Source organism: Balaenoptera acutorostrata, chromosome 9 (assembly GCF_949987535.1).
Source record: "Balaenoptera acutorostrata chromosome 9, mBalAcu1.1, whole genome shotgun sequence".
Taxonomy (NCBI): domain Eukaryota; kingdom Metazoa; phylum Chordata; class Mammalia; order Artiodactyla; family Balaenopteridae; genus Balaenoptera; species Balaenoptera acutorostrata.
The window spans coordinates 53,595,325-53,667,236 of NC_080072.1; the positions used below are offsets into that span (position 1 = coordinate 53,595,325).

General features: G+C 40.3%; 3 protein-coding genes across 4 annotated transcripts in view; 2 read left to right on the top strand and 1 right to left on the bottom strand.

Moving 5' to 3' along the window:
• Nucleotides 1-472: 472 nt before the first annotated feature.
• LOC103009485 (cytochrome c oxidase assembly factor 4 homolog, mitochondrial) lies at nt 473-3,489 on the bottom strand. The gene is made up of 2 exons (XM_007173713.2): nt 3,343-3,489; nt 473-1,124 (listed from the first exon to the last, which is right to left on the bottom strand). Exon 2 carries the CDS (start codon nt 1,110-1,112, stop codon nt 858-860), a length of 255 nt encoding a protein of 84 aa, XP_007173775.1. The 5' UTR covers nt 1,113-1,124; nt 3,343-3,489; the 3' UTR covers nt 473-857.
• Nucleotides 3,490-3,534: 45 nt separating this feature from the next.
• PAAF1 (proteasomal ATPase associated factor 1) lies at nt 3,535-50,051 on the top strand. Its single transcript, XM_007173714.2, has 12 exons — nt 3,535-3,663; nt 4,828-4,868; nt 8,143-8,246; nt 12,525-12,614; nt 25,874-25,972; nt 26,601-26,751; nt 34,312-34,506; nt 39,364-39,455; nt 40,788-40,903; nt 42,792-42,874; nt 48,109-48,191; nt 49,598-50,051. The coding sequence occupies exons 1-12, from the start codon at nt 3,617-3,619 to the stop codon at nt 49,673-49,675; spliced, it is 1,179 nt and encodes a 392-aa protein (XP_007173776.2). The 5' UTR covers nt 3,535-3,616; the 3' UTR covers nt 49,676-50,051.
• Nucleotides 50,052-67,576: 17,525 nt separating this feature from the next.
• DNAJB13 (DnaJ heat shock protein family (Hsp40) member B13) overlaps nt 67,577-71,912 on the top strand; it is a 15,904-nt gene continuing 11,568 nt past the window's right edge. For both annotated transcript variants that reach the window (XM_057552820.1, XM_007173715.3), the window contains exon 1: nt 67,577-67,708. In XM_057552820.1, coding sequence (XP_057408803.1) covers nt 67,641-67,708 — 68 coding nt within the window. In that variant the 5' untranslated portion in view covers nt 67,577-67,640. The remainder of the gene's footprint in view (nt 67,709-71,912) is intronic.

The window sequence follows — 71,912 nt, forward strand, 5'->3', positions numbered from 1 at the left end:
TCCAGCAAGTTGTTTAGTAGGAATATAAGCTCCATGTTGACAGCTTCTCCAATTTTCAAAAGCTGAAAATCTGTATGTTAAATGTACTTTTGAAATGTCAAGCCAACATTGTGTGTTTTTTTTCTTTGGGAACATGCTGAGGTCAGACTCTTTATCTGTTAATGCAACAGAGTCTGGCATATGAAAGGCACTCAGTATTTGTTTTCCCATTTGCCTTCTTCCTTCCATTAGACTGACTGAAACATCCAGAACAACTGATGAAAGAGAAAGTCATTTACATCATTGTCAGGAATTAATTAGTTGTTCTAGTGTTGTTTTGTTTCTCTCTTAAACCAGACTAAAGCAACATAAAGGCAGAGATCGTATTTTCATCATATCAATTTCGTACACAGTGCCTGGCACATGAGAAGGTCTCAGAAAAACTTGATGTTTTTGAACCAATGACTGAATAAATGAGTGACTAGGTAACCAATTTACCTTTAGATTGTAAATTTACTTTAAAATTAAATGTCCATGTAATCAGCACAGTACTTGGCGCACTGACCCAAGATGTAGCATAGGAGAGCATCCCTTAACCCATTTCTTTGTTTTACATGGCAAATACTGGTCAATATTTAATATCGGTGACATAAGATGGGTGAGGATGTGTAGGATCTCAACATGACAATATGACTGCTCTTTATGGCAGTCATGTCCAAACCCATGGCTGCCTGGCTGTCAACCCCAGGCCCAAATACTATCCCCAAGTCTTACACTTCTTGGCCCACACTTCCACTGTGGAAGAATCCTTTCTCCCATGATCTCTCTGGGTGCTAGTTTCTGCAGGGCCATCCTCTGGGGATAGGTGATGTGGGGTCTCAGCGGTGGGCACTGCTTTGCTCTTTCCTCCTCTGCAGCTCCTCCCGTCGCCTTGCCTGCTGTTCACTCATGCAGTCCCTAAAGGCCTGCACCTGTGGCTGGCACTGTCGCCAGTCCTGGTGCTGGGCCATGCACTCCTGCACTGCATAGTGGGAAGCAGCACAGCCAGAGCGGGAGATCATCTGGTCCAGTGGGTCCTCTTCTTCATCTTCTTTCTTCACCTGTCGGGACCAGGTATGGCCTTGAGCTGACATCTTTAGGAGTCTCTAGAACATCAACAGCGGCAAGGTTAGAGTAGGGACATGATTATATATGACACTGTTCCTCTGTTATAAATAACATTGACCACTGCATTGTTATAGCCTATTTAAGCATATGTCTCCCCTTGAAGGTTGTAAGCTATTTGAGGACAGATACTGGGCCTGATTCACCTTGGTACCCCTAGCACTAGGCCTGGCAGAGAGCAGGCCTGAAAAATGGTCTGAACTGAACATAATGAGATAAAGTATATGAGAATGCTTAGCACAGCACTAATAAGCTCAAATGGATTCTACTAATGGAATCTGAATTAAGTGAAATGTTTCCTTTCTGGAAAAGCTATGTTCTTTTCTCCAATTAGCCTTAATCTATGGCTGGAGAAGAACAAAGTTTAGCACTTGGAAGAGTATCCAGATATGTGTAGAGTTTGACATATGAGAGAATGGAGAGAGTTGTGTGGCTGTAACATAGAGCATACAGGGTCCAGGGCAAGAAATGAGTCTGTGAGGTGTGAGAGTATTTAACGTGAGGTGTATCTGCCCAGACTGTCTTCCTACAATCATCTGCTTCAGAACACCCAGCACAAGGTAGCATACAGAAGGAACTTAAGAAAGGTTTGAAGATAAATGACCTCAGCCTTTGTACAAATTTTACCATGACAGACTGTAAATGAGCTAAGACTACTTAATGTTTTTCCTGGGTCTCTGATTCATTCAACAAATGATCACTGAGTACCTATCATGTACCAAGCACTATGCTAGATTTGAAGATACAGGAGTGACCTCGACAAGACAGTTTCTGCCTTCACAGAGTTTACAATCTAGATAAGTAAATAGGCTGTTTACTTGTGTACAGTGTGTACAGACAGCTAAAATTGGGAACACAGTGGAGGAATACTTAATCCAGACAAGGGCAGGAACAGGCAGGGAAGGCTTCTTGGAGAAAGTGATTTCTAAACTGAGGCTTAAAGGATGAAAAGGAGTAAGCCAGAGATGTAAAGAATATTCCTGGTCAATGGAACAGCAAGGTGGGGGTTTGAGACAGAATTTGACATGAGAGGAACTGAAAGTTCTACATGACTGGAGAACAGAGTAGGAGAACAGGAAAATTAATGAAATTGGTGAGTTGAGGAAGTGTCTGATCATAGGAAGGCCTCATATTAAGGCGCCCAGAGGGCAATGGGGAAGTCACAAGAAGGATTTAAGAACTCTATAGCCCTACACGAAACTCATTTGCTTTAGAGGCAGTATAACCTAAGGGAGGAGGGGGAAACTGGGCTTTGAAAACAGACTTGGATTGGAAACTTAGCTTTGTCACTGACTCACTGGGTGACTTTGAGCAAATCACTTCATAATCTCTCTTGAAAAACAGAGATCAAATCTACCTCACAGGATTGTTGAAGACTAAATGAGATAATGCGTGTAAGGAGCCTGGCACGTCCAAAGAGTTGGATAAGTAATAGCTCCTATGTTTTTCTCTTCCTAAATACACTGTGAGCTCTTTAAAGACAAGGGCAGGGACTTCCGTGGCGGTCCAGTGGTTAAGACTTTGCCTACCAATGCAGGGGGTGTGGGTTCCATCCCTGGTCCGGGAGCTAAGATCCCACATGCCTAGTGGCCAAAAAACCAAAACAGAAAACAGAAACAATACTGTAACAAATTCAATAAAGACTTTAAAATGGTCCACATCAAAAAAAAAAAATCAAATAAATAAATAAAGACAAGGGCAAACCTCTTGGAACAGTGCGGTGGAAAGAACAGTGCCTTGGATCCTTAAGCCAAGAAATCTGGGTTCAAATACTTTACTCACTTTACCATGCACACGCCTTAGCGTGCAATCTTTTTTAGTTTCTTTCTTAAGGTAATATTTAACTCTTAGAATTGCTGTAAGGATTAATATCCTAATAAGTCACAAGTGAGTGCATGGGCTACAACAGGACTCAAGTAAATGCTGCCTGAAGTACTCAGTCTTCCCTAGAGTAAAAAAAGGAAGACCCTCGCTCTGAGATCAAGACAGGCTAAATGGTCGGTAGCTGGTTCGCGGAAACCGGCCTGGCAGAGGAAGGCACGTAAAGGATGGGAAAGCAGAGAAACCCAGGTGGCTAAGTCACCTACGGCTCCTCTCCCACCTTCAGAAGAGAACGCATGCGCGTGCGCGGCCGCTGGGCACACCCCCAGTTGTGCCAGCTAGGCTTCACGGCGCAAGATCGCGGCACACAGTGCTCACCGAACACGCGGACAAGAGGACCCGAACGCGCGCTCCTGCACAGCTGCGTCGGTTTTGCAGGCACTTGGAACTCTTCCGACACTCCTGTCAGGAACCAGCCTCCTGTAGGAAGCGCGGGCGCACAAAGGGGAGGGGAGGGGAAGAGGATCCACCGCGCATTTTCATTGGTGGCCTCTCGGTGTAGATCCCGCCTTTCGTTCTCGGCGCAGCGCCTAAGCGGGGACCCACTTCCGTGAAAGAGCGGAAGACGCGGGCTGGTGGAGGCGGGATCAAGATGGCGGCGCCTTTGAGGCTTCAGAGCGACTGGGCCCAGGCTCTCAGGTGAATCTAGGTGCAGAACCGGGACGGAGGAGGCGGGTAGCGGATGTTGCCTTTACGTTAAGGAGAGCCATGCCCGATCCAGGATATCCGTAGGGGTTACCTCATCAATTGTTGAGGGAACCCTGGGTCTAGAAAAAGAAGTCTCAAACCCACATGGTCATTGTTTTTCGTTCTCGCAAGAGCTGGGCTGAGGCCAAGGAAACATATATGCACCGTGTGATTTCAGAGACAGAATAGGATCAATGAGTTGGAGAAAGACAGGAAAACTGGGAGGCAGGAAGACTCTTGGCCAAGTAGTCATGGTCGTTTAGCAAATATTTATTGGTCCTCAGTTATTTGCAAAAGTCCCAGTACTCTCCACCACCACATTGTCTTTGAGTGTGTGATGGAGTCTTTGTATGCTCCTCGACCCCTAGTGGTATACTAGTCATATTGTACAGTTCTTTTCAGGAAACAGTGTAACGCCTACCATGTCCAGACTCTGACCTAGATAGATGCTCGGCAGAGTTCAGATGTGTACTCTAAAGTTAAGGGGTGGTTCCTGCCCTCCAAAAGGAAACAGCTTAATTGGAATGCACAGCAAACCATTCATTTATTTAATATGTATTAATCATATACTGTGCAAGTTATTATGCTAGGCACTAGAATGAGTACAGCAGTGCCATGAATGGCAACTATTATACTAATAAGTTTTTCAAATTGAAACAATGGTGACGATGAATAAAACATAGTCTCCTGCATTTAAGAAACTTCCACTTTTCTAAGTGGGCTGAAATAAAATACACATTGCTTACTACAACACAGAATGTGTAAAAGGAAGAACAGTGACATTTATTGAGGGCCACCAAGTGCCTTTGAGAGAATGCAAGACCAGAATCAAGAAGTAACTTTGACCAAGATTGTGCAACTAATAAGTATTTCATGAAATGTTTGATGAAATACTTGAGCTTCATTTAACCAGCAGATCTAGGCGTTAAACACTTAGTCCACAAATATTTCTTCAACAAATAAACAAAATTTGTCTGTGCCTGGATGAGATGTTAGACTAGATCATGTCTAAGTGCTGTGGCCAAACTAGAAATTATATGATCTTTCTCCCTTGCATCAGTGCCATCCTTTTTTGACACTGAGTGAGCCTAATTAGGTTTTTGTCTCTCTTCATAGGAAGGACGAAGGGGAGGCCTGGCTGAGCTGTCACCCCCCAGGTAATGTCCTTAAATCTATATGCCTTCCCTTTAGAGAAAGAGGATCTACTACCCCTAGGAGAGAGCTTCCTTTCTCCTAGCCCAAAGTTCTTGCATAGTGCTAAGAGTCTTCAAATGTTCTTGACCACTCTGCTGTAATGATTCTGCAACTCCATTCTAGGGGAATGCCTTCAGATTGGTTTTCCATTTGGAAGCCACAGACTTATTCATGGAGACATTACTGATGCTTCTTAATCAGTCTCTTAGCCATATATTATTGTATTCTAAGCAGTTCTATAGCTTCAGTTGTGACCTTCCTGATTATGATTCCTAGAGCTTTAGCTCTAGTTCTGACCTCTTTTCAATTTCAAGCAGAAATTGAGTAGTTGTCTGCTATGCGTTTCTGCTTAAAGCTCTCACTGTCGTCTTGAGTTTATCAAATCCAAAACCTGAAGCTGAGCACTTCTGTTGTCAAACAGGTTCTCCTTCTTGATTGTCTCAGTTCTTAAGTTACCACCATTCTAGGCATCAGAGTAAAACACCTGGTCACCTCACCCTGCCATTTATCGTTCCCAAGGTTTATAAATTTTCCTTTGTTTTACTGATAATTTGTCATTTCAGAGACCTTTGATATCTTTTTATAATAAGATATTTTATTTCTATGAGAACTAGAGTTTTAAACAGAATTTTCTTTTGAGGAAATTGATGCTGCATCGAAGAAGACAGGGTAGCTAGAAGGTCTCCAAATCAAGGGTTTTTGTTTTATTTTTAAAGATGGGAACTAATTGGAGAGCAATTAAAATATAGGTTGTAGGTAGAGAAGAGAAGGACTAATGAAAAAACCATTGTCTTAGAGGAGAGAGAAGGAGATTGAATTAAGTCTAAAAGCCTAAGATGAAAGAAGGTGAGGGTAAGTGTAGATGTAGATAAATGCAAAGACATGAATATGGAAATGTGAGAGTATCTTATAGCCTCAGTTTTCTTTGTGATGTTAGAGGTAGGGTCAGCTTTTTTTTTTTTTTTTTTTTTTAAAGTTTTACTTGATTTTATTTATTTATTTATTTTATTTTTGGCTGTGTTGGGTCTTCGGTTCGTGCGAGGGCTTTCTCCAGTTGCGGCAAGCGGGGGCCACTCTTCATCGCGGTGCGGGGACCACTCTTCATCGCGGTGCGCGGGCCTTTCTCTATCGCGGCCCCTCCCGTCGCGGGGCACAGGCTCCAGACGCGCAGGCTCAGCAATTGTGGCTCACGGGCCCAGCTGCTCCGTGGCATGTGGGATCTTCCCAGACCAGGGCTCGAACCCGTGTCCCCTGCATTAGCAGGCAGATTCTCAACCACTGCGCCACCAGGGAAGCCCGGGTCAGCTTTTTCTTTGAAATAAAATGTGCACTATGTTCTAGATGCTTTACGTACATTATTTCTATTCCTCACAACCGTATCAGGTAGGTACTATTAGCATTCTAATTTTTTTTAGATAATAGCTGTATTGAGATATAATTCACATATGATAAGGTTTATCTTTTTAAAGTGTACGATGCCGTGGATTTTAGTATATTCATAGAATTGTATGTCTGTCACCACTAATTCCATACATTTTCATCACCCCTGAAAGAAACCCTGTGCTCTTTAGCAGTCACTCCGCATTTTGCCCTCCTCCTAGCTCCTAGCAACCACTAATTGACTTTCTGTCTCTATGGATTTGCCTGTTCTGGACATTTCATATAAATAGAATCATAATATGTGGCCTTTTGTGTCTTTCATTTAACATAACATTTTCAAGGTTCATCCATTTTGTAGCATTCATTTGTTTTTGTGGCCAAGTAATGTTCTGTTGTGAGGATATATCACATTTTTTGTCCATCAGTTGATGGGCATTTGAATTGTTTCCAATTTTTGGCTCTTATGAAGGAAGAAGGTTTTGATGGCAGGCTAGGTGTCATGAGAATTGGCTGCTCTGGGGAACAAAAGGGGCAAAAGGACTGCAAAACTGTGCAGAGTTTGGAAACTGGTAAATTGTAGTGGTGCCAGTCTGCACAGTTGTGTCCTTTTCTGTATCTGCACTCAGCAGCCTACATGTAGAAATGTAGAAGGTGAGTAGTTGGATCATTCCCACTTTTGTTATATAGACAAAATACTGAGACAGATCATTTCAGAGACTTTACAAGTGTAGAGAGGTCATTGAGGGTGATGACAGGGGATTGGTTGAAATAATGTACCAAAAGGGCCAGACTTCATAGGATGGTTGGTGAAGTCAGGAGGGAATCATGAAATGTGACAAAAAGCAGAGTTCACTCAATCCTATTTTTGTGGCATCTTTCTGAACTAGAATTTCATGCCATTTCTCTGCAAAACCTATTTCACTAGATCTTCTCTAGTCCATACTTCTACCCTAGATTGTGAGTTACTCCACTAGTATCTTTCAACTACCAAACTGGTATATTAATTGATGCCTCCTTCCCCCTTGTTCTTTGTGACTTTTTTTATTCTTGACATGCCCCTCCCTGACTTGGGGTTTCCTTTCCCTTATCTTTGGCCTAGTCCTATCTTTCTTTCAAGATCCTACTTAAGTCCCACCCTCTCTAAGAAGCTCTCCCACTCTGCATGAATCCATGATGGTTTTTACTTCCCTCTTACTCCTAGAATTTCAGTTTGGTGCAAGTTACTTACTGAATAGTTTGTAGCACCTTGCTAGTTTCTGAACTCAAGGACTTCATAGTCTGGTGGGGAGGCCAGAAATGTAAACAGCGTGTTATGGGCTGTTGCAGAAGTGTATATATAAAGTGCAGAAAAAGAATAGAATGTTTTTAACTCCATTCTACCATCTACATGTGTTTATGTGTAGGATAATATCTTATTTAGCCCATATCACTGCAAAAGCAGTGTCCTACTTAAGCAAATTTTCCAGTTATTGAAGCTTAACTCTTTACTCTGAATTATGTGTATATACTGTGGATAAATGCATATGTTCATGTTCATCTTCACCTTTCATCCTGGTAGAATTCCATTTCACAGCCAGTGAAACTGAGGTTGAGATTACTCTAGTAGTTTTCTCTACAAATACTCTATTGTATCTCAAAATCTTTGTTCCTGGCTTTTAGTCCTTGAATTTATTTCTTCCAAATTAGGTTTGCCTAGACTAGTGCTCTTTCTACTTCACCTCACTTTTAACACAAGTGCCTGCTTTTCTTTCATGAGCCAATTTCCTCGCATTTATACAGATGCCTGAATTGGGTCTTCAAGGAGAAAAATGTTTAATTCTTGTATTTTTTTGAGACATGCTTTTTTGTGCTATATAGGGAAACCAACTTTGTATGGCAGCCTGACTTGTCAAGGAATTGGCCTTGATGGCATCCCAGAGGTTACAGCTTCGGAAGGATTTATTGTGAATGAAATAAACAAGGTAGGTTTTCATGTCTTCTAGATAGCACTGTGTCCAAACTATGGTAGTACCTATATACGTACTTTAAATATTTATACTGTTATCTGCGTATCAGTGTCTTCTCCATTTCATTTGTATAATAATCATAGTTTTTACTGCCTTTGAATGTCAAGAGTTTTCTTTTTCTTTTATACATACATATGCTTTTAGATGCAAACTTCCTCTTACTTCCCTTATACCAGTGCTGTCCAGTAGATGAATAATGTGAGCCACATATGTAATTTTTTTTATTGAAGTATAGTTGATTTACAGTGTTTCAGGTGTAGAGCAAAGTGATTCAGTTATGTATATACATATATATTTTCTTTTTCAGATTCCTTTCCATTATAAGTTATTACAAGATATTGAATATAGTTCCATGTGCTACATGCAGTAGGTCCTTGTTTATCTATTTTATATATAGTAGTGTGTATCCACATGTGTAATTTAAAATTTTCTAGTAGCCACCTAAAAAAGGTAAAAAGAAACAGATGAAGTTAATTTTAATAATGTATTTTATTTAACCCAGTATATCTAAAATATTATTTTAACCTGTAATTAATATAAAAAATTATTAGAGATAGTTTACATTTCTTTTTTTTATTAAGTCTTTGAGATCCTCTGTATATTTTACACTTAGAGCACATCTCAATTCAGACTCTAATTTTTTTTTTAATAAATTTATTTATTTATTTTTGGCTGTGTTGGGTCTTCGTTGCCATGCACGGGCTTTCTCTGGTTGCGGCGAGCAGGGGCTACTCTTCGTTGCGGTGCACGGGCTTCTCATTGAGGTGGCTTCTCTTGTTGCGGAGCACAGGCTCTAGGAGCGCGGGCTTCAGTAGTTGTGGCATGCGGGCTCAGTAGTTGTGGCGCACAGGCTGAGTTGCTCCGCAGCATGTGGGATCTTCCCAGACCAGGGCTTGAACCCGTGTCCCTTGTATTGGCAGGCGGATTCTTAACCACTGTGCCACGAGGGAAGTCCCAGACTCTAATTTTTTATTGGAAATACTTGATATATATTTAGGTTTTAAAAAATTTACAGTTGAAAACAGATTCACATACCTAAGTAGTTCCAAACGTACTTAAAAAGTTTTCCAGTAACTGAATCAAGTATGTTTTTAAACTAAACTTTAAATAAAATTAAAAATTCATTTACTCATTTGCATTAGCCACATTTTAAGTGCTCAGTAGCTTTATGTGGCTAGTACCCACCATACTGTACAGTGTAGTTTTATGATGTGTCTGGCCACACCTTGGTGAAGACCTGTATTAGTAGTACTTAATTGTTTTTCTCATTGGTCTTTGAGGTGAGTAGGTGGCCATGTAAGTGTTGCAGAACTCATGATCTGACTTTCCTTCCTCTTTCTGATGGCAGCAGTCAGTGTGCGCTGGTGAGATGATTCCCAAAGGGTGAAACAGCCTTTTTTTTTTTTTTTTTTTTTTAAGAAATTCACGTTCTTTTATTTATTTATTTATGACTGTGTTGAGTCTTCGTTTCTGTGCGAGGGCTTTCTCCAGTTGCGGTGAGTGGGGACCACTCTTCATCGCGGTGCGCGGGCCTCTCACTGTCGCGGCCTCTCTTGTTGCGGAGCACAGGCTCCAGACGCGCAGGCTCAGTAATTGTGGCTCACGGGCCCAGTTGCTCCGTGGCATGTGGGATCTTCCCAGACCGGGGCTCGAACCCGTGTCCCCTGCATTGGCAGGCAGATTCTCAACCACTGCGCCTCCAGGGAAGCCCGAAACAGCCTTTTTTGGTGTGTGTATAATTAAGCTTTTTTAGTTATAAAATATTTCAGGTGTACTGACAAGAGTAGAGAATACTTTGTTTTTTACATAAGATCTTTAGCAGATGTTCATTCATTATCCTCTGTGCAAAATAATAAGCTGCATGTTATTATATATTTTATATTTGTTTTTCATAAACAGTATTGTAGAAAGTGCCAGAAGATCTGAGTCCAAGTCTTAGTTACTGTGACACTTACTAGCAATATGGTTTTGGACAAATAACTTAGTTATCTGAGCCTCAGTTTCCTCATCTATAAAACAGAGACAGCCTCATAGGCTGATTAGTGGGGAGTGAAATTGCATATGAAAGAAACTAAGATATTTCAAAAGTGAGTTATTGTTTATCATAACAATCCTGTAGGATTGGCATTTTAAATTTCCAATTTGCAGATAAGCAAACAGATTCAGAGAGGTTAATTAACCCCTAATAATCAAAGCTAGTTAGTCTATGTCAGAATTGAAACCCAGTTCTATTAACTTCAAGTATAACACCACCTTGTAAGCCTACATTTTTTCCAGGTGTTTGCCAGTATCCATCCGCAGCCTGGGCGCTGACTTCCTTTCTTCCCTTTGTACTCAGGCTGTGATAAAATCCTTATCTTTTCCAATATCATTACTAATTTTTGCAGTGTACTTGCTAAGTCAGACAGTAAATGCTTATGGTTGAACATTCATTTGTTTCCTAACTGCCGTGAGTCACTTTGCTATTTTATGTTGCTACATTGTTCTATCATACAGATCTGTCATTATGCTTAAAAACCTAACCTGGAAAGATAAAAAGTTTGACTTTTAATTTTATCTTAATGTGGAATATTCACACCTCCCCCTCACACTGAATTTTGTCTGTTTTGATATCTCCTGCAGCTTTTCTTTAATATCTTTTCATTAACAGCATGATTCTCTACTGCTGGAAGGTAATTCAACATTTATCTTCCTTCATAGTCTGTTTATGGATTAAAGGGTGATTTGCAGGATCGATAAGCAGGAGAAAACCACTGATTCTTGAAATCTTTTACATAATTAGCCCAAAAGAAATAATCTTCTGAGAGCAAACCCAGTTCTTACAGAGGCTCGAACACTAAGCTTTCAGAGCTCCTCATGTCCTTGCTTGGTATGAATATTTAGCCAGGAAAGTTTAGCTGACACTTTAGTTTTGGGTACAGGAGACAATTCCAAATCTGGGTCAGCTCTCTTGCAGCTGTATGGGCTTTGTCATGTGGTTAGAAGCAAAAACTCATTTAATGAAAGGCCTGCAGGCAGCCAGGCATAGATACACTGGCTAAGAAAGTACTGTTTGTATAGATAATCTAATTCTCTTTTTAAAGGAGAAGACCTGTAATAAGAGCATATTGATTTTCAGTGATGAGAATATTATAACTTTGAAACTGTTCTTTCTAGTGAACTATGAGGACTGCGCTTGTTGTACATAGATTAGCCTTATAAAGAGGTTCAGAAAATCTTGATTATTGAAGGCATTTTCATTGTCCAGCAGAATTTCCAGAAACTTTCAAGTACTACTGCAGAAGAGATAACAGGTTAGGGGCCATTTGGTGAGAGCAGCTCCTCGCTCTGTGTAGGAGATACACACGTAGGGGATGGTGTTAGTATTCTGCAAATTAGAGTAAGGGATTGTCGTATTGCAAGAATCCTTGAGGCGATGTTTACCAAGCCTTTTATACCTCTGCATTGAAACACCAACATACTTACCCTAAATGGTTGCAGTCTGCCTTCAGCAGGTCATGTCACTTGAATCTAACATCTGGTTCTAGATATAATTTACTACTGTGTCACTAGTGTTATCTTGCTATAGTAGCTGAAATATATGTGATAATGACTAGTCAAAACATGTGGGAAATCATAAGACAGCTATTTGGTGATGACCAGTCTATGAACATGTATAGTCAGTTTAAGTCCTAGCTGGGAATGGGCACCACAAGCCTGACCAGGGCCTACATATTGTATGAGTGTACCGTAATTTACTTTACCTACTTTCTTACTCTGGTAACTATACATGTCAGTAGTCTAACATTTTTTCTGAAAATTCTTTTATAGGCAGCAAGTTTACTTTTAGACTAATCTTTTCAGCCCTAGGCCCGGGAGCTGGTGCTGTTTTTTCACAGCTGTTGGTACTATTCCTTGCCACACTGCTGACTGAGAATACTGGTATTAGATTTTCTTATGAAAATTAATGTTCTCGTGTTTGTCATTTGTATCTTATTGTTGGTTTGTCTTCTATGGAACAGTTTTCTTCAACATAAAAGCATAATGGCTCAGCAGTACCAAATTACATTGCAGCCCTCTGCAGTAAAAGGACTGCTGATCTGTAGGGGAGTGATAGTTTCTTGGGTTGGGGAAGGAGGATTAGTGTACACTTAAAAGGTAAGAGTGTTCTTTCGTCCTAATGTTTTCTTTAAGAAGCTTTAATTCCATTGGAGTAGCTTTACTGATGGATTTCATTTTTCCTTCTCTGTTTAGAAAAGCATTCATATTTCATGTCCAAAGGAAAATGCGTCTTCGAAGTTTTTGGCACCATATACTACTTTTTCCAGAATTCATGCAAAGAGTGTAAGTATTCTGATAAAATGAGGAGAAAATATAATAACATGTTAGTTTTTCATTTTATCTGCTTGTCTAGTGCTATAAACATATTCATAATTAATGTGTTTTTCATTTACTTTGCATTATAAGATGACACAGCTGATAAAGTGTGATATGTTTGGCAAAACTGGTACTTGGGTCCACTTAGAATAAATATACAAATCCACTCACTGGTAATCTCAAAGAAAGGAATTGTATGAAATTTCCTTATATATGTTTTACCAGAGCCACTTACCAGCTTTTGGATAATGATGATAGTAGTTGATGTTTGAGTAATTTGCCACTGCTCATATTTCTGTCCCTTTGCCTAACGGAAGGGGCATTTTCTCAAAATTCCAAGTACAGCATATTGAGGGATAATTTTCAAAGGTCTTTGTGATAAAGCCCTTTCTACTACCATAAGCTTTTTAGAAGCAGAAATGAGAAATAGGTGAATAAACTGATTATATTAAAGCCTACTGCTTCTTAGTGTGTGGTACATTTTCAAAAATAGCTGTTTTTATCCTTATTGCAAAACAAATATATATTTAGTGATGAAAATTTAGGAAATGTAAAAGTGAAAATCACTCATTTCTATAATCTGAAGATAACTATTGTGAGCTTTTGTTTTGTAACACTTATTAATAATAATCACAGTAATCTTGCCATTTGCAGCAACATAGGTGGACTTGGAAGGCATTATGCTAAGTGAAATAAGTCGGAGAAAGACAGATACTGTATGATGTCACTTATATGTGGAATCTGAAAAATAAAACAAACTAGTGAATATAACAAAAACAGACTCACAGATATAGAGAATAAACGAATGGTTACCAGTGTGGGGAGGGAAATAAGGAGGGGCAAAATAGGGGTAGGGGATTAAGAGGTACAAACTATTATGTATAAAATAAATAACCTACAAAGATATATTGTACAACACAGGTAATATAGCCAATATTTTATAATAACTATAAATAGAATATAACCTTTAAAAAATTGTGAATCACTATTTTGTACACCTGTAACTTATATAATATTGTATATTAATGTATCTTGATTTTAAAAAGTTAAAAAATAATAATCATAGTAGTAATAGCTGACATTTATTGATCACCTGCTATGTGCCAGTACATGCTAAGCTTTACATATCATTATTTTACTTGATCCAGTCTTTTTTCTTTAAATATTTTACCACAATAGGGTTTTACAGTACATGCTGTTTTATAAGTTATTTTTTAATTCTTAATAATATATTATGTACGTCATTCTGTGTTTACTTTATGTGTATTATTTTAAGAGTTACATAGTATTCCACTGTTATGACTTTACTATAATTTATTCTTCTAATCTTACATTACCGGACATTCAGTCATTTCCGATTTCGTGACTTCATATTTTGATGATATAGCTAACCCTTTTCTCACAAAGATAAGAAAAAATTAGAGTACATTTATAAAAGTATAATGTTGAGTCACAGGAAATGTACTTTATAAGGCTGTTGGTATGTTCTAACTGACTTCCACTTAACTGATTTATTGAGTCAACTGTTGCTCTACATTTCCTCTGTAAACCATTCTGACTCACGCCCACAACACATTTGCAGCTTGTGGTCTCTGAGGTCTGCATACTGACACTCCCAGTTAAGCTGAATGCTTACCAAGGGTCAGTTACAATGCCAGTTGTGTTGTTTTTGAAATTATGTTAATTAAATATATTAAACCAATGAAATATGAGTGTGAAAGGCAGAGTGACTATGTCTTTGAAAACTAAGTTGATTGCTTCATAGAGACTTGATAAAGAAGAGTTGTTTTTTTTTTTGTCTGCACCACACAGCATGCAGGATCTTTGCTCCCTGACCAGGGATTGAATCTGTGGAGTCCTAACCACTGGACTGCCAGGGAATTCCTAAGAAGAGTTTTTTTAAAACCTTCTATTTTAGTATGTGTGGACAAGATAAATGTAGTAGAATATTAGGGGAAAGATTTTTTTTAAAAACCCTGTATAAATTTTTGCTCTTAGATTGCTTTGTAAGTGTGACTAAAGATTTGCCTTGCTTTAAGGAAATTGGAAGTTGTGTACCTTTTGCTTAGAGTATATTACAAGCAAGTCAAGATAAAGCTTCCTTATAGTAATTAGTGGACTGATGAAAAAATTAGTGAATATTAACGTACATTTATATATTTGAGTTAAAATGTAGGTATTTATGTATCATTTTTTATTATTTCCTACTCTAACTGAATTTTTTGATTAATTGACCTGCTACTGGGCCCTATCCATTGACTAAAAAGACTTTTACCATATTGCTTTTCTACCAGTCTGGCTTGACATTCTCTGCTGATACTGGGTATTTGAATTTTTTAAAGTTTTACCATTTTTAGGGATGATGTTTCATTGCTATTTTAACTTACATTCCTTTGATTAATTATGAATTGACCACTTTTTCATATATTTATTGGCCTCTCTTCATGTCATTTGCCCATTTTTCTAAGTGTGAATTTTTTTCTTTATTGATAAGAGCTCTTCTTATAATAAGGGTATTGATCCTTTGCTATATATTTTGCAGGTTTTTTCTAGCCTATTGTTTATTGTTATTTGTTTATTGTGTCTTGACATACAAAATATTTAATTTTCTAGATAATAAAACCTATCAATTTATGGTGACTACCTTTGGGACCCTGCTTAGGGTAGTCCATGATTTTATATAGATAAATATATATTATAAATATATATTTACTTGTAATTACACAGCATAATGGGTAAGAGCCAGGACTCTAGAGACGGACTCATTGGATTTGACCCCCTGGATTCGAATTTTGGTTCTGCCACTTACTAACTGTGACCTTAGGCCAGGTACTTAACCTTCCTGTGCTATAGGTTCCTAATCTGTAAAATGGGAGTAAAAATATTTATCTCTTAGGGTTGTTATGAGGACTGAAGCAGTTAGAATTGGGTCTGGAACATGGCAAGCACAATATAAATAGTGTTTGGTAAATAAAATTATAAATATAGTAATCTTTGAATTTTTATGTTTTATTTTTTACATTTCAAACTTTATTTTTGTTATTTGATTTGAAGTAGGGGTCTAACTTAATTTTTTAAAATTTATTCTATGGAAGTTTAGTTGATTTACAATGTTGTGTAACTTAATTCTTTTTGAAATGATTAGCTTGCTACAGCAGTACAAAGTAATCCATCCTTTATCTCAAGGACTTGAATTGTCATCTTTTTTTTTTTTAACCTCTGTATTGGAGTATAATTGCTTTACAGTGGTGTGTTAGTTTCTGGTTTATAACAAAGTGAATCAGCTATACATATACATATATCCCCATATCTCTTCCCTCTTGCGTCTCCCTCTCATCCTCCCTAACCCACCCCTCTACATGGTCACGAAGCACTGAGGTGATCTCCCTGTGCTATGCGGCTGCTTCCCATTAGCTATCTGTTTTACATTTGGTAGTGTATATATGTCCATGCCACTGTCTCACTTCGTCCCAGCTTACCCTTCCCCCTCCCCGTGTCCTCAAGTCCATTCTCTATGTCTGCATCTTTATTCCTGTCCTGCGCCTAGGTTCTTCAGAACCACTTTTTTTTTTTTAGTTTCCATATATATGTGTTAGAATATGGTATTTGTTTTTCTCTTTCTGACTTAACTTCACTCTGTATGACAGACTCTAGGTCCATCCACCTCACTACAAATAACTCAATTCCATTTCTTTTTTTTTTTTTTTTTTTTAAACATCTTTATTGAAGTATAATTGCCTTACAATAGTGTGTTAGCTTCTGCTTTATAACAAAGTGAATCAGTTATACATATACAATATGTTCCCATTTCTCTTCCCTCTTGCATCTCCCTCCCTCCCACCCTCCCCATCCCACCCCTCTAGGTGGTCACAAAGCACCAAGCTGAACTCCCTGTGCTATGCGGCTGCTTCCCACTAGTTATCTATTTTACATTTGGTAGTGTATATATGTCCATGACACTCTCTTACCCTGTCACATCTCACCCCACCCCCTCCCCATATCCTCAAGTCCATTCTCTAGTAGGTCTGTGTCTTTATTCCCGTCTTGCCACTAGGTTCTTCATGGCCTTTTTTTTTTTTTATTCCCCTTAGATTCCGTTCCATTTCTTTTTATGGCTGAGTAATATTCCATTGTGTATATATGCCACATCTTGTTTATCCATTCATCTGTCGATAGACACTTAGGTTGCTTCCATGTCCTGGCTATTGTAAATAGAGCTGCAATGAACATTGTGGTACATGACTCATTTCGAATTATGGTTCTCTCATGGTATATGCCCAGAAGTGGGATTGCTGGGTCATATGTTAGTTTTATTTTTAGTTTTTTAAGGAACCTCCATGCTGTTCTCCATAGTGGCTGTATCAATTTACATTCCCACCAACAGTGCAAGAGGCGTCCCTTTTCTCCACACCCTCTCCAGCATTTATTGTTTGTAGATTTTTTGATGATGGCCATTCTGACTTGTGTGAGGTGATACCTCATTGTAGTTTTGATTTGCATTTCTCTAATTATTAGTGATGTTGAGCATCCTTTCATGTGTTTGTTGGCAATCTGTATATCTTCTTTGGAGAAATGTCTGTTTAGGTCTTCTGCCCATTTTTGGATTGTTGTTTGTTTTTTTGATACTGAGCTGCATGATGAGCTGCTTGTAAATTTTGGAGATTAATCCTTTGTCAGTTGCTTCGTTTGCAAATATTTTGTCCCATTTTGAGGGTTGTCTTTTCATCTTGTTTATGTTTTCCTTTGCTGTGCAAAAGGTTTTAAGTTTCATTAGGTCCCATGTGTTTATTTTTGTTTTTATTTCCATTTCTCTAGGAGGTGGGTCAAAAAGGATCTTGCTGTGATTTATGTCATAGAGTGTTCTGCCTATGTTTTCCTCTAAGAGTTTGATAGTGTCTGGTCTTACATTTAGGTCTTTAATCCATTTTGAGTTTATTTTTGTGTATGGTGTTAGGGAGTGTTCTAATTTCATTCTTTTACATGTAGCTGTCCAGTTTTCCCAGCACCAGTTATTGAAGAGGCTGTCTTTTCTCCACTGTGTATTCTTGCCTCCTTTGCCAAAAATAAGGTGACCATATGTGTGTGGGTTTATCTCTGGACTTTCTATCCTGTTCCACTGATCTATATTTCTGTTTTTGTGCCAGTACCATACTGTCTTGATTACTGTAGCTTTGTAGTATAGTCTGAAGTCAGGGAGCCTGATTCCTCCAGCTCCATTTTTCTTTCTCAAGATTGCTTTGGCTATTCGGGGTCTTTTGTGTTTCCATACAAATTGTGAAATTTTTTGTTTTAGTTCTGTGAAAAATGCCACTAAGTTTGATAGGGATTGCAATGAATCTGTAGATTGCTTTGGGTAGTATAGTCATTTTCACACTATTGATTCTTCCAATCCAAGAACATGGTATATCTTTCCATCTGTTTGTATCATCTTTAATTTCTTTCATCAGTGTCTTGTAGTTTTCTGCATACAGGTCTTTTGTCTCCTTAGGTAGGTTTATTCCTAGGTATTTTATTCTTTTTGTTGCAATGGTAAATGGGAGTGTTTTCTTAATTTCTCTTTTCAGATTTTTCATCATTAGTGTATAGGAATGCAAGAGATTTCTGTGCATTAATTTTGTATCCTGCTACTTTACCAAATTCGTTGATTAGCTCTAGTAGTTTTCTAGTAGCATCTTTAGGATTCTCTATGTATAGCATCATGTCATCTGCAAACAGTGACAGCTTTACTTCTTCTTTTCCAATTTGGATTCCTTTTATTTCTTTTTTGTCTCTGATTGCTTGGCTAAAACTTCCAAAACTATGTTGAATAATAGTGGTGAGAGTGGACAACCTTGTCTTGTTCCTGATCTTAGAGGAAATGGTTTCAGTTTTTACCACTGAGAACGATGTTGGCTGTGGCTTTGTCATATATGGCCTTTATTATGTAGAGGTAAATTCCCTCTATGCCTACTTTTTGGAGGGCTTTTATCATAAATGGGTGTTGAATTTTGTCGAAAGCTTTCTCTGCATCTGTTGAGATGATCATATGGTTTTTCTCCTTCAATTTGTTAATATGGTGTATCACGTTGATTGATTTGCGTATACTGAAGGATCCTTGCATTCCTGGAATAAACCCATCTTGATCATGGTGTGTGATCCTTTTAATGTGCTGTTGGATTCTGTTTGCTAGTATTTTGTTGAGGATTTTTGCATCTATGTTCATCAGTGGTATTGGCCTGTAGTTTTCTTTCTTTGTGACATCTTTGTCTGGTTTTGTTATCAGGGCGATGGTGGCCTCGTAGAATGATTTTGGGAGTGTTCCTCCCTCTTTTATATTTTGGAAGAGTTTGAGAAGGATAGGTGTTAACTCTTCTCTAAATGTTTGATGGAATTCATCTGTGAAGCCATCTGGTCCTGGGCTTTTGTTTGTAGGAAGATTTTTTTTTTTTTTTCAAACATCTTTATTGAAGTATAATTGCCTTACAATAGTGTGTTAGCATCTGCTTTATAAGAAAGTGAATCAGTTATACATATACAATATGTTCCCATTTCTCTTCCCTCTTGCATCTCCCTCCCTCCCACCCTCCCCATCCCACCCCTCTAGGTGGTCACAAAGCACCGAGCTGATCTCCCTGTGCTATGCGGCTGCTTCCCACTAGCTATCTATTTTACATTTGGTAGTGTATATATGTCCATGACACTCTCTTACCCTGTCACATCTCACCCCACCCCCTCCCCATATCCTCAAGTCCATTCTCTAGTAGGTCTGTGTCTTTATTGTAGGAAGATTTTTAATCACAGTCTCAATTTCAGTGCTTGTGATTGGTCTGTTTATATTTTCTATTTCTTCCCGGTTCAGTCTCAGAAGGTTGTGCTTTTCTAAGAATTTGTCCATTTCTTGCAGGTTGTCCACTTTATTGGCATATAGTTGCTTGTAATCTCTCATGATCCTTTGTTTTTCTGCAGTGTCAGTTGTTACTTCTCCTTTTTTCATTTCTAATTGTATTGATTTGAGTCTGCCTCCTTTTTTTCTTGATGAGTCTGGCTAATGGTTTATGAATTTTGTTTATCTTCTCAAAGAACCATCTTTTAGTTTTATTGATCTTTGCTATTGTTTTCTTCATTTCTTTTTCATTTATTTCTGATCTGATCTTTATGATTTCTTTCCTTCTGCTAACTTTGGGTTTTTTTTATTCTTCTTTCTCTAATTGCTTTAGGTGTAAGGTTAGGCTGTTTATTTGAGATGTTTCTTGTTTCTTGAGGCAGGATTGTATTGCTATAAAATTCTGTCTTAAGAACTGCTTTTGCTGCATCCCATAGGTTTTGGGTCGTCCTGTTTTCATTGTCATTTGTTTCTAGGTATTTTTTGATTTCCTCTTTGATTTCTTCAGTGATCTCTTGATTATTAAGTAGTGTATTGTTTAGCCTCCACGTGTTTGTATTTTTTACAGATTTTTTCCTGTAATTGATATCTAGTCTCATAGTGTTGTGGTTGGAAAAGATATTTGATATGCTTTCAATTTTTTTAATTTACCAAGGCTTGATTTGTGACCCAAGATGTGATCTGTCCTGGAGAGTGTTCCATGAGCACTTGAGAAGAAAGTGTATTCTGTTCTTTTTGGATGAAATGTCCTATAAATATCAATTAAGTCCATCTTGTTTAATGTATCATTTAAAGCTTGTGTTTCCTTATTTATTTTCATTTTGGATGATCTGTCCATTGGTGAAAGTGGGGTGTTAAAGTCCCACACTATGATTGTGTTACTGTCGATTTCCCCTTTTATGGCTGTTAGCATTTGCCTTATGTATTGAGGTGCTCCTATGTTGGGTGCATAAATATTTACAATTGTTATATCTTCTTCTTGGATTGATCCCTTGATCATTATGTAGTGTCCTTCTTTGTCTCTTTTAATAGTCTTTAAAGTCTATTTTGTCTGGTATGAGTACTGCTACTCCAGCTTTCTTCTGATTTCCATTTGCATGGGATATCTTTTTCCATCCCCTCACTTTCAGTCTGTATGTGTCCCTAGGTCTGAAGTGGGTCTCTTGTAGACAGCATATATACGGGTCTTGTTTTTGTATCTATTCAGCCAGTCTATGTCTTTTGGTTGGAGCATTTAATCCATTTACATTTAAGGTAGTTATCGATATGTATGTTCCTATTACCATTTTCTTAATTGTTTTGGGTTTGTTATTGTAGGTCTTTTCCTTCTCTTGTGTTTCCTGCCTAGAGAAGTTCCTTTAGCATTTGTTGTAAAGCTGGTTTGGTGGTGCTGAATTCTCTTAGCCTTTGCTTGTCTGTAAAGGTTTTAATTTCTCCGTCGAATCTGAATGAGATCCATGCTGGGTAGAGTAATCCTGGTTGTATGTTTTTCCCTTTCATCACTTTAAATATGTCCTGCCACTCCCTTCTGGCTTGCAGAGTTTCTGCTGAAAGATCAGCTGTTAACCTTATGGGGATTCCCTTGTATGTTATTTGTTGTTTTTCCCTTGCTGCTTTTAATATTTTTTCTTTGTATTTAATTTTTGATAATTTAGTTAATATGTGTCTTGGCATGTTTCTCCTTGGATTTATCCTGTATGGGACTCTCTGCACTTCCTGGACTTGATTGACTATTTCCTTTCCCATATTAGGGAAGTTTTCAACTGTAATCTCTTCAGATATTTTCTTAGTCTCTTTCTTTTTCTCTTCTTCTTCTGGGACCCCTGTAATTCGAATGTTGGTGCATTTAATGTTGTCCCAGAGGTCTCTCAGACTGTCCTCAATTCTTTTCATTTTTCTTTATTTTGCTCTGCAGTAGTTTTTCCCACTATTTTATCTTCCACGTCACTTATCCGTTCTTCTGCCTCCGTTATTCTGCTATTGATTCCTCCTAGAGAATTTTTTTTTTTTTTTACTTATTTTTATTTTTTGGCTGTGTTGGCTCTTTGTTGCTGCTCGTGGGCTTTCTCTAGTTGTGTCAAGTTGGGGCTACTCTTCATTGTGGTGCACTGGCGTCTCATTATGGTGGTTTCTCTTGTTGCGGAGCACAGGCTCTAGGTGTGTGGGCTTCAGTAGTTGTGGCTCGCAGGCTTCAGTAGTTGTGACTCGGGAGCTATAGAGCACAGACTCAGTAGTTGTGGCACACGGACTTAGTAGCTCCATGGCATGTGGGATCTTCCCCGGACCAGGGCTCGAACCGATGTCCCCTGCATTGGCAGGCAGATTCTTAACCACTGCGCCACCAGGGAAGCCCCCTTCTAGAGAATTTTTTATTTCATTTATTGTGTTGTTCATCATTGTTTGTTTGCTGTTTAGTTCTTCTAGGTCCTTGTTAAACATTTCGTGTATTTCCTCCATTCTGTTTCCAAGATTTTGAATCATCTTTACTATCATTACTCTGAATTCTTTTTCAGGTAGACTGCCTATTTCCTTTTCATTTGTTTGGTCTGGTGTATTTTTACCTTGCTCCTTCATCTGCTGTGTGTTCCTCTGTCTTCTCATTTTGCTTAACTTACTGTGTTTAGGGTCTCCTTTTTGCAGGCTGCAGGTTCGTAGTTCCCGTTGTTTTTGGTGTCTGCCCCCAGTGGCTAAGGTTGGTTCAGTGGGTTGTGTAGGCTTCCTGGTGGAGGGGACTGGTGCCTGTGTTCTGGTGGAAGAGGCTAGATCTTGTCTTTCTGGTGGGCAGGACCACATCCGGTGGTGTGTTTTGGGGTGCCTGTGACCTTATTCTGATTTTAGGCAGCCTCTCTGCTAATGGGTGGGGTTGTGTTTCTGTCTTGCTAGTTGTTTGGCATAGGGTGTCCAGCACTGTAGCTTGCTGGTCGTTGAGTGGAGCTGGGTCTTAGCATTGAGATGGAGGTCTCTGGGAGAGCTTTCGCCATTTGATATTACGTGGAGCTGGGAGGTCTCTGGTTGACCAATGTCCTGAACTCGGCTCTCCCACCTAAGAGGTACAGGCCTGACACCCGGCCGGAGCACCAAGACCCTGTCAGCCACATGGCTCAGAAGAAAAGGAAGGAAAAAAAGAAAGAAAGAAAGAAAAAAATAAAATAAAATAAAGTTATTAAAATAAAAAAATTATTAAAAATAAAAAAAATTTTAAAGTAATAAAAAAGGGGGGGAAAAAAAAGAAAGAAGAGAGCAAGCAAACCGAAAAACAAATCCACCAATGATAACAAGCACTAAAAACTATATTAAAAAACAGAAAACAAACAAAAACGGACAGACAGAACCCTATGGCAAATGGTAAAAGCAAAGCTATACAGACAAAATCACACAAAGAAGCATACACATACACACTCACAAAAAGAGAAAAAGGAAAAAAAAGTATATATCTTTTGGGAAGTCTGAGGTCTTCTGCCAGTGTTCAGTAGGTGTTCTCTAGGAGTTGTTCCATATGTAGATGTATTTCTGATATATTTGTGGGGAGGAAGGTGATCTCCACGTCTTACTCCTCCACCATCTTGAAGGTCTCTGAATTGTCATCTTTATCCAATATTTAGGAATGCTGCATTGATCTGTCTGTTCTTTTGCTGTGACTAAGGAATAGATCTTTAGCTTTAGGCTCTGACCTAGGTTTGTATCCTGGCTCTGCTCTTTCACCTTGGGGAAATTAAACTACCTCTTAAACCTCAGATTTCACACCAATACTTAAAGATTTTTGAGTGGATTATATGAGAGTAGTGTCTGTTACATGTCTGGCGCATAATAGCTAGCTATTCAATAAATGTTAGTTCTCTTTCCTCTTTCTCTTTAATAAAAATCTGGAGGAAGGAGACAACTGGTATGAAGTATAATCTACTTTTCAGTGTTCTATCACTTTGGAAGAATAGATAGTTCAGACTTAATTACTTTTTAGGTCTAGGAACTAGGGCCCCAAAGATATGTAACTGAGATAAATAACACAATATCCCTGTCCTCTCCAGGAAGGTATATTAACTGAGAGGGTACCAAATAATATATCACAGTTTCTCAACCTTGGCAGTATTGACATTTTAAGCTAGATAATTCTTTTTTGTAGGGGGCTGTTCTATGCACTGTAGGATGTTTAGCTGCATCCCTGGCCTCTAGCCACAAGTTGTCCGTTGGACACCGCCCCCAGTTGTGACAACTAAAAATGTTTACACACATCACCAAATGTCCCCCCAGAAACAAATTGCCCCTGGTTGACAACCACTATGATATATTGGGTTGGCCAAAAAGTTCATTTGGGTTTTGCCATAAGATGTTATAGAAAAATCCAAACAAACTTTTTGGCCAATCCAATATAAACATAGAAGCTGAAGACCACTGGGGAAGGAAGTGGTGAACTCCTTGGGGAGTTGGGAAAACCACTTACCTTTTGAGGAGTGGGTCATTTTTAAAAAAATCATTAATTGTTCCTTTATTCTATTTCTTATTCTCCCTTTCTCTTATTTGAGCTCATTATTAGGTGATTCACCTATTTATTAATCACCTACTATATTCCAGATACTCTTCTGGGCACTGGGGCTATATAGCAATGGATAGAACTGTGGTATAGAGCCTGTATTCTAGGGTGTGGGTCCAGACAGGATTTGCCAATGACTTGGATATGAGATGTGAGAAAATGAGGAGTTGGGATAATTCCAAAATTTTTGGCCTGAGAATTGGGAAAATTCTGGTGTCATTTACTTGGGGGACAAGTAGTTGCATTGGTAGGGAGCGGGGGAAATAAGAATTCTGTTTTGGACATGTTAAGTTTCAGGTGTCCACTATAAAGCCAAAGATAGATGCCTAGCAGGCAGTTGGATAGATGGTGCCTGAGTCAGGAAAGAGGTTGGGCTGTATTGCTTTAGGGATTAAATTGATTTCAGAGTGAGTAGGAAAGTGTTTAAATATGTTTTGTTTCTGGGACCGTTGAAAGGGGACAGTAGCTGGTCTCATTGATATAGGTCAGATGGCTTTACTTTCTTATCTAGTGTTGATGAGCTGCTTCATCCCTCTTCCCAAACTGTTATTAGGTATTTGTTAAGTAGTTACTATGTACATAGCCTGTGATTTGTGTGAGAAAGTGCTGGACATGGTTCTGACACTTATAAAGCTCATCATGTAGTTGGGGAGCCAGAATAGAGTTGAACTTGACAGTACTGGTAGTCAGATTTAAGACCCAGGATTAGGGTGGTAGCAGTGATGTTGGAGAAGAAAGATAAATCTGAGAAATGTCTCCTACACTAGAATGTGAAAGCAGTATCCACCGATGAGAAGCTAGGAGCAGATGGGATTATTATGAGGATCAAATGATTCAGTATATTTGAAAATGTTTTATAAATGATAAAACATGATATAAATGTTAATTGTTGTCATAATCCTTAAAATTAAAAGAACTACAATTAAGTTAATGGTCCTTTTATTGAGGAACCAAAATAAAGAAGAAAAAGTCTTAGAAAGTGTTAGAGTTGACCCATATATCCCTTTAGTTTTTGCCAGACCTATTCATTAAGGCTTAATTGGCATAGAAATGTAGAGTGGAAGGTTGAATAATTAAAGGCAAAGTTCCTATTTTATTTTTGTTTTTTGTTTTTGAAAGTTCCTACTTTTTAAAAATAATTTAGGTCATATTGGAATCATAGCTGCTGGGAATATGACTGTGATTATATATCTCAGTCTTACATTTCTGGAATATTTGCAACTGGGTGTTTTTTAATGAAAAGAGGATATTATGTATGCATGTATTGATATATGAAAGAGACTTGGCATTCTGATCATGGCTTATTCATGAAGTGATTCCTAACATTGAAATTGTATAAGTGAATTTGAGAATTTTTCTATTACTTATTCTGAAATACACACACAGACAGTTAAGATTTTACAGAGGGAATGTAAAGTAGTAAATTGGAAGCATCTTTGCTTTTCCTTGAATCCTGGTGCATCTTGGAAGTCTGTCTTTTTGTGTAAGTGGGTTCCTAAGAATTAGGAGTGGTATCTTAATTTTAAAATAAAATAGCAAAAGATAGAAACTATGGAAATGATATGGGAATAAGTAACTTTATAGCTGAAGCAGGAGATTATAGATGACTACAAGAATAGTTTTTTGTTTCGAGAAATAAAGGGTTTTGGCTCCAGCCTTGTTGGGAGATCAGTGATGATAACTCAGCCTTCATATGAAACGCATGTCCTTTGTGTTGGGAAGCATAGGCTTGAAGAAGTCTTAGAGGAGTGTGAAATGAGAGAGGTTTATAACATATTTCAAGGGAAGAAGAGCATTTCGTTATTTGTAACACTGGTTGTTTTGTCGTTTAAACAGATAACATGCCTGGACATTTCCAGTGGAGGAGGCCTTGGTGTGTCTTCTAGTACCGATGGGAGCATGAAGATCTGGCAGGCTTCCAATGGAGAGCTCAGAGTAAAGGCTTTGGGTACACTTTTAGGGTGGTCTGAGAAACCTTAGACTGGGCCATGGAAAGAAGAGTGGCCCATTCTGAAAATGTAGGAACACTGCACTTCAACTGATCTTTGTTCTTCCATTTGTTAATCTGAGAACCATGCTCAAGTTTGGTGATTTGCCAGAACAAATTGGGGCTGGAACAGTGGAAGAGCCAGGCTAGTGAATGTCTGTAAGTGGATGGTATGAACTGCCTTCAGTGACCCATTTCTAAGACAGAGTAATTAGGCTGTTACACTGACTATATGGCTGAGCCCCCCAACCTGTACAGAGGATTTTAAGAAAAGACAAGTAAAAGAGCCCTCAAGCCTCCTCAGCTCCTTATTATATATAGAACTAGACTTAGGGATGGCTATGAGAGCTTTGGAATTCAAATTCACAACATCTGCAGCCAAAGCCCAGGAAAGGGAGCCAGCAGCTCTAAGAACATTACCTGGTATACAGATGAACTAAAGAGATTCTTTGGACCTCTTTTGTTTTAAAATGCAGCATGTAGATATATCATTTACGGGACTAAGGATATGGGAGGTAAGAGAACATCAAGGGATGGACAAGAGAACTAGCATGGAATTTTCTTTTGTTTTTCCAGAGAGTATTGGAAGGACATGTATTTGATGTGAATTGTTGCAGGTTTTTCCCATCAGGCCTTGTGGTTCTGAGTGGGGGAATGGATGCCCAGCTGAAGATCTGGTCAGCTGAAGATGCTAGCTGTGTGGTGACCTTCAAAGGTCACAAAGGAGGTATGAAGAGTGGTTTCTCCTAAAGGTTTCTCTAATGATCCCCAGAAATGAATCACCAAAAAGATAGAAACAGAATCTAGTTATCCACAAAAACACAAGTAATTCATCCAACTGGCCATTTAAATGAACTGGTATTTCCCCAAGGATTAGAAATTCCTTTCCTAGTCAGTCTTATTATTGCTATCTAGAGTTAACTAACTTACATAGATCATTGTTTTCCACAATTGATAAGGGAGAAAAAGCCTCCATAGGAGATCATCTACTTGTGTGCTGGGAAAAAAAGAGAGAGAGGTGTGCCCACTATTTCACATTAGTCCTTTGGCTGAGGTGATAGTAAAAGCTGGGTTGCAAACAGCTGCATCACCAGACATCAGATAGACCTTGGTATTGATGGTCGATTCCTGTGGATTTAAATCATAGTTCAGTTTTTTTAAATGGATTAACCATATAACCTGTTGATATCAGATTGTAGAGACAGAGTGAGAACATCTTCCCTCTGTAACTGATTGGTTGGTTTGTTGGGGAAAAAGTTAATTTAGAGATGTTTTATCCTTAATTTGGAATGTTAAAAAAAAAATGATAAATATGTCATTCTTATTTTTACAAGGTTGGATATTTTTGAAAATGTAATAACATCCCCAAATAATTTCTTACCTTGATCCCTCCTTTGGGACCATAATACACATCATCTACACCACTCATTTGGGAATTTATTATGTATTTGCCCTATACTTATGGTATTTAACCCAGTGTTTTTGCCTTGTGTACCTGAGTATATTATAAATAGCTTGTGTGTAGAGGTTGGTTTTTTTAAGTTTTAGTATTTCTTTATAATGGTTTGTCAGATTACATACAGATCATCTAACAAACACACATGTTAACCTTAGCAAATAAATGGGTTTTCTTCTGAAACTTAAGTACATGGGTACATTGAGAGGGAATAGAAGAGATATATAGAGCCTTCTTCACGTTCAGTCCAAAGAACTGACAGGTCTGAGGAGTCAAAGCAGCCTGCACTGTTGGGGAATCCAGGAGCCAAAGGAGTCTAGAAGAACACTGAGGGATTCACCTTAGATCTGGCCACCTTGAAGATGCAAGGCATGGGGGACCTTTCCAGTGGAACAAGGCATAGCTCTGCATGTTGAGCTTAACAAATGCATATTTAACATCCGTGCACGCTTAACTTCAGAATACCTTTGGATTACTATAGTTGTTGACTGTGCCCTCCACATGAATCCTAAGTCTCCCAATGTTCTTCAGTTCTCCTTAAGAATCCATGTGTGTCGCTTAGCTTAGGGTGAACTGTAGAGTGTTTGATGATCTGATTTAAGCTTTTATTCATATAGTTGTTCCATTCTTTTGGCCTTGTGAGAAAGTTCTGGGGTGGGGGTAGGCGCTTCTCCAGAGTATAACAACCCTTACTTTTTTTTCCTTGAGAGGGTTTGTTGTTTTTTTTAAAAATTAGATTGAACAGAAATGATAAGCTTTAGGGGAAATTGCATGAAGTCAGATTCAGGTTCGTGTCTGTCAGGTCTTGAATGCTTCTCTCCAGTTAGTTCTATAAAGGAGCCCCGGGTTTGGGGTTGCCCATTCTTCAAAAGTATGGCACCAAAATCAAGATTAATCTCCAATAACAGCGGCATATATGGGTCACTGTCTTTACGTAGTTGACTTCCAAGTTGCTTTGTGTGGTTCCTTTTTTACAATCTCTTTAATTCTGAGATTTTGAAGCATTTTAATAAAAGTCATGAACCACATAAAAAACAGAATAAAGAATTATTATTTGCATTTGTGATCTTTAGTGTTTTCACAAGTGGTGACTAAATAAGAGAAGCAGAAGATAGTGTTGAAGTGAACATGGTCTTTTATTGCCTAGGTAAGTCTTGGCAAGCAAGACATAAAAGGAAGACTGGACTGAACATTACCTGATGCTTATTGCAAAGAATCATTTGGACACTAATAGAGCAGCTCTGTATAAAGATCTGTTATAAAGGATAACCTTTCGTTAGCTTAATTAAGTCCCTGGCTTGCTTACTGCTTCTAGTATATGGAAACATGATAGTAAGGGAGCCAGTACAGTAGATTGGCAAAGCATAGGATTTGGAGACATACAAATCTTGGTTTAAACCATAATTCTTCCATTTAAAGTCTGGGAAGCCTTGGAAAGTTGCTTAACTTTTCTGAGCCTTAATTTCCTCATGTGTAAAATGGGGATAATAGTATTAAATGAAATGGTGCATATGAGAGATTTAGTATAATCCCTGGTATATAATAAGTGTACATTGAATGCTATTATTGTTCATAAAAAATATGACACTATACTTTAAACCCTGCCAGGAAAGTTGAACCTTGTGATGTTTTAACATACTTGTCAAATGTGAAAAGCAGAAATTGTTATTTCTAATACAGTAGACATTTTTGATCTTAGTTGATATGTAATTGGTCTTTTCTAATACTTTTAGATACATATTTTATATTTATTTAAAGGATTAGTGTGTTCTTAACAAGCAGAGGTAAGATTTTTGTAAATCTGTCTAATGAAAGGAGAAACTAAAAGTAGTGTTCTATTTGTAATATATGAGTTTACTAAGTAGCTCTAAAGTGTTCTTTAATCAGTTTGAAAATTTTTAATTGACCAGGCCATTTAATTAAGGTTGGTGAATTTGGAGATATATATTCATAATCTTAATTCTTTGTAATAAGCACCAGGTCTTTCATAATCTGTGAAAACATTGAGACCAAATGAAACACCATTTCAGTTGATTGGTTGAGGTTTTTTGCTCACCAAGGTAGGAAAGATGCTTACATTTGAGAAACCAGGTTGCATTCTTTTCAAACTCTTATATACTTTCTCTGAAATAAGATATGCTGCCTCCAAGTAATAGGTGCTTCAAGGCTCATTATTTTCTGAGATCTGAATAGAGTAAACTTGTTAAAAAACCTGCCTAGAGGGCTTCCCTGGTAGTGCAGTGGTTGAGAGTCTGCCTGCTAATGCAGGGGACGCGGGTTCGAGCCCTGGTCTGGGAAGATCCCACATGCCGCGGCGCAACTAGGCCCGTGAGCCACAACTACTGAGCTTGTGCGTCTGGAGCCTGTGCTCCGCAACAAGACAGGCCGCGACAGTGAGAGGCCCGCGCACCACGATGAAGAGTGGCCCCCGCTTGCCGCAACTAGAGAAAGCCCTTGCACAGAAACGAAGACCTAACACAGCCAAAAATAAATAAATAAGTAAAGTAATTTTTTAAAAAACCCCAAAAAACCGCAAATGAGTTAAAAAAAAATTAAAAAAAAAAACCTGCCTAGAAATATGAAATTTGCTCTGTTTCTTACTAATACTTATTTCAGTCATAGTTTAACATTATTCTTATTTCCCAGACTTTGGCTAGGATGTTTATATGTGAATCAGCTGAATCTTTTCTTGAATGCAGATTTTTTTTCATCTTGGTTTATATGTTGAGGACTTCTGTCTGTTTGGTTTGATATCTAAAGCCTTTGCAGCTCTGCTAGGTCTTAGCTATGGCTACTTCTCTTACAAAGGCATTCCTGCTACTTTCATAGCTTCTTCTTAAGGTAATTCCTCACAGATTCCTGCTCCTGTAAGGCTCCTCTTTCTTTTATTCTTGTCACCTAAGAGTAAAGAGACCCACACTAGATGCCACTATGTTGTAAGTGACATTTTATTAGAGAGGGAGCGATAGTTTTCCACTCTACTTTAATAAAAAAGGAAAACTTCCTAGATGGCAGCTCTTTACTGAGTATTAGTTGAAATTTGTACACAGTTAATACCATTCACAGCTCCCTAGCCACAGCTGTAGCATCCTGCCTTGGATACATATTTTTCAGAACTTTTTTTTTTTTTTAAGTTTGCATCACTTCCATGGAGCTCAGCATTTTTAAATAGTGGTTGGAACTTCCCAATAAAGACATAAACAGATCTTTGATGGCTTAGTAAGAGTTGAAGCCCCTTCCTAATGTTCCTGTTGGTGATTCCTTAAGATTCTTGAAAGATCTAAGATCCTTTTCTAGCTAGAATGCTTAGTGTGTTATGGAGATAGAGTGGAAAGGTGGATTTTCTAAACTCAAGGTATTTTATGATTACAAAATATGTTGTAAATAAGAAACATAAAATAGCAACAAGATATGTTGCCTCCTTAGATCTGCTTCTGAGGGAAAGGCTACTTTTAAAAGCTTATCTAGGCTAACACAACATTGTAAAGCAACCACATTCCAATAAAAATGAATTTAAAAAATCAACATATAACCAAAAATAAATAAATAAATAAAAGCTTATCTATATGGCCTTTATCCATTAGATATATAAGTACAATGATTACATTTTATTTTTCCAACAACTATAACCAGCTATATAAATTGTATTTAGTTTTTATTTAAAATTGGATATATTTGGAAACTTAACCCTGTGAATTAGATCCCACATGCTGTGGAGCAACTAAGCCCGTGTGCCACAACTACTGAGCCTGCTTTCTAGAGCCTGTGAGCCACAGCTACTGAGCCCACGTGCCACAACTAGTGAAGCCCACCCTCCTAGAGCCTGTGCTCCTCAACAAGAGAAGCCACCTAATTCACAGGGGTAAGAAAATCATATTTTATCAAATAGGGCCTAAATTGGCTACTTTTAAAATTTGTGGCATTTTTATGAATTCATCTTTTTTCTGAAAAAGGCTTTCAAAGTGAAATTTCCACTGAGAGTTGAGGCATGTGGTTAACTGCATGGCTCATCCATCACTTGTACCTTATATTGAGTTTTTGTAGCGTTTTGTCAAGGTTTGTATATCTGAAGTCATCTCATCTTGAGCGGAATGGAAGCAAGCCAGGGCACTAGTTTACTAAGTAACCTTTGATCAGGTACTCTTATTACTCAGCCTGCAAGTGTTTATTGGGCACCTATAATAGGATAATTAGATGGGTTTTAGTAAAGCAAGTACTAGCCCTGCCTGTATCACCATAGGGCCAGACTCCCTTTCTACTCTACAGTCCTATGTTGTCACATATATGCCCCTGTAACTCTTTATGTCCTTGACTGTCTCTACGTTTTTACACTGTGTGCTCCTGAGGCCAGGGATCATAGCAAATAGGTAAGGGGTGACAAAGGGCTTCAAAAGTTGTAAAATCTGTGGACATTTTGGATATTATAACACTCTGCATCTTACTTGATCTTTTTTAGCAGGTGGTCCCCTGTCGAGGTATGGTACAGGGGCCCAGGAGGTGTGTATACTCAGCTTCCTGCTGGGCTCCTCTAACACTGCTCTGGCAAAAGTGGAGCACTGCCTCAAGCTACCTGTCTGCAAACCGGTGAGGTAGAAGCTCAGCTTCCCCTTGACCTTGCTGACGCCTTCCTGGTGAAAATGGGGCACCATCTTGCATCACCTCAACTTGCACCACTTCCTTTCCTCCAAGTGGGCTTGTAAGCTCTGTTTCCTGCTGACTGACACCAGGGGATGGGTTGGGGAAAGTGGAGTGCTACTTCTCTGTCCCTCATGTTTTACCTCTTTCCCCCATTGGTGCTGGGCGAGAATAGAGGCCCAGCTCCCCGCTGACAGTACCCTGCCGGGCCTGGTCAGTGTCGCTGGGTTGGGGGAATTGGAGAGCTGTCTCCTGCTTCCATGGGGGTTGAGGTAGAAATCACTCCCTGTTCAGCCCCACTGAATCTTTGGGAGAGGGGAGGTAACAGTTTTTCTGTTGCTGTTTGAGTAAGATGGGTATTGCCAAAAAGGTTTTCTGTACTGTTAGGCCACCCTTTTCTCAGTCTTCTGCCTAGAGGCAACAGACTTTTCTTGGAGTTGTTTTTTGTTTTTAATTTGTGCCTATTTTTGTTTTTGTTTTTTTAAATTAGTTCTATGTTAGAGGCTTCTGCATTGTCCTGTCTAGGATATATGGGAGGCAGTAAGGAAATCCAGGGAACTCATTGCCCTGTTGTTCTTCAAGTCCTGAGGTCCCTAGGTGGACTGCTTTCTTCTTTACATCTTTCAGCCTTCTTGTGCTTGTTTGTTGTCTTATGTCCACGTTTTTTTAGTTGTAAGGGGAGGACCTGGGAGGAATGGGACTACTCCATCTTGGCCAGAAGAGAAGTCACTCCTTTTTTACGATTAGTTCCCAATGGAAGCAGCAGGATCTTTTAAGACAGTGATTTTCACACTGAACTGTCTAGGATGTCTACTTAATTTTTGTTTAAAAAACAGGTTTTATATGACCCAGCAATCCCACTACTGGGCATGTACCCTGAGAAAACAATAATTCAAAAAGAGTCATGTTGGGCTTCCCTGGTGGCGCAGTGGTTAAGAAACTGCTTGCCAATGCAGGGGACACGGGTTCGAGCCCTGGTCTGGGAAGATCCCACATGCTGCGGAGCAACTAAGCCTGTGCGCCGCAACTACTGAGCCTGCGCTCTAGAGCCTGTGAGCCACAGCTACTGAGCCCATGTGCCACAACTAGTGAAGCCCACCCTCCTAGAGCCTGTGCTCCTCAACAAGAGAAGCCACCATAATGAGAAGCCCGCGTACCACAATGAATAGTAGCCCCCGCTCGCCACAACTAGAGAGAAGCCCTCGCGCAGCAATGAAGACCCAATGCAGCCATAAATTAAAAAAAAAAAAAAAAAAAAGAGTCATGTACCACAATGTTCATTGCAGCACTATTTACAATAGCCAGGTCATGGAAACAACCTAAGTGTCCATCAACAGATGAGTAGATAAAGAAGATGTGGCACATATATACAACGGAATATTACTCAGCCATAAAAAGAAGCGAAATTGAGTTATTTGTAGTGAGGTGGATGGATGTATAGTCTGTCATACAGAGTGAAGTAAATCAGAAAGAGAAAAACAGATACCGTATGGTAATATATATGGAATCTAAAAAAAAAAATGGTTCTGAAGAACCTAGGGGCAGGACAGGAATAAAGATGCAGATGTGGAGAATGGACTTGAGGACACGGGGAGTGGGAAGGGTAAGCCAGGATGAGGTGAGAGAGTGGCATGGACATATATACACTACCAAATGTAAAATAGATCACTAGTGGAAAGCAGCCACATAGCACAGGGAGATCAGCTTGGTGCTTTGTGACCACCTAGAGGGGTGGGATAGGGAAGATGGGAGGGAGACGCAAGAGGGAGGGGTTATGGGGATATATGTATGTATACATATAGCTGACTCACTTTGTTATACAGCAGAAACTAACACCACTGTAAAGCAATTATACTCCAGTAAAAATTTTTTAAAATAATTAAATGAATTAAAAAAAAACAGGTTCTAAAGCCAAAATAATAACTTGAAAACCACTGCTCTAGAATACCACATGCCACTAAAAATTAAATCCAAAGCTTCTTTTCCATGTCTGTCTCTTGCAGCTAGTCATTGGGAAACAGGGACTGTGTTCTGTTTATTTCTGTTTTTCTGGCACTTGGATGTGCCCAACCTGTAGTACATATCCAGTACTTGTTTGTGAAGGAATAGAGTCATTTATGCAGATCCATCTTCTCTGCCCTTGTAGTTCCTTTACTACCTACTCCATCTGAGGGTCTTTTTTTTTTCTCTTGCCAGGTATCCTGGATACAGCCATTGTTGATCAGGGGAGGAATGCGGTATCTGGTTCTCGAGACGGGACAGCACGACTTTGGGACTGTGGGCGCTCAGCCTGCTTGGGAGTCATTGCAGACTGTGGGTCTTCCATCAACGGAGTGGCTGTGGGTACTGCTGACAACTCTATAAACCTCGGCTCCCCTGAGCAGATGCCCAGTGAGTTGATAACAGTATATGAATTTATTTTGTTTCCTTATATTCCTTCAGTGTTTGCCTTAGTTTCTCCTTTTCTTCCTCGTTTTCTCCTGCTCTGTAGCTGGTATTTCCATTTTTACCATAAGATTAATATTTGTTGCATATCTACTATGTTTCTGTTGCTTTGGAATCTACAAAGGAAGTATATGTCATAGTTACCGCATTTGAGTAAGTACAGTTTAATTTAGCGGATGAGACTAATGCCTATAAAACAGAGAACAATAAAATTTTGGCTGAAGTAACTTAGTGATTCACTTAATGCAAATATAATAGTTTTTTGGAAGAAGAGAGTGTTTTAGGTTAGTATAGATGAGAGGTGTCACAAAAGAAATTGAACCTTGAAGGATAGATTCAAGTTGAACAGACAAGAATGGGAAGGATGGGAGAATGGGAACTGGGGCAGGGGTAGAGGTAGGGGCAGTTCACATTAAAATAGTGTGGAGGTAAAATTGACTATTGGGTAGAGATATGCTTCGTTGGGCCAGAAGTTGGCATAAGCATAGTAGGGGGAAATAGGTGAGTAGAGTGATAGCTCTGGTTGAGTCAGAATGATAAAGGTCCTAATAAGGCAGCTTGCATTCTTTTCTTATTTTCCTATGATTATAACATACTTGCTTCTCTGTTTCCATAGGATTATTATTCTACCATCATCTCTGCTTCTCGCATTTTTTAAAAAAAACAGGCTTTATTTTTTAGAGCAGTTTGGTACACATGAAATTGAGCAGATAGAGAGTTCTTGTATACCCTCTGCCCACACACCCGCACACCCTCCCCGTTATCAGCATCCCCCACCAGAGTGGTACTTTTGTTACAATTGATAGACCTAAACTGACACATCATTATCACTCAAAGTTCAAGGTTTAAATTAGGATTCACTCTTGATGTTGTATATTCTGTGGGTTTGGACAAATGTATAATGACATGTATTTATCATTCTAGTATCATGCAGAAGTTTCACTGCCTGAAAAATCCCTTTTGCTGCACCAATTTGTCCTTTCATCCCCTATAACCTTTGGCAACCACTGATACTTTTACTGTCTTCATGGTTTTGCCTTTTCCAGAATGTTGCAGTTGAAATCATAAACTATGTAGCCTTTTCAGATTGGCTTCTTTCACTTAGTAATATGCATTTAAGGTTCCTCCATGTCTTTTCATGCATTGATACCTCATTTCTTTTTTCCATTTATTTATTTATTTATTTAAAAAATTTTTTCAAGGGGGCTTTCTCTAATTGTGGCGAGTGGGGGCTACTCTTCGTTGCAGTGCATGGACTTCTCATTGCAGTGGCTTCTCTTGTTGCAGAGCACGGGCTCTAAGCACGCAGGCTTCAGTAGTTGTGGCGTGCGAGCCCAGTAGTTGTGGTGCACGGGCTTAGTTGCTCTGCAACATGTGGGATCTTCCGGGACCAGGGCTCGAACCCGTGTCCCCTGCATTGGCAGGTGGATTCTTATCCACTGCGCCACCAGGGAAGTCCTTGATACCTCATTTTTTTAAGCATTGAACAATATTCCATTGTCTGAATGTTCCTTAGTTTATCTATTCATTCATCTACTGGAGGACATCTTGGTTGTTTCCAAGTTTGGACAATTATGAATAAAGCTGCTATAAATATCCTTGTGTAGGTTTTTGTGTGGATATATGTTTTCAGCTCATTTGGGTGAATTTTGCCCCTCACTGTGGACACACTGCAGGTACTCTCCTCACTCTCTTAAACTTCCCATATAGATACACTGTGGTCCAAGAACTAAAATGGTTGTGACTACCACATGTTGCCTGGCCCCTCTTTGGGAATTAATTGATTAATAGGAAGAGTCTGTTTCCCAAAGTGTGATACATGTGCAGTGAGTGGTAAACAAGGTCATTTCAGGCAGTACACATTTTTAATAGTTACATATTAATGCACACATATCTCACTTCAAACCTAAGATTTCATAGATACTACTTAAAATAAGGTTGAGTTTTTTAAAATTAGTTGGTTTAAAGTAATTTAAGTGAAAATATTCTTGTTTCCTCTATTTCCTCACTTCCCACTTACTCTTCAACCTGCCCTAGGATGGTTTGTGCCCAGCTACTTAACCAGCAGCAGCTCTTGTCGAGGTCACCAGTGACTCCACGTTGCATAGTCCAGTGTTACTTCTCTGTGCTTATCTTCCAAATTCTCAACAGGATACAACATAGTAAACTCTTCTCTTCAGGACACTTTTCTTTCTTGGCTTCTGTAATACCACACTACACTGCTTTTCTTTCTATCTCATTGGCTGCTGCTTCTTAGTCTCCTTTTTTAAAAAAACATTTATTTATTTATTTGGCTGTGTTGGGTCTTAGTTGCGGCATGTGGGATCTAGTTCCCTGACCAGGGTTTGAACCCAGGCCCCCTGCATTGGGAGCGTGGAGCCTTAGCCACTGGATCACCAGGGAAATCCCAGTCTCCTTTTACATGTCTCCTTTATTCTACCTTTAAATATTGGAGGGCCCTCAGCTCTACAATTTCTCTCTTAGGTGATCTCATCATTTCCATGACTTTAAATATTGTATTTAAGCTGGTGATTTCCAAAAGTATATCTAAAGCATAGATCTTTCACTTGCATTTCAGACTCCATTTAGATGTCTAATAGACATCTTGAACTTATAACGTGGAGTGTTTGATTTCCTCCCACCCCAAATCTGTTTTTCCCGATCTCAGTAAATGGCACCACCATCTTCTTGCTCAAGCCCAAAGCCTGAGATTCATTCAAGATCCACCCCCACCTTTCCTCATGTCCCGCATCAGCAAAGTCTGTCATCTCTACCTTCAGAATGTTGCTCATTTTTCCACCTCACCTTCAGCCTCCAGCTCTCCCTTCCTCCTGCCAGCATCCTCATCCATTCTACCATCATCTGTTGCCTGCACTATTCTATAATCTAGTCTCCTCAGAGGAACCATCGTGGTCATTTAAAAAACATAAATCCAGGGACTTCCCTGGTGGTCCAGTGGGTAAGACTCCATGCTCCCAATGCAGGGGGCCCGGGTTTAATCCCTGGTCGGGGAACTAGATGCCACACGCATGCCACAACTAAGAGTCCGCATGCCACAACTAAGAGTCCATGTGCCGCCACGATGATCCAGTGCAGCCAAAATAAAAAAATTAAAATTAAAAAAAAGTAAATGAATAAAAAACATAAATCAAGTCATATCACTCTCCTTTGTCTCTACTCTCCTCTAGCAGCCTCCTTTTTGTATTTTTTTGTTTGGTTGGTTTTTTTGGCCATGTGGGATCTTAATTCCCCAACCAGAGATTGAACCTGCATCCCCTGCCCTGGAAGCATGGAGTTTTAACCACTGGACCGCCAGGGAAGTCCATAGTGGCCTCCTTTTATACATACGTTTGGCCCTCCATATCCGTGGGTTCCTCATTCAGAACACAATCCACAGTTGGTTGAATCTACGGATGTGGAACCTTTGGATATGGAGGGCCAACTCTGGGGACTTGAGCATCTGCGAATCTTGGTGTCTACGGCGGGTCCTGGAAGCAACCTTCTGTAAATACCGAGGGACAACTGTGTATTAAAATCCTAACCCCTTACCATGGCTTATTACAAATGCTTACACTTTCTAACCCCTGCAGTCCTCTCCAGCCTCAAGTCATACCACCCTCTGCCAGGTCCACTGTGTCCCAGCCATAGGTCTCTGTTCTTTTAGCACAACAGACTGCCAGCCTCCCAGCCTTTGTCTTGTTCTTCCCTTAGCCTGGAATGTACCTCCCAATACTTTTCACATGGCTGGCTTCTGTTTACCATTTATGTCTCAGTTGAAAAATAACCTCCATGAAACCTTTTTAAAATTGAAGTATAGGGCTTCCCTGGTGGCACAGTGGTTAAGAATCCGCCTGCCAATGCAGGGGACACGGATTCGAGCCCTGGTCCGGGAAGATCCCACATGCCGTGGAGCAACTAAGCCCATGCGCCACAACTACTGAGCCTGCGCTCTAGAGCCCACGAGCCACAACTAGTGAGCCCACGTGCCACAACTACTGAAGCCTGCCCACCTAGAGCCCGTGCTTTGCAACAAGAGAAGCCACGACAATGAGAAGCCCACGCGCCGCAACGAAGAGTAGCCCCTGCTCACCACAGCTAGAGAAAGCCCGTGTGCAGCAACGAAGACCCAATGCAGCCAAAAATAAAATAAATTAAATTAATTAATTTAAAAAATTAATTAATTAATAAAATTGAAGTTTAAAGCTACCTTCCCCCACTCATTTTCCCACTATCTACTCCCTTTTGGTTATATTTTCCTATTTTATTTCCTTTGTGGAACTCATCACTGAAGATATCCTACTTGTTTATTTGTTTATTTTACTATTTCCTATTTCTACTAGAATCTAGAATCTAGAATCTACTACTCCTTGAGAGTAAGTACCTTGTCCCTCAGTAAATATTTGTTTAGTGAATGGATAGATCTCATTTCCTCCAGACCATAAGAGCCATGAGGGCAGAGACTATCTACTTTGTTCAGCCTTGTACTCCTGCTCCAAGTATGGTATCTTTCCATATTATAGATGACTTAATAATAATATTTTAAAGTTGGGTTTATTGAGATATATTTTACATGCAGTAAAAGTCATCCTTTTTAATTGCACAGTTCTGTGAGTTTTGACAAATATGTACAGTCATATAAACAATACCACAGTCAAGATATAGAACATAATAAATGTTTCTTTAAGATTAATAAGTGAATCACTAACAGAATAATTCAGTAAACAGCCATCAATAGTTGTGCTTTCTGGGTACTGCCAGCTGATCAGCCCAGCCCATTATTGACATAGCTCATTTGTCATGCAGGTGAACGGGAGGTTGGAACAGAGTCGAAAATGCTGCTGTTGGCCCGAGAAGATAAGAAACTTCAGTGCTTGGGACTGCAGAGCAGACAGCCGGCAAGTGGTTCCTCTAAGACCTTTGAACTCTGGGGCAACCTGGGTCACTCTGTTTCTTGGAAAGCTGTTTTGAAAACATTTCTAATTTCTCTGTATGTTCACCTTTTGAAGAAGCTGCTTGAGTGAGAGGCAGTACAGTATAGTGATTAAGAGCATGGGATATGGAATAAGGGCAACATTTAAATCCTGGTTCTTCCTAATGGCTATGACATTGGACAGGTTACTTAACCTCTCTGAGCCTCAGTTTCCTCATCACTGAACTTGTCATAGTAGGATTTACCACATAGGGTTATGTGATGGGATTAAATGTCCTACTGCTTTGTGACCTTTATCAAGTCACTGGGCCTTAGTGTGCTGTATGTAAAATGATAAGGTTCTATAGATTCCCTTCTTCCTCTAAGATAATGTGAAGATTTTCTGAGTAAAGGACTCACGCATTCAGGGCTCTAGATTAACTAATGACCAGAATATCTTTCGTAGAAGAATTGAATTTTCTTCCTTCATTCGCTGAGGTTTTGCCAAGCAGACTATGCTCTTAATTAAACTCTGAGTTTCTTGAGATTTTCTAAATTTCTTTCCAGCTCCTGTCATCATCACCCAGACAACTTGAATGATTTGGTTTGACCACAGGCTTTGTATTTTCATTTCATCTCATGACTTCATTGTGCTGGTGATGTTTCCATTTTCAGAGTTTGTTCTGGGAACATCACTATTTTTGATCATATTGCCTTTATACTCTGAATTTCCATGCTGGCTTTTACTTCCAAAGGGAAATCAAGGGTTTTTGTTTGTTTTGTTTCTTTTTTTAGAACTTTCAGTCTTTACTGTTTGAACTAACACTAAGGAATAAATAAAAGTCTAATAGTTTGGGGTTTATTTCTTTTCAGGTACATGGGGTGACTTGTGATTCTTTAAATTGCCACTTTCTTTCCCTTCAAAAGGTTGTCACAAGTGCCTTGAAGCAAAACTTAAATGTGTGAATTGCAAGTGTTTATCAAATGGAGGGTTGTGCTGAAAAGAGGGTAAAGGAGACTTTTTGGTTTCAAGGATCCCATGAGTCAATGTGTTAAGGGGAAATCGTATGAAACCTGCTGCCTCAGACTACGATATTATATAACCTGCTTAAGTCCTCAGCCAGCCTCAGGTTCCTGAAATCCTGGGAGTGCTTCCCCCTCAGTTGTTGATGAATGCTTAGTTTAGATCGGAAGTGCTTAAATGGGGAAGAAAGCAATTCTGTACTAAAAGTAGTAAAATTCTCCTTTTCTTGGTGCCTGTGTATTCCTGGAAACAAATTAATCTTTAAACAGCATCTTTGTCGCCTACTTGTTCCAGGTGTTCCTCTTTATTGGCTCAGATGCCTTCAACTGCTGTACTTTTCTTTCTGGCTTCTTGCTGTTGGCTGGGACACAGGATGGAAACATTTATCAGCTGGATGTGAGGAGTCCAAGGTGAGTCACCGTTTGTTTGCATGATGCAGGTCTTCTGCAGAGTGGAAATTTTTATTGGCTTTCACAGTGATTTAGTCTGGCATACAGATGGCTATTGAATCAAGGGTATGTTTTTCCGTTTATAAAGGTTTTCCAGTGTGAATTGTCTGATTGTTCTTATTATTATTCCTGGAATCACATTAAAAGGTAATTTGATCATATTGTCATGATTGTCATGATTGCTTTGGAAATTAAGCTTAAATAATGAACTAACATTTCACTTACAATAATTGTGTAAAACTTTTCATTTTAAGGAGCTTAGTAATTTTCTTCATGGTATTAGATCTGGGTTGGCCTAGGATTGATCATTTTTAGTTCAGGTAAGCCAGCTCTGATTCTTTATTTGGCTGTGATCATAACCTATCTAAAATAGGCTTTATCCTGGTCTTAAAGATATCCAAAGGGAATCCACAACCTATTTGTCCCAGGATTTAACAGTTTCTACAATTCTGTCCCTTCCTCCTTCTGTTTCCTTCCTTTGTTCACCTGGTATTTATTTATTTATTTATTTATTATTTTTTTTTTTAGAAATTCACGTTCTTTTATTTATTTATTTATGACTGTGTTGAGTCTTCGTTTCTGTGCGAGGGCCTTCTCCAGTTGCGGCGAGCGGGGACCACTCTTCATCGCGGTGCACGGGCCTCTCACTGTCGCGGCCTCTCTTGCTGCGGAGCACAGGCTCCAGACGCGCAGGCTCAGTAATTGTGGCTCACGGGCCCAGTTGCTCCGCAGCATGTGGGATCCTCCCAGACCGGGGCACGAACCCGTGTCCCCTGCACTGGCAGGCAGATTCTCAACCACTGCGCCACCAGGGAAGCCCACACCTGGTATTTATTGAATGGCTTCTGTAGGCATTGGGCTTTGGGCAGGGCAGTGAAAAACAGGAGTAAAAAATAAAAACTATACCTTTGAGGCATTTGGAGTCTAATAGTAAAGATGAACAAGTAAAAGACTGTTACGACGCAGTGTGGTCAGTGGTCTGACAGGGCTACACACAAGAATTTGAGGAAACATCGAGAAGGAGAGGGAAGAAGGTGAGACTGCTTCTCCAAGGAAATGAGGCTTTAATTGGATCTGGTCTAGTAGAAAGTTACCAAGTAAAGAAGAGAAGGACCTGGCTTAGGTAGAATAGCATATAGAGAAGCATGAAGGCATGTGAAAGTATGGCACTTTAAGGGACCTCTGTGTAGTTTAATATGACAAGTATGTACCCTGCCGATGGAGCAGTGATGAGAAGTGATGCCAGACAGGAAAACAGGAATTTGCTTAGAAAGGACTTATATACCCTCCCAAGGAGTTTGGACTTTATTCCAAGAGCAGTGAAAAAATTTCAGCTGAAGAATGACTAACTTGTACCTTTTCTTCCATAATTTAAGTTACTTTATTTTTGTACTTGTTTTTGCCTCCATGGAGATAGGGAACCTGATTACTGTTATAAAGTCACATATATGTAATTGATTCTCACCTTCCTCTTTCATTTTACAGAGCCCTGACAATTTTAATATTTCACAATTGTCTTAATTCTGTCTATAAATAAAACGATTAACATGTTGTTAACATTGTTATCTTAAACCCTTGTCAGGCCTCCCCTAAAAACTGGAAATATCGGAGGTGACTTAGTTCGTTCAGCTCAATAACATGTTTAGATTCACTCCAAGGTGGTTTTGAACGGACTACCTTGATCTACTATTCAAAGATTTTGCCAGGAAAGAAACCATATGAATGTTTAATTTCTGTCCACATTTGTCCTTTGTGCTGTTACGCAGTTAGTGCTGTATGTTGAATATAGTCAAGCATTGCTTTTGAAGGAAAAAAATTGTAAAATTGCCCCATTTATTCTGAATCCTAGGGCTCCAGTACAAGTCATCCACAGATCAGGAGCACCAGTTATGTCCCTGCTGAGTTTCAGAGACGGATTCATTGCTAGTCAAGGTGGGTCCAGGGGCCAACTGAGGGAGGTGATTTTATATAGTTCAACTAAACATAGGTTTAAGTTCCTGGTCTGTGGCAGGGCTAGGCTCATAGTCCTACACGATTCTTTGGCATACTGTACTTTTTACATAGTGTTTAACACCCTACTTGTAATTGTCTCTGCCCCCTCCAATTTGAGCTCCTTGAGAGTAATGACTGTGCCTTATTCATCGTGTTATCCCCAGCATTTAGTTCAGTGCCCACTATGTAGTTGGTGCTCAATAAACATTGTCAGAGTAAACGTACTGGCCCTTATTGCAAATCATTGAGAATTCAATAACAAATCAGTTACAGTCTCTGCTCTAAAGGAGCTCACAGTTAGTAAGGCAGACAGACATGTGGACATGTGATTGAATACCATTTGATAAGTACTGCAGCAGAAGACTATATGGGAACATGGGGAACAGCTAACTCGAGTGGTAGGAGTGCTGCAGGGATGTCTTCAGGGACTGGGTGATGTGTAATCCAGTAAATATTTTACCAACTGGAGATGTAAAGATGCACATTGAAAGCCAAAGCTATAGTGTGTGCAAAGTCATAAATAAGTGAAGGGGGGCAGAAAGAAGGGATCTATCATTTATTAGGTGCCTAGCATGCAGTAGGTACTGTGTTTGATGTTTTATGTGCATAGTCTGGGTAAAGTGAGTACCTTGGTGTAGCCAGTGCAAAATATTTGGAATGGAGTTTGGGAGTGGGGTTGGGGAAAATACATGGAAGAAGGTGTCCATTAAGGGACACTGAATCCTCATAGGAATGATGTAGGTGAGGAGGACTGGTCTATAGGCCTGAAGGCACCACCTTATGTGAGTATTTTGGTGTATCAGTTAGGATGTTTTTGGCTGTTAGTAACAGAACACCCAACTGAAAATAGCTTCAGTAATTAGGAAAATGTACTACTTCACTTAACAAGACATTCAGGTTTATGGTGGCTCCACATTAGATTAATTTAGTGATTTGAAAACAAAGTCAACAGAGAGACTAAGAAAAGTTAACTAAGTCAGTTTGGTATCCTGGATTGCATCCAGGACATTAAAGACTGGTGAAATCCAAAAAAATATAAACTAAAACCGGCCGAGGGGCATATGAGAACTTTTTGAACTATCTTTGTAACTTTTCTGTAAATCTAAAATTATTCTAAAAATATTGTTTAAATTTTTTAAATTTAAAAAATGAATAAAAGCTTTAACAAGGAAAAAAGAAATAAAATCAAGAACCCAGCTTTGCTTCATCTTTTGGCACTCTCCTCCCTAGCATGCTGACTTTTGTCCTCAGGTTACAGCGCAGGATAGCTGCATCAAGTCTCATCTTCATGTAATATAAAAATTGTTACCCTTTTTAAGAATGAGGAACATTTCCTCAGGAGCAGCCCAGCAGACTTACTCTCCTATGTCATTGGCCAGAATTATATAATATATGACGTGCCCAGAAGACCTAAATAGACATTTCTCCAAAGAAGATATACAGATGGCCAACAGGCACATGAAAAGATGCTCAGCATCACTAATTATCAGAGAGATGCAGATCAAACCCACAATGAGGTATCACCTCACACCAGTCAGAATGGCCATCATCAGAAAGTCTACAAATAATAAATGCTGGAGAGGATGTGGAGAAAAGGGAACCCTCCTACACTGTTGGTGGGAATGTAAATTGGTACAGCCACTATGGAAAACAGTATGGAGGTTCCTTAAAAAACTGAAAATAGAGTGGCTGTATTATCCAGCAATCCCACTCCTGGGCATATATCTAGAAAAGACAGAAACTCTAATTCAAAAAGATACATGCACCCCAGTGTCCATAGTAGCACTATTTACAATAGCAAAGACGTAGAAACAACCCAAGTGCCCATCAACAGACGATTGGCTTAAGAAGATGTGGTGTGTATATATGTACAATGGAATATTGCTCAGTCATTAAGAAGAATGAAATGTTGCCATTTACAGCAACATGGAGGGACCTAGAGCATATTATACTAAGTGAAGTAAGTCAGAGAAAGACAAATATATGACATCACTCATATGTGAAATCTAAAAAATGATACAAATGAATCTATATACAAAACAGAAACAGACTCACAGACATAGAAAACAACAATAGGCGACCAACAGTATCCAGATTTCCATGGTCATCTCTCATATAGGTATCCTTCGTCCCTGTCAAAACTGGTGCCTTATTTCCCTAGCCCTTCGATTTCCAGACCATAGCAAAGAGTAATCAGGAATCTGTAGACCTAATTTTTCTAGCTGTCTGCACTCCCTCTCTCTCAATCTCTTTCTCCCACATGGCTGGGCATCAGATAGTGATGCAGTTGTACTCTATATAAAACCTTAAAAAGAGTACAGCTGGCATCACCTTGTGACAGCTTCCCTTGATGCTGCTGCCAGCACTCACGATCCTATTTTTTTTTATTCCTTTTGCTGCCATACCACACTCTTCCCTTGAAATCTCTGCAGTGTGCCCTCCATCCCTATCCCTCTGTTCAAACTGCCCTCTTGAAGGCCACCTATCATGAGCCTCTTGCTAGATCCAGTGGCCTTTTATGTGTACAGTCAGTCCTCTCTTGTCCAGTAGTCCCTAAGCTTCCTTGAGGACAGGTGGCATGTCTTCTTCGTCTCTGTAACCCCAGCTCTTGCACAGGACTGAAGAATCTCAGCAAATGTTTGTTGAATGAGTGAGTACATATGTTTCATCTTTCATGATTCTTAGTGATAATGGATTCTGTTATTTCTTTCTTTAAACTATGAGGTCTTTTGACTTTGGTGATAACTAATTAATCTCCTGATCATTCTCTTTCTCCAGTTACTGCTCCTTTCCCTGATTTCCCTGGTATTTTGCCTAGCATGATTCATGGTTTACTGTAGGTTCTCTAATTTTTTGTTGATGTTGAATCCTTTTGCTCTTCCTAGTATTGTTGCCATCCCTAAACCAGAGATATTTCCTGAGTTCAGCCTTTGTCCTTCTACCTTTTCTTCTCCATGCTTCCTCAAGGACCGACTGTACTCATGGTGTTAGCTGTTAATGATTGGAATCCATAGCTCTAGCCCTGATCTCCTACTTAGCCCTTATTTTATTGGGCAGTTGCATGATATAGAAAAAGCATAGATTTTGGATGCAAACTGACAACCTAATCAATGAATTTATATCCTCACTCCATCACTTACTATTAGATTCAGCTCTATGAAATTCCTAATATATGGCCATTTTTGATTTATAAAAATGGCAGTTGTATATCGTTTAATCTAATAGTCCTATGACCTTTGTAAACCACTTCACTTTTCTAAGTCTCAGTTTACTTAGAGATAAAATAGGTACTCGACATATAGTAGACATTCTATAAGTAATAGTTTCTTCTTACTCCTATAACTACCCCTTGCCCTATAAGCCCTCCTAAAAAGTGTTTCTTCTCATCATGATCCAGTGAAAAAGCACACACTCACAAAAAGTAGAATTATGCTATAGGGAAAGATATGTGGAAGTATCAAAGGAATAGTAAGTGTTACAAGAGGTTGATGGGAGGAAGGGTTTACTATATGGGGTGGTTAGAAATGGCTTCCTAGAGGGAATGGGAATAGAGCTGGGGCTTATCAAGTAGATTTGTGTATAGAAACTTGAGTGCAGAAGAAGAGCTATGGTAATCAGACTTTCTTATCTCCCCTGTCAATATTTCTATATATGTCTCTAAAATATATAAGAATTCTTTTTTGGAAAAGATTATTTTTAATAATAATAATGCAAGAAAGGATAAATTCCTCCTGTATGCTGCTGGTTGCAGTATAGATTAACAGATAAATTAAAATTGATTAACATGTAATTTGGAAAGCAGTTTTTCAGATTTCCAAAAAGTTTCAAATGGTTAATTAATATCTTTTGATTCTTTTCCAGGGTTCTATACAAAGTCATAATCTTAATATAGAAAAAACCTTATGCATAAAGATATTTTTTTATGCAGTATGCTCTCAACCATGTAAAATAAAAATTTACACAGAAAAGGTTGGAAAAATACATTAAAATGTGAACAGTAGTTATATTTAGTGGTAGATATGGGTGATTTTTTGCTTCTGTTTCTTTACTTTTATTTTTAATTTTTTTTCTTTTTGGCTGCACCGTTCAGCATATGGGATCTTAGTTCCCCAAACAGGGATTGAACCTGTGCCCCCTGCATTGAGAGTGCGTAGTCTTAACCACTGGACCACCAGGGATGTCCCTGTTTCTTTATTTTTAAAGTTTTCTTCAGTGAGCACGTGCTACTTTTATATTAAATAAAACAGGAACAAAAAAGTCACCCATTCAGCAGTTTATAGATCATTCCAAGTTTCATTTGACCATGCTCTTCTGAGAAAATTAAGTTTAAAAATTAGATATACTTTTATTTTCTTGGTATAACTTTTCTCCTTTGCCTGATTTATGTGGTCAAGTTTATAAATTGAAGAATAATTTGGGAGCATAGTTGTTTTTTTTATATATATATATAAATTTATTTATTTTTGGCTGTGTTGGGTCTTTGTTGCTACGTGCGGGCTTTCTCTAGTTGTGGTGAGCGGGGGCTACTCTTTGTTGCGGTGCATGGGCCTCTCATTGCAGTGGCTTCTCTTGTTGCGGAGCACGGGGTCTAGGCACACAGGCTTCAGTAGTTATGGCACGTGGGCTCAGTAACTGTGGCTTGTGGGCTCTAGAGCGCAGGCTCTGTAGTTGCGGCACACGGGCTTAGTTGCTCCACAGCGTGTGGATCTTTGCGCACCAGGGCTCAAACCTGTGTCCCTTGCGTTGGCAGGCGGTTTCTTAACCACTGAGCCACCAGGGAAGTCCCGGGAGCATAGTTTTCTTAAAGAAAACATTTATTCAGGCAAATTCCCTGTTAAAAATCATTGTCTAGGATAAGTTTGCAAATATATGTGTAAGCCTACCGTTGCTTGCTCTGTGCCCTTGGCAGTTATTGCTAATCAAAGACAACTCTTCTTCCCACTGAGCTTGCACTTGGCCTTCAGATCCTCTCAAGCCCAGCATTTTAGGCAGTCACTGTAGGTCCTCATATTTGGCCCACATAATGAGTCCTGTGTACCATTCTGTGTCTTAGGACAATCTTCTTTAGGCTAGTGATGTACAGAAGTAAACTAAAATGTTGAGGGGTTTGTTTTTTTTTAACTTTGCATGCAGCTATCTCTTCAGTTATCTTAAGTTTTCTTTCTGCCTTTTAGGTGATGGAAGCTGTTTCATTGTCCAGCAAGACTTAGACTATGTCATTGAGCTCACTGGGGCTGACTGTGACCCTGTGTACAAGGTACAGACCTGAGAGGAGACCAGGCCTGGGTGATTCTCACCTGGGACCTAGGGCTTTTGAGGGGACTGAATCCAGCTACTTTGTGGTTATTAGGGGTAATACAATACTACGGGGTGGGATAGGAAGAAATAATTTTGAGTCAGAAGTGACTTCATCACTGACTGGCTCTGGAAACTTAAAAAATCACTTTACCTCCTCAGTCTGTCAATTTATCTGTAAAATGAGGGTAACAGTGAGATAATGCATATGAAATTTCTTTGTATATTTTAAATATTCTGTAAATATTAGCTATTATTACTATTGTTGTTGTTATTATTATTATTTAAGTTCAAGACTGATTTGGTTAGAGTGAAAAGAGAAAAATGAAAGGGGAAAGAGTATTTGTTGACCAGACATTGTTCTAGATGTTTTTACATATATTATCTTATTTAATAGTTGTTATCATCCCTTGAGGTATAATATTATTATTCCTGTTTTTTCTTATAATTAAAAAAAATGTATAATTAATGCATACATATAAAAATTCAAACAATACAGACTTGTACAGACTTAAAAGTCTGCTTTAAGACTTTTTTGGTTCCACTCTTCTTTCCTGAAGTAATTAGCATTAATAGTTTGGCATGTATCTTTTAAGACTGTTTTTGGAGAATTTGCACTTACATCTTTGTGTATTTATGTAAATAATATAGTTTTGTCTTTACTTTGTACATAATTGGGATCATTCTATATGTATTGCTCTATGACTTGGGTTATTTTACATGGCATTTTGGAGCTCTTTCCAGACAAATGAATATATAATAGATACATTTCATTTTTTAAAATTCCTGCATATTCTGATTGTGAATTAACGTATCATTTTCGTTTTACAAATGAAGAAATGGGCCCAGAGGGGTTGAGAAAGTTGCTCTAGGTCATGCAGCTACATATTAGCAAACCTGTGATTAAGCTGACTCCAGAAATCGTGCCATTTCCATTAAATTAGTGGTGCTTAGCCTTCTTTGAGTCTCAGACTACTTTGAGAATTTGATGAAATCCTCCTCAGAAAAAAAAAGGCACATTTTGAGAACTTCTTTGCATATAATTTTATGAGGTTCAAGGATACGCAGGCCTTTCTATGGACCATCTGCTCCCCCAGTACACACTGTCTGCGCTACACCATGCACAATGCTAGTGGGTTTGTTCTCCACTTGGTCACTTAGTTTCTCTGTTCTACAGAAGTAGTCATGAGCCCCCTTGATTCTGGCCAGCTATTTTTTTTAATATATATCATGGATGTAAGTCTTGTCTTTGGAGTCAATAAAACTTCTCAGACCCCTTTGTACTAGTTGGGGTCAATGACAAGCCTCTATCTTTTTGAAATGGAAGAATCCTGGGCTTCCTTTGAGTTGTGAACTCTTGTGTTCCAGGTAGCCACATGGGAGAAGCAGATCTACACGTGTTGTCGAGATGGTCTTGTGCGACGCTATCAGCTCTCTGACCTATGACCCCTTGGGAAGAGGAGTCACAGTTAATGAAAAAGATTGACTCTGATCAGCAGTGAGCAGAAACATCATCAAGGACCATGGAAGGACCATGGGTGCCCTTTATTGTATTGGGTACCCTTTGGAAGCAACAAAAAGTTAGCTGCATTGGCCCATGTGGAGCTATCATTCCATGACAGGACCCACTTTGAAGTGAGTAAGAAGCTCACATGTGCTCGCTGCATTTGTCCCAACTTCTCCCTTAAACTCACCCCAGCAACATAGGACAAGGATATGGATGCTTATAGTTTGATCTCACACCGATTATGTTAAATGTTTACAAGGACCAGAGGACAGAAGCCTGTTCTCTGGAGGAAATAAAGAAAATATGTTTGGAGGAGTCTGAATTTGAGAATCTTTGTTAAATACTCCTGGCTCTAGCAAAAAGTCAGTCACGGTGATGGGATTCCCTTCTCAGGCACTTCCTGTTAGCCTGCCTATAGGGTAGGACTACTTGACCGTAGCAGTAAATATCCCATATGCAACCTGGGAAACATTGTTAGAGAGGTAGGGTAACCAACCTTCCCAGTCTTCCTCGGACTGAGGGGTTTTCTGCTACATGCCTTCTGTCCCAGGCAAACTGATATGATTGGTCACCCTTTATACAGGTGACGAAGTTGAATCATATAATTGTAAAGGCAGCGTCTGTCAAAGTGTGGTCCCTTGAACACCTGTATCAGATCACCCGGGAACTTGTAAGAAATAGAAATTCTTGGAAACCACCGCCCCCCCGACCCTTTCAGACTTAAATCAGAAATTCTATGGATGGGGCCCACAATCAGTATTTTAACAAGACTCCCAGGTGATTCTGATTCTTGAGACCTAGAGAAAAAAGTGGTGAAGGGCAATTTAGTCATAGATGGAACTCAGGGCTCAAGGGATGGCCAGGCTGGTCTATAGGAGATGAGGCTGGAGAGGTTGACAGGGTCCAAATAGTGAACAGCCTTGAATGCCAGGTAAGGAGCTTGAACTTCACTTGATTGGCTATGGGGAACCACAGAAGGGTTTTAAGCAAGGGTACAACATGGTCACCTCTTTTTTTTCCTTAAACATAAAAATGGAATCATAATGTATGTATTCCATGGTTTATTTTCACTTAGTATCTCTGAGTTCTTTCCGTCTTCGTACATTTAGACATTCCTCATTCTTTTTTTTTTTTTAATAAATTTATTTATTTTTTATTTATTTTTGGCTGCACTGAGTCCTTGCCACTGTGCACGGGCTCTCTCTAGTTGTGGCGAGCGGGGGCTACTCTTCGTTGCGGTGTGCGTGCTTCTCATTGCAGTGGCTTCTCTTGTTGCGGAGCACGGGCTAGAGGCACATGGGCTTTGGTAGTTGTGGCACACGGGCTCTAGAGCATAGGCTCCGTAGTTGTGGCACATGGGCTTAGTTGCTCCGTGGCATGTGGGATCTTCCCGGACCAGGGCTCGAACCCGTGTCCCCGTCATTGGCAGGCGGATTCTTGACCACTGCACCACGAGGGAAGTCCAGACCTTCCTCATTCTTTTTTTTTTGAATTTTTGAATTTTATTTGTTTTTGTATACAGCAGGTTCTTATTAGCCATCAATTTTATACACATCAGTGTATACATGTCAATCCCAATCTCCCAATTCATCACACCACCACCGCCACCCACCCCTGCCGCTTTCCTCCCTTGGTGTCTATACGTTTGTTCTCTACATCTCAATTTCTGCCCTGCAAACTGGTTCATCTGTACCATTTTTCTAGGTTCCACATATATGCGTTAATATATGATATTTGTTTTTTCTCTTTCTGACGTACTTCACTCTGTATGACAGTCTCTAGATCCATCCACGTCTCAACAAATGACCCAATTTCGTTCCTTTTTATGGCTGAGTAATATTCCATTGTATATGTGTACCACATCTTCTTTATCCATTCGTCTGTCATTGGGCATGTAGGTTGCTTCCATGACCTGGCTATTGTAAATAGTGCTGCAATGAACACTGGGGTGCATGTGTCTTTTTGAATTATGGTTTTCTCTGGGTATATGCCCAGGAGTGGGATTGCTGGATCATATGGTAATTCTATTTTTAGTTTTTTAAGGAACCTCCATACTGTTCTCCGTAGTGGCTGTATCAATTTACATTCCCACCAACAGTGCAAGAGGGTTCCCTTTTCTCCACACCCTCTCCAGCATTTGTTCTTTGTAGATTCTCTGATGATGCGCATTCTAACTGGTGTGAGATGATACCTCATTGTAGTTTTGATTTGCATTTCTCTAATAATTAGTGATGTTGAGCAGCTTTTCATGTGCTTCTTGGCCATCTGTATGTCTTCTTTGGAGAAATGTCTATTTAGGTCTTCTGCCCATTTTTGGATTAGGTTGTTTGTTTTTTTAATATTGAGCAGCATGAGCTGTTTATATAGTTTGGAGATTAATCCTTTGTCCATTGATTCATTTGCAAATATGTTCTCCCATTCTGAGGGTTGTCTTTTCATCTTGTTTATGGTTTCCTTTGCTGTACAAAAGCTTTGAAATTTCATTAAGTGCCATTTGTTTATTTTTGTTTTTATTTCCATTACTCTAGGAGGTGAATCAAAAAAGATCTTGCTGTGATTTATGTCAAAGAGTGTTCTTCCTATGTTTTCCTCTAAAGAGTTTTATAGTGTCTGGTCTTATACTTAGGTCTCTAATCCATTTTGAGTTTATTTTTGTGTATGGTGTTAGGGAGTGTTCTAATTTCATTCTTTTACATGTAGCTGTCCAGTTTTCCCAGCACCACTTATTGAAAACTGTCTTTTCTCCATTGTATATCCTTGCCTCCTTTGTCATAGATTAGTTGACCATAGGTGCGTGGGTTTATCTCTGGGCTTTCTGTCTTGTTCCATTAATCTATGTTTCTGTTTTTGTTCCAGTACCATATTGTCTTGATGACTGTAGCTTTGTAGTATAGTCTGAAGTCAGGGAGTCTGATTCCTCCAGCTCTGCTTTTTTCCCTCAAGACTGCTTTGGCTATTTGGGGTCTTTTGTGTCTCCATACAAATTTTAAGATTTTTTGTTCTAGTTCTGTAAAAAATGCCATTGGTAATTTGATAGGGATTGCACTGAATCTGTAGATTGCTTTGGGTAGTATAGTCATTTTCACACTATTGATTCTTCCAATCCAAGAACATGGTATATCTCTCCATCTGTTGGTATCATCTTTAATTTCTTTCATCAGTGTCTTATAGTTTTCTGCATACAGGTCTTTTGTCTCCCTAGGTAGGTTTATTCCTAGGTATTTTATTCTTTTTGTTGCAGTGGTAAATGGGAGTGTTTCCTTAATTTCTCTTTCAGATTTTTCATCACTAGTGTATGGGAAAGCAAAAGATTTCTGTGCATTAATTTTGTATCCTGCAACTTTACCAAATTTGTTGATTAGCTCTAGTGATTTTCTAGTAACATCTTTAGGATTCTCTATGTATAGCATCATGTCATCTGCAAACAGTGACAGTTTTACTTCTTCTTTTCCAATTTGTATTCCTTTTATTTCTTTTTCTTCTCTGATTGCTGTAGCTAGGACTTCCAAAACTATGTTGAATAATAGTGGTGAGAGTGGACATCCTTGTCTTGTTCCTGATCTTAGAGGAAATGCTTTCAGTTTTTCACCATTGAGAATGATGTTTGCTGTGGGTTTGTCGTATATGGCCTTCATTATGTTGAGGTAGGTTCCCTCTATGCCCACTTTCTGGAGAGTTTTTACCATAAATGGGTGTTGAATTTTGTCAAAAGCTTTTTCTGCATGTATTTAGATGATCATATGGTTTTTATTCTTCAATTTGTTAATATGGTGTATCACATGGATTGATTTGCGTATATTGAAGAATCCTTGCATCCCTGGGATAAATCCCACTTGATCATGGTATATGATCCTTTTAATGTGTTGTTGGATTCTGTTTGCTCATATTTTGTTGAGGATTTTTGCATCTATATTCATCAGTGATATTGGTCTGTAATTTTCTTTTTTTGTAGTATCTTTGTCTGGTTTTGTTATCAGGGTGATGGTGGCCTTATAGAATGAGTTTGGGAGTGTTCCTTCCTCTGCAATTTTTTGGAAGAGTTTGAGAAGGATGGGTGTTAGCTCTTCTCTAAATGTTTGATAGAATTCACCTGTGAAGCCATCTGGTCCTGGACTTCTGTTTGTTGGAAGATTTTTTTTTTTTTCTAATTTTTAAATTTATTTATTTATTTATTTTTGGCTGTGTTGGGTCTTCGTTTCTGTGCGAGGGCTTTCTCTAGTTGCGGCAGGTGGGGGCCACTCTTCATCGCGGTGCGCGGGCCTCTCACTCTCGCAGCCTCTCGTTGCGGAGCACAGGCTCCAGACGCGCAGGCTCAGTAGCTGTGGCTCATGGGCCTAGCTGCTCCGCGGCATGTGGGATCCTCCCAGACCAGGGCTCGAACCCATGTCCCCTGCATCGGCAGGCAGACTCAACCACTGCACCACCAGGGAAGCCCTGTTGGAAGATTTTTAATCACAGTTTCAGTTTCATTACTTGTGATTGGTCTGTTCATATTTTCTATTTCTTCCTGGTTCAGTCTTGCAAGGTTATACCTTTCTAAGAATTTGTCCATTTCTTCCAGGTTGTCCATTTTATTGGCATAGAGTTCCTTGTAGTAGTCTCTTAGGATGCTTTGTATTTCTCAGGTGTATGTTGTAACTTCTCCTTTTTCATTTCTGATTTTATTGATTTGAGTCCTCTCGCTCTTTTTCTTCATGAGTCTGGCTAATGGTTTATCAATTTTGTTTATCTTCTCAAAGAACCAGCTTTTTGTTTTATTGATCTTTGCAATTGTTTTCTTTGTTTCTATTGCATTTATTTCTGCTCTGATCTTTATGATTTCTTTCCTTCTGCTAACTTTGGGTTTTGTTTGTTCTTCTTTCTCTAGTTCCTTTAGGTGTAAGGTTAGATTGTTTATTTGAGATTTTTCTTGTTTCTTGAGGTAGGCTTGTATAGCTATAAACTTCCCTCTTAGAACTACTTTTGCTGCATCCCCACAGGTTTTGGATCGTCGTGTTTTCATTGTCATTTGTCTCTAGGTATTTTTTGATTTCCTCTTTGATTTCTTCAGTGATCTCTTGGTTATTTAGTAACATATTGTTTAGCCTCCATGTGTTTGTGTTTTTTACATTTTTTTCCCTGTAATTGATTTCTAATCTCATAGCGTTGTGGTCAGAAAAGATGCTTGATATGATGTCAATTTTCTTAAATTTACTGAGGCTTGATTTGTGACCCAGGATGTGATCTATCCTGGAGAATGTTCCATGCGCACTTGAGAAGAACGTGTAATCTGCTGTTTTTGGATGGAATGTCCTATAAATATCAATTAAATCTATCTGGTCTATTGTGTCATTTAAAGCTTCTGTTTCCTTATTTATTTTCTTTTTGGATGATCTGTCCATTGGTGTAAGTGAGGTGTTAAAATCCCCCACTATTATTGTGTTACTGTCGACTTCCTCTTTTATAGCTGTTAGCAGTTGCCTTATGTATTGAGGTGCTCCTATGTTGGGTGCATATATATTTATAATTGTTATATCTTCTTCTTGGATTGATCCCTTGATCATTATGTAATGTCCTTCTTTGTCTCTTGTAACATTCTTTATTTTAAAGTCTATCTTATCTGATGTGAGTATTGGTACTCCAGCTTTCTTTTGATTTCCATTTGCATGGAATATCTTTTTCCATCCCCTCACTTTCAGTCTGTATGTGTCCCTATGTCTGAAGTGGGTCTCTTGTAGACAGCATATATATGGGTCTTGTTTTTGTATCCATTCAGCAAGCCTGTGTCTTTTGGTTGGAGCATTTAATCCATTCACGTTTAAGGTAATTATCGATATGTATGTTCCTATGACCATTTTCTTAATTGTTTTGGGTTTGTTTTTGTAGGTGCTTTTCTTCTCTTGTGTTTCCCACTTAGAGAAGTTCCTTTAGCATTTGTTGTAGAGCTGGTTTGGTGGTGCTGAATTCTCTTAGCTTTTGCTTGTCTGTAAAGCTTTTGATTTCTCCATCAAATCTGAATGAGATCCTTGCTGGGTAGAGTCATCTTGGTTGTAGGTTCTTCCCTTTCATCACTTTAAATATGTCGTGCCACTCCCTTCTGGCTTGTAGAGTTTCTGCTGAGAAATCAGCTGTTAACCTTATGGGAGTTGCCTTGTATGTTATTTGTCGTTTTTCCCTTGCTGCTTTCAATAATTTTTCTTTGTCTTTAATTTTTGCCAGTTTGATTACTATGTGTCTCAGCATGTTTCTCCTTGGGTTTATCCTGTATGGGACTCTCTGCGCTTCCTGGACTTGGGTGGCTATTTCCTTTCCCATGTTAGGGAAGTTTTCAACTATAATCTCTTCAGATATTTTCTCTGGTCCTTTCTCTCTCTTCTTCTGGGACCCCTATAATGTGAATGTTGTTGCGTTTTTTAAATTATTATTATTTATTTATTTAATTTATTTATTTTTGGCTGCGTTGGGTCTTCGTTGCTGTGCGCAGGCTTTCTCTAGTTGCAGTGAGCAGGGGCTACTCTTCGTTGTGGTGCACGGGCTTCTCATTGCAGTGGCTTCTCTTGTTGCGGAGCACGGGCTCTAGGTGCGCAGGCTTCAGTAGTTGTGGCTCACGGGCTCAGTAGTTGTGGCCCGCAGGCTCTAGAGCGCAGGCTCAGTAGTTGTGGCTCACGGGCTTAGTTGCTCCGTGGTATGTGGGATCTTCCCGGACCAGGGCTTGAACCCATGTCCCCTGCATTGGCAGGCGGATTCTTAACCACTGTGCCACCAGGGAAGCCCGCTGTTGGCATTTAATGTTGTCCCAGAGGTCTCTTAGGCTGTCTTCATTTCTTTTCATTCTTTTTCGTTTATTCTGTTCCACAGCAGTGAATTCCACCATTCTGTCTTCCAGGTCACTTATCCGTTCTTCTGCCTCAGTTATTCTGCTGATGATTCCTTCTAGTGTAGTTTTCATTTCAGTTATTGTATTGTTCATCTGTGTTTGTTTGTTCTTTAATTCTTCTAAGTCTTTGTTAAACATTTCTTGCATCTTCTCGATCTTTGCCTCCATCCTTTTTCCGAGGTCCTGGATCATCTTCACTATCATTATTCTGAATTCTTTTTCTGGAAGGTTGCCTATCTCCACTTCATTTAGTTGTTTTTCTGGGGTTTATCTTGTTCCTTCATCTGGTACATAGCCCTCTGCCTTTTCATCTTGTCTATCTTTCTGTGAATGTGATTTTTGTTCCACAGGCTGCAGTATTGTAGTTCTTCTTGCTTCTGCTGTCTGCCCTCTGGTGGATGAGGCTATCTAAGAGGCTTGTACCAGTTTCCTGGTGGGAGGGACTGGTGGTGGGTAGAGCTGACTGTTGCTCTGGTGGGCAGAGCTCAGTCCCTCATTCTTTTTAATAATTTCCAAAGTTTGGTCTTCCCTCGCGGTCCAGTGGTCTAGACTCCACGCTTCTACTGCAGGGGGCATGGGTTCAATCCCTGGTCGGGGAACTAAGATCCCGCATGCTGTGCGGCGTGGTCATTTATTTCCAGAGTATGAATACCATATCAATTACATTATTAGAGAAAAGCAACCCTTGCACTGGGCCATGTAGGCTAAGATCAGGATTTATTTAAAGAAAGAAGGTAATTCCTAGCTGGCGTAATATTATGGTTTACAGAGTTCTTAAAGGCTGGTGGTAGGGAGTTCCCTGGTGGCCTAGTGTTGGGATTCCGGGCCTTTGGTGCTGTGACCCAGGTTCAGTCCCTGGTCAGGGACCTGAGATCCTCTAAGCCACACAGTGCAGCCAAAAAAAAAAAAAAGGCTAGTGGTGAGACTCAACGAGATCTAGTGATTTGCCAAGGGTCATAGAGAGTAGGAACTTGAACACAGTTTATCTTAACTTTAAATCCCATATTTTCCTTCTGGTTGCTTTTGCCTAAACCAAATCGAAAATAAAATACTATAATTCATTGAGTATCTACTGGGTATCTACTCTGTTCTAGGTACTGTATGTAAATATTTAATCCTCATAACGCTCTTAAAAAGAAAATAGTATTATTCCTGTCTAAAGGATAAAGAGGGACTTCCCTGGTTGCACAGTGGTTAAGAATCCACCTGCCAACGCAGGGGACACAGGTTTGAGCCCTGGTCTGGGAAGATCCCACATGCTGCGGAGCAACTAAGCCTGTGCACCACAACTACTGAGCCTGTGCTCTAGAGCCCGCGGGCCATACTGCTGAGCCCGTGCGCCACAACTACTGAAGCCTGCGTGCCTAGAGCCCATGCTCCACAACAAGAGAAGCCACCACAATGAGAAGCCTGCGCGCTGCAATGAAGAGTAGCCCCCGCTTGCCACAACTAGAGAAAGCCCGCATGCAGCAACGAAGACCCAATGCAGCCAAAAATAAATTAAAAAAAGAAACTGAGGCTCAAGGAATTAAGTACCAGAGCCTTGATTTGGACCTTGCTCAGTCTGTCTCCAAGGCCCATGCTCCTTCCACTGTACCATGTGGTCACAAGACCTCTGGGACTAGAGCAGTTTCATTCAAGGAGTGATTTGTGATAGGGTCAGGTAGACCCAAAAGGGCATATTCCAGAGCTCAGAAACATTGAATCCTAGAAGGTCCAGGGGGAACCTCTAAGAAGTCAGACTAACAAAAAAAGGTGAGGAAGAATATAGCTGAGTTCACACAAGTATGACTCTGAGTTCCATTCCAGGACTCATTCTTCTCCATTGCCATCATATTTACAAACCCCTTTTCACAGGTGTCCAGAGTTGATATCCTGATTGTGATAGATGCAGTAACCCTTGACAGCTGTCCTGAAGTCCAGACCCATACAGAAGGAGCAGAGGCTAGCTCTCAGGTACCCCAAAGCCTTATCTACTGTGAATGTAATAATCCCCAGTTTGTATCAGACAAAGCTTTGTTTTCCTTTTGGGTTGAGGAATGCATTCTGGGTAAGGAAGGGTTGACAACCCCCATCTGCAGCACTGCAGGCCCAGGGAAGCTCTGTGTTAGACCTTGTTTCTTGGCTTTCAGATGCCCCCTTGTGGCTTCTTGTGAGAAGTGCCTCTATTTCTCAGTCCTCTCAGAAAAGTTGGCAGTGGCAGCAGCTATTGAGCATATACTGTGTGCCAGGCACAGTCCTCACAATAACGTTGTAAAGCAAAGGTTTATTTTTCTTGAACAAGTCTCTTTGTGGATATATTTTATATATTTTTCTAATTTACTTTTTATTTTGAAATAATTTCAAACTTGCAGAAAAGCTGTAAGAATAGTTCAGAGGATTCCAGTATATCCCCACCCAGATCTCCCAGTTGTTAACTTCTTATGTTTGCTTTATCATCTGCTCTCTCCCTCTCTGTTTATATATATACAGATATATTTTTTACACAGGTTATATATGCTGTATATATTTTTTCTGAATCACTTGTGAGTAATACACAAATTTTATGTCCTCTTACCTTTAAATACTTCAGTTTGCATTTGCTGAAATCAAGGACACTCCTGCATAACCACAGCACATCTGTCAAAACAAGGAAACCCGCACTGATACTATACTATCATCCAGTTTGCCAGCCCCATTCAAATTTTGCTGGTTGTCCCAACAATGTCCTTTATAATCACTCTTTCCTTTGTGGTCCAGGGTCTAATCCAGGATCATACGTTGCATTTATTTGCCTTCTGTCTGGAGTACTTCCTCAGTTTTTCCTTTTATAACCCTGATATTTTTGAAATGTAGGCCACTTTGGGTTTGTCTGATGTTGCCTCATGATTAGATTTAGGTTATGTATTTGGGCAAGAATACTCCCGATGCGATTCTCCATCCTAAGAGCATGGTATTGGGAGCCACACAATGTCGACTTGTCTCATTAGTGGTGATGTTAACCTTTTGTTTTGTTTTGTTTTTTGAGATATAATTCACAAACCATAAAATTCACCCTTTTAAAGTATACAATTTGGTGGTTTTTAGTATATTCACAAGGTAGTGCAGCCATCACCACCAATGCCAGAACATTTCATCACCCCAGAAAGAAACCCCCTATATTTCAACAGTCACTCCCCGTACCCCAGCCCTCTCAACCACTAATCAGCTGACTCTCTGTCTCTGTGGATTTGCCTATTCTGGATGTTTTATATAAATGGAATCATATTATATGTGGCCTTTTGTGTCTGGCTTCTTTCACTTAGTGTAAAGTTTTCAAGGTTCATCCATGTTGTAGCATGCATCAGTACATCATTCTTTTTTGTTGCCAAGTAATAGCCCACTTGTGACGGTTAATTTTATTTGTCAGCGTGACTGAGCCATGTTTCCCAGATTTTTGGTCAAGCATTCTGGATGTTTCTGTGTTTTTTGGATGACACTGACATTTAAATCAGTGGACTTTGAGTAAAGCAGATTACCTTCCATAATGTAAGGCCTCATCCAATCAGTTGAAGGCCTTAATAGAGAAAGACTGACCTCCCCCCAAGCAAGCAGGAATTCTACCAAAGGATTGCCTTTGGACTCAAACTGCAACTGTTCCCTGGGTCCCCTGCTGTACCACAGGCCTACCCTGCAGATTTTGGACCCTTCAAGTCTCCATAATTGCATGAGCCAATTCCTTAAAATAAATATCTCTCTACACACACACACACACACACACACACACACACACACAAACACACACACATCTTACTGTCTCTTTCCCTGGAGAACCCTAATACACCACTGTATGGATATACTACAGTTTTTTAATCCATTCATCAGACATTATAGACATTTGGATTGTTTTCACTTTTTAGCTATTATGGATAATGCTGCTGTGAACATTCATGTACAAGTTTTTTTGTGAACATATATTTTTAGTTCTATTGGGTATATACTTAACTGTGGAACTGCTTGGTCATATGGTAACTCTATGTTTAATGTTTTAAGAGACTGCCAGCTATTTTCCAAAGTGGCTGCACCATTTTACATTCCCACCAGCAATGTGTAAGTGTTCTGATTTCTCCATGTCCTTGCCAATGCTTGTTTTTGTCCATCCTTTTTATTTTAGTCAGGCAATGTTAACTCAGTTAAAATGGTATCTACCAGGTTTCTCCACAGCAAAGTTAATAAGTGTTTTGTGGGGAGCTACTTTGAGAGTATAAATATCCTATTCCTCATCAATCTTGTATGAACTAGTTTTAGCATTCTTTAATGATTTCTGTCTGAATCAGTTATTCCTATGATAATTGCCAAATGGTGATTTTCTAATTCCATTATTCTTTTTACATTTATAATCAGCATTCTACTGTAAGGAAGAACTCTCCCTTCTCCCTCATTTATACATTCATTCACTCATTCATTCGTCAGATATATTATTATAGATTACTCATGGATTCATCTTTTATTCTATGGATTATAATCCGTTATTACTATTATTTATTTTGCTATTTAGAGTGTCCCATTGGGACCAACGGGGGCTCCTTCAAGCTGGATCCTGTGTCCTTTTGACATGTTTCCATCATTCTTTGAGCACTTCCATATTCTCTGATACCACAAGATATTCAAGCCTCAACTTATACTTTCCCATCCCAGCCCTGGAATCAGTTGTTTGTCTAAATAGCCCTGGTTCCTTTTAGTGGAGAATAGTATTTTTTTTTAATTAATTAATTTATTTTATTTATTTATTTTTGGCTGCATTGGCTCTTCCTTGCTGCGTGCGTGCTTTCTCCAGTTGCGGCGCGTGGGGGCTACTCTTAGTTGCAGTACGTGGGCTTCTCATTGCGGTGGCTTCTCTTGTTGCGGAGCACGGGCTCTAGGCACGCGGGCGTCCGTAGTTGTGGCTCGCAGGCTCTAGAGCGCAGGCTCAGTAGTTGTGGCACACGGGCTCCACGGCGTGTGGGAACTTCCCGGACCAAGGCTTGAATCCTTGTCCCCTTCATTGGCAGGCGGATTCTTAACCACTGTGCCACCAGGGAAGCCCGAGAATAGTATTCAGAAACCAAAATCTGGGCAATAATATGCTCTTTACTAGTGGGGTATTATTGCTTCTTGGCCCTATCAGTAGATAGTACATATACACATCTCTCTTTCTACATCCATTATTCTGTATATATATTAAAAATCATGCATTCACACTGTCACCAATTCCAATCCAGCTCCACCTTTTACGTATTTACCTCCTTTCTCCAACAATGAGAAGCTTCACTCTCATAATTCTTAGTATATTCACTATTTGCTCAATACCGCTGTGAGTAACCAATCTTCCAGCCACACAGGCCACACAGGCCATCTCCTCCCCTTTTACTATGGCCCTTGCACACCTGCTGTCCCTCAGATAGAGTCGCCTCCTTCCTCTCCATTCACCTCAGCCAGTCCCAGACTAAGCAAGGCCTTCCCCCAACCCTCTGAGTTTGATTTTTAACAACACTTTTTTCTGGCAATAAGAGTAAAACAGGTAATTTCCTGGCAGTCCAGTGGTTAGGATTCGGCACTTTCACGACGGGGGACCCGGGTTCGATCCCTGGTTGGGGAACTAAGATCCTACAAGCTGTGTGGCTAAAAAAAAAAAAAAAAAAGAGAGAGTAAAACAAATGGCCAATACACAAGAAAAAATGTTCAATTTAAGTAATTAAATAAAAATGCAAATTAAATACATAAAGCTCAGAAATACAAAAAAATATAAAGAGTAATTCCATATTTTCATTTTATAACTAGGCAATTGTAGCTAAGAAATAACTGTTTTAAGGTCATAAAACTAGTAGCTAACAGATAGGATTTGGCTCTGAGTCTACTGCCTCAATGCTGAGGGAGCATCTTCTGTGTGATGCGTGCTTTTGTATAGTTTTATTTAATATTTTCACACCAACCCTGCGGTGGAGTTCATGTTAATAATCCCATTTATTCAAGGAAACTTTGACTTGGGACCATTAAGTAAACTTGCTTCAGGTCACACAAATGGCATGTGAATACAGCAACATCAAGATATGGTCACTCTGGAATGGATAAAGAAGATGTGGTACATATATACAATGGAATATTACTCAGCCATAAAAAGGAACAAAATTGGGTCATGTGTAGAGACGTGGATGGATCTAGAGACTGTCATACAGAGTGAAGTAAGTCAGAAAGAGAAAAACAAATATCGTATATTAACGCATATATGTGGAACCTAGAAAAATGGTACAGATGAACCAGTTTGCAGGGCAGAAATGGAGACACAGGGCTTCCCTGGTGGCGCAGTGGTTGGGGGTCTGCCTGCCGATGCAGGGGACGCGTGTTCGGGCCCTGGTCTGGGAAGATCCCACATGCCGCAGAGCAGCTGGGCCCGTGAGCCACAATTACTGAGCCTGCGCGTCTGGAGCCTGTGCTCCGCAACAAGAGAGGCCGCGATAGTGAGAGGCCCGCGCACCGCGATGAAGAGTGGCCCCCGCTCGCCGCAACTAGAGAGAGCCCTAGCACAGAAATGAAGACCCAACATAGCAATCAATCAATCAATTAATCAATAAAATAAATAAATAAATAAATCTTTAAAAAAAAAAAAAAAAAAAAAAGAAATGGAGACACAGATGTAGAAACCAAACGTATGGACACCAGAGGGGGAAAGTGGCGGGGGCAGTGGTGGTGATGGTGTGATGAATTGGGAGATTGGGATTGACATGTATACACTGATGTGTATAAAATGGATAACTAATAACCTGATGTATAAAAAAATAAAATTAAAAAAAAGGTAGGGTCACTCTGACCAGTCAACTCACCCAAAACCTACACTTTACTTCTTAGCTTTTTAATTGATTTCTCTGTCCTTTGGCCCAACTCCAAAAGTGTGTTTTACCACTTCCAGATATACCTAAATATACCTAAAATAGATCTTTTGCCTCAAATAATATGAAAGATCTACTTTAAGGCAGGCCCTCCTCTGTAATAGTGTGGCTTCAGAGGACCCAGGAAAGTTCTTAAATATCTCAGTCATTAGTATCTGAAGTGCCATCAGGGAACTATCAAGATTTTCCATCCACAATTAGAGATGAGGTTTAAAATGTAGCACCCCTCTTTTCCCTGTATGACTGACATTTGATCCTTTCTTAAGAATACGTTTCCATTTGAGAGGAGTAAGAAGCTAAGTACTTAGAGAAGATACTCCTGAGGAGGGAGGAGGAGAGGAAGGGCTGTAGTGTGGCACTGGCCCAGGGATCGACCAGTGGAACAATAGTCCAGATACAAACCCATGCATATATGTAACATTTGTATATAACACAGCAGTCATACAGATTTGTGGGGAAACAATGGACTGTTGAATAAATGGTTCTGGGATAGTGGGATGTCTAAAAGAAAAAAACAATACCTACCTGGCACCATATACAGAAAAATAAGTTCTAGGTGGATTAAAGATTTTAAAGTAAAATGGACTTTTGGAAGAATATGTAGGTGAAGATCTTTATGACCTTGTGTAGGGAATATTTCTTAAACTAGACACAAAAAGATAACCAAAAAAGGAACAGATTGATAAATTTGACCCCATTTAAAAAAATGGTAAAAAGACAAGCTCCAAGGTGGAAGGGGTTTGTATTTTATATTATCAACAAAGAAACATAAAGAGTCACAAATCTATTTGTAAAAAAAGAATAGCCCAATAGAAAAATGGACAAAAGATGTAAATAGGCATTTCACAACGAGGAAAAATAATTGCAAATAAAAATGAAAAGACCTCCACCAAGAAACGCAAATTAAAATCCACAATGAGGGGCTTCCCTGGTGGCGCGGTGGTTGAGAGTCTGCCTGCCAGTGCAGGGGACACGGGTTCGAGCCCTGGTCTGGGAGGATCCCGCATGCCGCGGAGCAGCTGGGCCCGTGAGCCACGGCTACTGAGCCTGCGCGTCTGGAGCCTGTGCTCCGCAACGAGAGGCCGCGATAGTGAGAGGCCCGCGCACTGCGATGAAGAGTGGCCCCCACTTGCCACAACTGGAGAAAGCCCTCGCGCAGAAACGAAGACCCAACACAGCCATAAATAAATAAATAAATAAATAAATAACTTAAAAATAATAATAATTTTTAAAAAATCCACAATAAGATGCTATTTCACACCTATATTGGCAACCATTTAAAAATTTGACACCAAGAATTGGTGAGAATGTGGAGCAAAAAGGAACTCTCACACACCGCTATTTTGCCATTGTAAATTAGAATCACCACATCAGAAAACTGTCTGATATTACCTTGCAGAGTTGACACACATGCCCAAATGTTAAGGATCAGCAGAGAATGCATTACAACCTCTGTGACGACAAGTCACACCCACCCACACACACACACACACACACGCACAAACACATAACCGTTTGCATAAATGATACCATTTATATAAAGTTTAAAAATATGAAAAGGTAAATATGTTGTTTGGGATACATGCAGTGGTATGTGGAGCTGGCTGTGCCAACTTGGGAGAAATTGGCAAATGCTACAAATCAGAGCTATTTTTTTCCTTCTGGTGAGCCTGTTAAACATTTAGCAGTACACCATCAGATACATGCATAGTAGTAAAATGATAAAGAAACGCAAGAGAATAATAAACAGGTAGGGAGGGGCACACAGGGGCAGCAGTCCTTCAATAACAAATGTTCTAATGCTGCTCTTTCTTGCATGTAAACTATTTCATAAGAAAAAAAAGAATGAGTAGGAGTCAGCTGGGCCAAGCGAGGGTTGGTGGTGGGTTTGGTGGGGAGGGTCTGGGTAGAGGTGGCAGCATAGGTGAATGGGAGAGAATGGTTAGCTGGGCATTTGCAAGCGTTGTAGTGAATTCTGATGAGCGGGTGGAGTGTGAGGAGTAAGAGCAGACAGGAGGGAGCAGATCCCTGAGCACCTGTGAGCCAGGATGAACGGCTTGCATTAACTCTGGGCAGTGTTACGGAGCCCAAGCTCGCTCTGCTCGCCACACGACAGGCCAATAAATGGGGAGACCAGTTGTTGGGACAGGAATAACGACTTTAATTGGAAAGCCAGCAGACCAAGAAGATGGCAGACTAGTGTCTCAAAAAACCATCTTCCTCAGTACAAATTTGGGCTCCTTTTACACAGAGGAAGGGGAGAGTGGGGACCCACTGCGATGCCTACCAATGGTTGAGCGGGACTGCTATTGGTCACGCCTGCCCTGCCCTTATTACAAGTGGAGCGAGGTCTCGGCAGGGTAGAGACAAGGTGGCAGGACAGTGAGGAAGTCGTGGTGACCTTGCTGAAAGATGAAAGCCAAAGCAAGGCCATGGCTAGGAGGAGGATGAGCAGAGGAGGAGCTCGAGAGACGTCTAGGAGGCAAAATGGTCTGAGCTTGGTGACTGGGTGTAGGATGTGGGTGGAAAACGACGCTGCTGCCCTCAAGGAGGTGGAGCGGAACTCCCCACTCTTTAAGGGTGGACTGTGAAATGACTTCCTTCAAAAGAGTACAGTCCAGAAATGGGGAAATTAAAGTAACTTTATAGGGGAGAAATCTGACAAACACTACCTCAGCAGGTGATCAAGGTCAACCTTGACAGTGATAAGTCATGGTGATGGTACCCTTGACCTGATGGCATGAGGATGGCACTTTACCTCTGTGGTCTTCCTTCCAAAGCACCCCAACCCCAATCTAAATCATAAGAAAAACATCAAACAAATCCCAATTGAGGGACAGTCTACAAAATACCTGACCAGTACTCCTTAAACTGTCAAAGTCATCAAAAACATGGAAAGTTTGAGAAACAGCTGTAGCCAAGAGGAGCCTCAGGAGACATGACAACTAAGTTTATTTTTATTTATTTATTTATTTATTTTGGCGGCGCCATGTAGCATGTGGGGTCTTAGTTCCCTGACCAGGGATCGAACCCGCACCCCCCTGCATTGGGAGTGTGGAGTCTTAACCACTGGACTGCCAGGGATATCCCCACAACTAAGTTTAATGGGATATCCTGGATTGGATCCTGGAACAGGAAAAAACAAAACAACACAAAACAAAAAACGGCATTAGGGGCTTCCCTGGTGGCGCGGTGGTTAAGAATCCACCTGCCAATGCACGGGACACGGGCTTGCAGGGGACACGGGTTCGAGCCCTGGTCTGGGATGATCCCACATGCCACAGAGCATCTAAGCCCATGCGCCACTACTACTGAGCCTGCGTGCCATAACAACTGAAGCCCGCACACCTAGAGCCCATGCTGCACAACAAGAGAAGCCACTGCAATGAGAAGCCCGCGCACCACAGCGAAGGATAGCTCCCCCTTGCTCGCTACAACTAGAGAAAGCCCACGCGCAGCAGCAAAGACCCAACACAGCCAAAAATAAATAAATAAATTTATTTAAAAAAACAAAACAAAAGGCTTTAGGGTAAAAACTAGGAAATCTGAATAAAGGATGGAGTTATGTTATAAATGATGTACCGATATTGGTTATTATTTGTGATAAATGTACCATACTCATGTAACGTGTTAATGATAGGGGAAACCTGGTGTGGGGCATATGAGAGCTCTACTATCTTCACACCTTTTCTGAAAATCTAAAAGCATTCTAAAATAAAGATTTATGTATTTGTCTGAAAACTTTTAATTAAAACCAATTGCTACTCTCCTTTAAAACTGTTTTCTTTTTAAATTACTATTTTTTCTGAATTTTATTTTTTTTATACAGCAGGTTCTTATTAGTTATATTTTATGCATATTAGTGTGTGTATGTCAATCCTCATCTCCCAATTCATCCCACCACCCCCACCCCCCGCCACTTTCCCCCCTTGGTGTCCATACGAAAAACTCTGTTTTCTGAGTTGAGTGATCCTTAGGCTCGCAGAATCAGTCCCAGTTTTCTCAATCCCTCTTCTATGGGCACAGCTGAGAAGGCGGTTTGCTGAGGCAGGAAGGATTACAACTCCCAGAGTGCCCCTGTGCGGTTGTCAGGAGCAACCACTGAATGCAGACTAACAGATCCGCTGGAGTCAGGACTATCCACCGACTGACAACCAGCCAGCCATGGGCCAGGATTATTACTCTGTGCTCCAGATCACTCGCAATTCAGAAGATACCCAGATCAAGAATGCGTGAGTGGGGGCAGGAGCGAGGCTTTTGGGTTGTGCTGGGACAGGCCCACCCTCATCTCTTCCAAACTGAGCTTTCCTGCACAGCTTAGGGCAGGCAAGGTAGACCTTGTTCCTTTTCTTGCTTCTTGCACACCTACTTCCTGGCTTTGGGCTGGGTCAGGGTTCCCAATCCATCATCCTTTACTCTCTATGCCCTGTCTGCTCTCCTGGGTACCCTGGTTTTCCTAGCAATAAAATGGTAACAAAGGAGACTTTATGCTTAATATTATGGAGACCCAAAGTATTGTGAACTGGAGAGTGACCTGACCAGATGGATGTATTACATATTTTATTCTGGCTGTCCACGTGGGGTTTTGGCATTGAATAAATTACATCTCTGAATAGTTCCATCAAGTCTTGGGGACTTTGTGGTGTGTCTAAGACAGGAATCAGCACATTTTTCTGAAAAAATATTTTTTGACAAATATTTACTGAGCGCCTACTTATATGGGTTCGGTGCAGTCTCAGCAGCTAGAGATATCGTGAATCAGATGTGCAGCTTAACTTTGTTGGTGGATACAGATGTTGAATAAGTCACAGCAAGCTTGATGAATGTTACGAAAGGGGACATACAGGGCATGTGGAAGCTATCTTGGAAGGAGAGAGACCCTTTCAGAAGCTGTCATGATAATCAAGGCAAAAGATGAGGCTTGAAGCAGGGCAGTGGGCTGGAGAGAGAAGAGAGAATGGACTTAGCTATAAATTGGGTCATTGCAGGGTCAAGAAAAAAGGGAGGAATCTAGGACAATTTAATTAATTAAGGTTGTATGATAACAGCTACACTTACTGAATTGTGCAGATGCTGTTCTGAGAACCTTCCATCATTATTTCACTTAATCCTCACAACAGCCCTGAGAGGTAGGTACCATTATTATCCCAAGGCTATGTGCCTAGTAACCGGCAGAGCCAGTATTCAGACACCTTGCCTGCTCTAATTGCCTACCACGGGCCAAGTCCCATAGGGGATCTCAGTGGGGTAAGTAGAGAGAGTCTATAGTGTGGCTGGCGAAACAAGACACAAACTTGTTAATCAATTAGAGAACAATTCGGGACAGTGTGTGATGTCACCCACTGTTCATAGCATTTCATTGGCCAGTGAGACCTGTCTAGGGAAAGGTCACAGGGAGGGAGGGCAGTTGGAATGCAGAAAGATAAGCCCAACTTAAGCACTGGAAAGAGCCAGGTCTGAACCTAGGTTCTCTTATCTGCTAGCTGTGTGACCTGGGCAAATTGCTTAACCTTTCTGAGCCTCAGTTTTCCCATCTCTTAAAAAAAATAAAATGAAAAATAAGAATTGTTGTGGTATTGAAATAGAATTATATGAGATAATGAGCATGAAAATGCCCAGCAATCATTTGCATCTGAAACCATGTCTTATAAAGAGTGATTAAAAGAACCATATATGTTCCAAACAACAGTCCTTAACCTTTCTCCCCTGAAACAACTCTTTTTTAAAAAAAATTTATTTATTTATTTATTTATTTTTGGCTGCGTTGGGTCTTCATTGCTGCACGCGTTTTCTCTAGTTGCGGCGAGCGGGGGCTACTCTTCGTTGCGGTGTGCAGGCTTCTCACTGCTGTGGCTTCTCTTGTTGCAGAGTATGGGCTCTAGGCATGTGGACTTCAGTAGTTGTGGCATGCAGACTCAGTAGTTTGGCTCCCAGGTTCTAGAGCGCAGGCTCAGTAGTTGTGGCGCACGGGCTTAGTTGCTCCACGGCATGTGGAATCTTCCTGGACCAGGGCTCAAACCCATGTCCCCTGAGTTGGCAGGCGGATTCTTAACCACTGCGCCACCAGGGAAGTCCCCCTGAAACAACTCTTAAGGCATGAGTCACATGTTTGACACACTCTCCCATGGGAGTACCTAGATTTTGACCCCTCCCCCCAAAAAAGGCTAAACTTATGTAATGAAGACAAGCACCACGATGATTCATAATCGCCCAGCTATTAACTTCTCACTCATTCATCCTAGGCTGCCACATCTGGGCTGTGACTTCACCCCTTCCTCTCCCACTCAGCAAAGCAGGTGAATGAGAGTGATGTTACTGCAGAGCTTAAAACCACTCAAATTTATATGGAAAACTGAACTCTTCTAAAACCTCGTTACTTTTACTCACTGTTAGAGTTTTCTTGCAATTCTCACACCTGACTACAACCTTTGTAATTGAGAAGGGCTGGTTTAGAAGTCTCAGGGAGGGTGTGAAAATTGCCTTCAAGTCTGTCAAGGTAGACAGAGCAGATTCTGTCTGTAAGGCCCCCCAGGGCAGAGCCAGGACCAGGACCCTCGTGGATGGAGGCAGAGTCACAGGACAGCAGACCCAGCTCAGTAAGAGAAAGCTTTGCCTAAAAGTCAGACTGGCCCCATAGCGAAATGGGCTGCCTTGTGGGACAGTGATTTCACAACGTTTACTCATTGCACTTGGTGCTAGGCACTGAGGACACAGAGAACTGGACACAGCAACTGGAGGGACTCACTCACAGGCTGGTGGGAGAGACAGATTCATCAAACAACTGAAACACCACGTGCTAAGTACGAGGATCAAAGGCACTTGGGGATGTGGGAAAGAGTATCTAATCTAGACTGGAAACTGCAGTCAGGGAAGACATCCTGGAGGAGTTGACCCCTGAGTTGAATGTGGAAAGATGAATAAATATTTGCCAGGAGGAGATGAAAGGGGCTGGAGAGGGGTGAGCATTCCAGGTAAAGGGAGGAGAATGTCAAAGCCATGAGCAGTGCAGAGTGCGGAGTTTGGAGCCTGGAGAGAAGGACAGGAGAGGTCGTGGGAGCAGGAAGGGAGAGCTGTGAGTGAGAAGGGCAGAGAGAGAAGCGGAAGTTGAATCTCAGAGACATTTGAATTTTATGCTGAAGACAAAGGGGGAACCAGTAAAGGGTTCAGGCAGGAGAGTGACTTGGTCAGGGAGCATTTTAAAAACATCAAATTAACAAAACAGAGAGAGAGATCAAACTGGTGGCAGCACACAGAATAGACTGGAGAAGGGGAAACTGGAAACAGGAAGACATGGTTCTGCAATGGTTGTAGGGATGAAGAAGCAGCAAGAAAACATTATTTAGAAGGAAAAGCTGATGTGCCTTGGTGACTGATGGGATGGGGGTGGAGGGGACGAAGGAGAACTTGGAGTGGAAGATACTCAGCTTTTCCGCTTCAGGGTCTGGACAAATGGGGAAAAGTTTAGGGAATGAAAATGTGTGCACGTTTGGGCTCATTGAGGTTGTAGGGCCCGTGAGACACTGGAGAGGAGATACCAAGTAGGCAGCTAGGTACAGAGGTCTGGAGCCAAGGGAGCGAACTGGTTTGAGATAGAGATTTGGGAATCACCAGCGTGTAGCTGGTGCTCAAAGCCGTCGGCCAGCTGAGCTTGTCCATGGAGTGTGTGGAGTGGAGTAAGGAGCACGGCAGAGCTCTGGGGTCACCGGCATGGAAGGTGTGAGCAGGGCTGAGGAGACGCCCCGTGACCGGCGGACCGTGTGTGGGACCACATGTGTACTGAGTGACTGAGGAGGCTGTGCGGATGCCCTCCTTTTGCTCCTGCAGACCCCCGCCCCACCTTTCTGCACCCTGCTCTCTGCTCTGGGAGACTGGCCCGTATGAACTGCATCAGCAGACCTCCTGGCCCTCAGACTTCCAGATGCATCCTGCAAAAGGAGCACAAGGCAGGAGATTGGGAGGGAGGAGGGTGGGGCAGGGGTATTTATTCCCAGCTCCCTCCTTATGGGATCTGTTCAGGTTGGCTATGGCCCTGAATCAAAGATCACAGCTTTTACCAAGGCCGTGTCCACACACTCTCTCCTGCGGGATTTCAGTAACCTCTCCCTCCCCTCACTGCTACAGGCTCATGGGTGGTCAGGGCACCTCAGGACTCGTAGCCTTAAGGTATTGTGCTGTCTTAAACTCTCCACAAATCACCAGCTCGTGCCATGTCTTTCCTCTTGGGATGTAATGATACAGATCCCCAGATGCTGCAGGTGTGGCATCACTGTGTGGTGGGATTGGGCAGACACATAAATGGGGGAAAGAGGGACTTCCCTGGTGGTCCAGTGGTTAAGAATCCACCTTCCAATGCAGGGGACGCGGGTTCGATCCCTGGTCGGGGAACTAAGATCCCACAGGCTGCGAGGCAATTAAGCCCACGTGCTGCAACTACTG

Bases quoted from the DNA above. Each gene is read 5' to 3' on its own strand.
- LOC103009485 (XM_007173713.2), bottom strand. From the start codon at position 1,112: ATGTCAGCTCAAGGCCATACCTGGTCCCGACAGGTGAAGAAAGAAGAT.
- PAAF1 (XM_007173714.2), top strand. From the start codon at position 3,617: ATGGCGGCGCCTTTGAGGCTTCAGAGCGACTGGGCCCAGGCTCTCAG. The intron at 34,507-39,363 runs GTGAGTTGATAA...TTTGTCATGCAG, and splicing joins CTCCCCTGAGCAGATGCCCA to GTGAACGGGAGGTTGGAACA. The intron at 40,904-42,791 runs GTGAGTCACCGT...TCTGAATCCTAG, and splicing joins CTGGATGTGAGGAGTCCAAG to GGCTCCAGTACAAGTCATCC.